Here is a 72089-nt window from a genome sequence, read left to right as displayed (position 1 = left end):
ACATAACATCCCATGTTACAATTATATCAATCACACAACATCCCATGTTATAAATATATCAATCACACGACATCCCATGTTATAAAACATAAATAATCAATCAAAACATCACATATGATGAGAATACTGCGATTGCATTGCCATAAATCGAGACCACATGGTAAAGTGTACAAGTACATAACTATAACATACAACATCAACGACTAAGGGCTACATCACCCCAGTCCAAAAATATATCAAATCAGTGTCAATACATCCCATATACATAATCAACAAAAGTCAGTATCAGTGTGCAGTCTCCAAAAAGCTGTGCAGTCAGAGCAATCGCCGTCTTCTCACCAAAGTCCACCCGTGCTGTACTAAAGAGCTCTACACTGATGGCGGTGGAGGAGGGGGAAAATGGGAATAGAACAAACGACGCAAATGGAGCCAGTCCTCCTCCATGGCTCGCTGGGAACGCAACCAGGAAGCCATCTGCTGCTCCAGTGCCAAAAGACGTGCGGCAGAGTCCGGTGACAACGGTCGAGGGGGTTGCGAAATAGCAGGGTGAGTCTGACCCTGACACTGGCACGGCGGTAGCTGAGCACTCTCGAGCTCCTGTATGCGTCGTGTGAGTGCCTCCTGCTGGACAACAAACGACATAAGAATGTCCTCAATAGAATATCCCATATGAAAAGGATGGTAGGGGTCGGATGGCGGCATAATAGGTGGTGACGTCCAAAGGAATGGCTCACTGCTGGGGTAAAAGGTGGCACAGAAAATGGTGGAATTTGGGGGAATAGCAGAAGAAAACTGTGGTATAACTGGGACAGATGTCGGCACATGGCCGAAGGGATGAGTCGAGGAACCCTCTCCAGGTCGTGTTGGAGGTGTGAACTGAGCGAACGAAAAAGGGAAATCCATGTGACGTGCATCGGTGGTATGTGGGGGAAAAGGTGGGAGCTCATCATCAGCATCAATCCACCCATTCTGGGTGTGTGCATAACGGGATCAATATGGGTCGCAAATAGCGCATGATCGGGCTCCAAAGGAACAGGATCAGGAAGAGGAGCGACAACAACAGGCTCAGCGGGTACATCAGCGATGAGAGGGGCATCAGCCTGAGCAGCAGCAACAACATGATCACCCTCCAATAGTGGAGCATCAACAGGGTGATCATCAACGGGTAGATCAGCAATCACAAGGTCAACAATGGGTACGCCAGCATGAATAGGGTCATGCTCAAACATAGGGTCAGGAGCGGCTACCGGCTCGGGGGCCATGGCAGGCTCTGGGTCATCGAACTCCATCTCAAAATCTGCGTGGTCAGCAAACGCAGGGTCAACAGGGTCAACTGGGGCAACCGGGTCCTCCATAGGCTGATCCAGGTGTATAAACTCAATGTCCTGGTCCGGATCAAACCCAGGTGGAATCCTCATCAAGGTTGTGATCAAAGGCGAAGCTCGGCGCAGGTGTAGCAGATGATGCCCTATCAGGATCTGAATCGTGAGAAAAGTGCTGCGCACCCTGAGTGTGCGACGGTGCAGAGGCCACAGACCCGTTACGTTTGCATTAATTGCATCTCTTATCACTTGCCATGTACACTATACAGATGTCCATTTTGATTTGAAGCTTTGAGTTTTAGTGATATTAATATTTTATTATATGTATTAAAACCTACCTACACTTTTTGTTAAATGTAAGTTTTGATTAATTTATATTAAAATGTAACCTACACTTTTTTACACTTTTTTGTTAAATGTAAATTTCAATTTTATTATATTATATAATTAATTCAGCTGCTTCACTTATTTGGCGCTTATAACTTCTAAAATATGACGTTTTATAAAACAATGAATATGTCATTAGAACGAGAATATTTGTTGTGACAACTCGAACTTTAGACTTGCTTTGATGTAACGTTACGTGCTTATGTGACATTTCGAACTAATGAATGTTATGATATTATGTGCTTTTTATGTGTGTGTGTGTTATGTTTATCGAGCCAAACCCGATCCGCACAACACTACAAACCGGCCACACAAAGCCCTTTGGGCCACACCTTGTACGCGGACCATTAGACAACCGAGTGGGCTCGGCCCACTCCCCACTCGCAACACAAAACCGAGTTTAGGGGTTTTGTTTTACCACTTTTGCAAAATCACAAACACACACAAACCCTAGAAGCTTTGCTCTCTCTCTCGTTTACTTGGAACCCGACGGCGAACAACACTTCTCGGCTCACCCTCTCTTTGATTCCAACCGGTTAGTGTACATGGTTATTTGATTGTATATGATGATATTGTGATCTATGCGTTTACATGATGATTTTATATGATTCTTGAACATTACATGATGTAATTCGGATGATGATAGTATGGTTGATTGTGATAGAACCGGTTTACATGTGTGCTTTGTTATAAATTAAATGTTAATATGTGTTTCGGATTGTTAACATGTTCATACGGATCGGATGAAACTCGATGAAATCTGTTGTTATGCTATATGATTCGGATGTTAACTTGTGGATGTGCTAAGTTTTGGGCTAGGTAATTAGTCACGGTTACATGTTCATAGAAATAGATTATTGTTCATATGAATGCAGTTCACGTTGATTCGATGTTCTTGAATGGTTATGAATATGCATGAAAATTAAATCAACTGTTGATAAATTTCTGTAATTGATCTGATTTCGAAACTGCCTTAGATGTTTGCTAGAATCACGGAATAGTCAATGCAGGAATTATGGAAACCAGTTACACACGCGGTTGCGACTCGGCATCACTCGTTGCGAGTCGGAACCCCACTCGAGACCACGAACAACATCAGCCGAGACCACGGTTGCGAGTCCCGTTGCGACTCGTAACCAGACCATGATGAACCGAGATCACCATTACGACTCGCAACCAGCGGTTGCGACTCGTAATCTCCGGCTGTGACTCGTAACCGGGCCATGACAAACCGAAACCATTGGTTGCGACTCGAGATCTCCCGTTGCGAGTCGAGACCATCATTTACACGCACACTGTTGGGCCTTCACTGTTACGGGCCCAATCTATTGAGCCCAATGATTTGATTTATGGGCTGTTTATTAATGGACTTGAATGTGTTTGCTATTTGGGCCGATTGAGAATCTGGACTGTTTTGTTATTGGGCTGCTTATGTCTTTGGGCCGGGTATTGTTGGACTTAGACAATTGGATCACGCATGCTATGTCTTATCTGCTTACGTGCGTACATGTTTGCCATGACTATACGTGATTACTATATACGTGCTATATACGAACCTGACTCGTATAATAACCATGGTAGGACGTGAGTGACCATTTACTTGCTACTTGTACTCTCTGTGTATCTGCCGAGCAAACCAAGGTGAGTTCACACAGCCAAGGCATGGGATTCCCGGGTTGGGAATTGGGTTGGATATGTTGAATTTGGAATGATTACTCGTACTTACGCATATACCAGACTATAGACCATCGTCCTCAGGTTAGTCAGGACACGTTACGTAAAGCCTACGTAACCCAGTATATTTGCCATATGTCTCCCGGGTCGGGAGGACACGTTACGTAAAGCCTACGTAACCCAATACCATTCACTGGCTTCCAGGTCGGAAGGCCACGCTGCGTAAAGCCTACGTAGCCCCCACGCGTACCACTGTCCTCGGGGAAGGGCACGTCACGTAAAGCCTACGTGACCCTGTACGTTTTCCTGTTCTCGGTAAAGAAGAACACATGGTCGGAAGTTAGTCTAGTAAGTACCGTTAATGAGAAGCCCTCATTGACCAGGATGAACATGGGAAGCCCCCACCTTTAGTACACACTAGTATGGGAAGCCCCCACTAGCTATACTTATGCATGTTATGAACTTACTTTCTGTGAACTCGCTCAACTAGTTTGTTGATTATTTGCTGCATGCCTTGCAGGACCTTAGGTACTTTATGGAGCTTGCACAAGGAAGGAGCAGGTCGTTGTGGGCAGATGGATCATGAACATTATTGAACTTATAACTTTATTTGGGTTTACTTTACATTGCTTCCGCTACTTAAAACAGTATTTGGTTTTGAAACATCGATCATGTCATGGTGACTTACGTTAACTACTTTATATTAAATGCTATGTTTGATATGATTGATGGCTTGATCCTGGTCAGTCACGCTCCCAAGCGGCGGTACTCCGCGGGTGGATTTTGGGGGTGTGACAGATTGGTATCAGAGCCATTGGTTATAGAGAACTTGGTTTTAATATGGGAAAACGTTTTTATTAAAACCGGACTATAACCAGAACAGTGCTCTCAACGATCCACAACGACGCTTCGCTCCACGTGCAAGACTCGACATCTTAGGTAATAAGGTTTATGTTTATTGCCTGTTTGCTAGAACTGCTTAGAACCTTGCTCGCATTACGCTTAGATACACATGCTTTGATTACATGAGAACACCTATATGCCTACGCTTTTCTGTCATCGCCCTACTCGCGAACCATTCTTACGTATGCTACTTGTTACTATGAAGATCATGTCTGGACGAATCAACATGACACAAGCCCAGCTAGAGGCTCTTGTTCAAGCTCAAGTTGCTGCGGCAGTTGCAGCAGCTCAAGCAGGTAGTATATCCTGCAGTATAGGCACACACTAGGATCTTTAGATCCTACATTAACTCTCGTATTTAACTTCGTCCTATTCGTACACAATAGGTCAACACGCGCAGCAGCCAGTCTGCACTTTCAAGAACTTTATGGACTGTCGTCCAAACTCTTTCAGCGGCACAGAGGGGGCAGTGGGACTCCTCCATTGGTTTGAAAAGTTAGAATCGGTATTCGAAATGTGCGAGTGCCCTGAGGCTCGCAAGGTCAAGTTTGCCACCGGCACTTTGGAAGGAATAGCACTGACTTGGTGGAACGCCCAAGTCCAGATCTTAGGGTTGGCAGCTGCTAACGCCACCCCATGGAACGATTTCAAGGAACTCATCAAGCGTGAGTACTGTACACGTGAGGATATTCACAAGCTGGAAGACGAGCTTTATAACCTGAAAATGGTTGGATCGGAAATCGAGGCGTATACTAAACGGTCTAATGAACTGGCCGTTCTGTGTCCTACTATGGTGGACCCTCCATACAAGCGCATTGAGTTGTATCTCAAGGGATTGGCGCCAGAAATTCAGAGCCACGTGACGTCGGCTAACCTCGAAAACATCCAGGAAATCCAGCGCCTTGCTCATCGCATCACCGATCAGGCAGTGGATCAGAATAGACTGCCCAAGCGTGTTAATGCTACTGCTAATGTCACCACCTCAGTTACTTCTGCTACATCTGGTGACAGTAAAAGAAAATGGGATGGAGATTCGAGTAAAGGTTCAGCGACTGTTCAGTCACAAGCTCAGCAGCAGAAGATTGACCACTATCAGAGTCCCAGTCAGCAATCCTCTGGTAGTCACAGACAGAGGAGATATCAGGGTAGTCAACCCAGGTGCCACAACTGCAACAGGCATCACCACGGCCCATGTAACAAGGGTCGTTGTCAAAGGTGTCTTAAGATGGGTCACGAGGCCAAAGACTGTAGGAGTCCACGGCCTGCGAATCAGAATCAGCAGCCTCAGCAACCAGCTCCACAGAACCAGCAGCAGCAACAGCAGCCACAGCGTGGAAACCGGGGATGTTTCCAGTGTGGGGCTGAAGGTCACTTCAAACGCGATTGCCCTCAGTTGAACCAGAATCGCAACAACAATAACCAGGGCAACGGCAACAACAACGGCGGAAACAACAACAACAACAACGGCAATGAAGCTCGTGGTCGTGCATTCGTGCTAGGTCGAGGTGACGCAGTGAACGATCCCAACGTTGTTATGGGTAAGTTTCTCCTCGACAATATTTACGTTACTGTTTTATTTGATTCGGGTGCGGATACAAGCTATATGTCTGTGAAAATGTGTCAACTGCTAAAACGTGCACCAACACTTTTACCCACCAAACATGTAGTAGAGTTAGCTAACGGTAAAAGTCTAGAAGCCACGCACGTAGTTCAGGGTTGTAATCTTATCCTAGCTGGTCAAGCCTTCTCCATTGATCTCATTCCCATAGTTTTGGGTAGCTTCGACGTCGTGATTGGGATGGATTGGCTTTCCCAACACCAGGCAGAAATCTTATGCAGCGAAAAGGTTATTCGCATTCCTCGTTCTGGTCAGGAACCTCTAGAAGTTCAAGGCGACAAGAGTGGTGCAGTGGTGGGCATCATCTCTTTCTTGAAGGCTCAGAAATGCTTACGTAAGGGTCACACAGCCATTTTGGCTCTTGTTACAGACGCCTCAGCAAAGGAAAAGAAATTGGAAGACATTCCAGTTGTACGTGATTACCCTCAGGTGTTTCCTGAAGACTTACCAGGCTTACCGCCTCATCGTCAGGTTGAATTTCAGATCGAGCTCGCTCCAGGAGCAGCACCCATAGCTCGCGCACCATATCGTCTAGCTCCATCGGAATTGGAGGAATTGTCAAAGCAACTGCAGGAACTCTTGGAAAAGGGTTTCATTCGTCCAAGCTCTTCGCCTTGGGGAGCTCCAGTACTTTTCGTGAAAAAGAAAGACGGTACGTTCAGGATGTGCATCGACTACCGTGAACTCAACAAGGTGACGGTGAAGAACCGTTATCCTCTTCCACGCATAGACGACTTATTCGACCAGTTGCAAGGGTCGTGTTACTATTCGAAGATAGACTTGAGGTCAGGATACCATCAGTTGAGAGTCCGGGATGAGGACGTCTCCAAGACAGCCTTCAGAACTCGTTACGGTCACTACGAGTTTCTCGTCATGCCGTTTGGGTTAACGAACGCGCCCGCTGTATTTATGGATCTTATGAACAGGGTGTGCAAACCCTATCTCGACAAGTTCGTCATTGTTTTCATCGACGACATTCTGATTTACTCCAAGAGTCAGGAGGAACACGAGCAGCATCTTCGCCTTATTTTGGAACTCCTTCGGAAGGAACAGTTGTACGCCAAGCTTTCTAAATGCGACTTCTGGCTTCGTGAAGTCCACTTCTTAGGCCATGTAGTGAACAAGGATGGGATCCATGTCGATCCATCCAAGGTAGATTCGATCAGGAACTGGCCTGCACCGCGTACACCGACAGAAATACGCCAATTCTTGGGTTTGGCAGGTTACTACAGACGGTTTATCAAGGATTTCTCGAAGATTGCTCAGCCGCTTACGTTACTGACACAGAAGGGTGTTACCTATCGCTGGGGGGAGCCCCAGGAGACTGCTTTCCAACACTTAAAGGATAGACTTTGCAGTGCACCTATCCTCTCATTGCCAGAGGGCACAGACGACTTCGTGGTTTATTGTGATGCATCCATTCGGGGACTGGGATGTGTGTTAATGCAGCGCGACAAGGTTATCGCTTACGCCTCACGTCAACTCAAGGTTCACGAACGCAACTACACGACGCACGATTTAGAGCTGGGAGCTGTTGTTTTCGCGCTTAAGATATGGCGACACTACCTGTACGGTACCAGGTGCACGATTTACACCGATCACAGGAGTCTCGAGCATATCCTTAAGCAAAAGGATTTGAATATGCGTCAACGACGATGGGTCGAGTTACTTAACGACTACGAATGCGCTATCAAGTACCATCCAGGCAAAGCCAATGTGGTGGCTGACGCCCTCAGTCGGAAGGACACTTTACCACGGCGCGTGCGAGCGCTACAGCTTACGATTCAGTCTAGCCTTCCTACACAGATACGAAATGCTCAGATAGAAGCATTGAAGCCCGAAAACGTCAAGGCTGAAGCCTTACGCGGCTCACGACAGCAAATGGAACAGAAGGAAGATGGCGCTTACTATGTATCGGGCCGGATTTGGGTCCCTCTTTATGGCGGTCTACGCGAACTTGTGATGGATGAAGCTCACAAGTCTCGCTACTCGGTACATCCAGGGTCGGATAAAATGTACCACGATATTAGCACTACTTATTGGTGGCCTAGTATGAAGGCACATATCGCTACGTACGTTGGAAAGTGCTTGACTTGTGCGAGAGTCAAGGTCGAATATCAAAAACCAGCTGGCCTACTGCAGCAGCCTAAAATACCGCAATGGAAATGGGAGGAAATTTCCATGGATTTTGTTACGGGTTTACCTAGATCCCAGCGTGGGAATGATACTATATGGGTGATCGTGGATCGACTCACCAAGTCTGCACACTTCCTACCGATTAAGGAAACGGACAAGTTCTCCACACTTGCAGACGTCTATCTTAAAGAAGTTGTTTCGAGGCACGGGGTGCCCACATCTATCATTTCGGATCGCGACGCACGATTCACGTCAGAACTATGGCAAGCGATGCATAAATCCTTTGGCTCACGACTAGACATGAGCACAGCATACCACCCTCAGACGGATGGGCAGTCTGAGCGAACGATTCAAACGCTTGAAGACATGCTTCGGGCATGCGTCATCGACTTCGGCAACGGCTGGGAAAAGCACCTCCCTTTGGTGGAGTTTTCTTACAATAACAGTTATCACACCAGCATTCAAGCCGCTCCATTCGAGGCATTGTACGGGCGTAAATGCCGGTCACCTCTCTGTTGGGCAGAGGTGGGGGATAGTCAGATTACGGGTCCAGAGATTGTAGTGGACGCCACGGAAAAGATAGCACAGATACGACAACGCATGGCGGCGGCACGCGACCGTCAGAAAGCCTACGCGGACAAGCGTAGAAAGCCATTGGAATTCGAGGTCGGGGACCGGGTTTTATTGAAAGTTTCACCCTGGAAGGGTGTGGTTCGTTTTGGCAAACGGGGCAAACTGAATCCGCGATACGTCGGACCATTCGAAATCATAGAAAAGATTGGCAAAGTAGCCTACAAGTTGAAACTACCAGCTGAACTCGGGGCAGTTCACAATGTTTTTCACGTGTCGAACTTAAAGAAGTGCTTATCAGATGAAAACCTCATCATTCCTTTTAAGGAACTCACTATCGACGAGCGGTTGCAGTTCGTCGAGGAACCAGTTGAAATCACGGACCGGGATGTGAAGGTCCTCAAACACAAGAGAATCCCTCTTGTTCGAGTTCGTTGGAACTCCAAACGTGGTCCAGAGTACACCTGGGAACGCGAAGACAGGATGACAGAAAAGTACCCCCAGTTATTCGGGAACCAGGCAACCACTACTGAGGCTGAAGCTACTACTTCGGAATTTCGGGACGAAATTCCAGATCAACGGGGGGAGGATGTGACACCCCAGGAAAATCAGTGAACAGTACAGTTTACCTAGCTTCCTCAGTAAGTGCATACCAAATTTCGGGACGAAATTTCCAATTAGTTGGGGATAATGTGACAACTCGAACTTTAGACTTGCTTTGATGTAACGTTACGTGCTTATGTGACATTTCGAACTAATGAATGTTATGATATTATGTGCTTTTTATGTGTGTGTGTGTGTTATGTTTATCGAGCCAAACCCGATCCGCACAACACTACAAACCGGCCACACAAAGCCCTTTGGGCCACACCTTGTACGCGGACCATTAGACAACCGAGTGGGCTCGGCCCACTCCCCACTCGCAACACAAAACCGAGTTTAGGGGTTTTGTTTTACCACTTTTGCAAAATCACAAACACACACAAACCCTAGAAGCTTTGCTCTCTCTCTCGTTTACTTGGAACCCGACGGCGAACAACACTTCTCGGCTCACCCTCTCTTTGATTCCAACCGGTTAGTGTACATGGTTATTTGATTGTATATGATGATATTGTGATCTATGCGTTTACATGATGATTTTATATGATTCTTGAACATTACATGATGTAATTCGGATGATGATAGTATGGTTGATTGTGATAGAACCGGTTTACATGTGTGCTTTGTTATAAATTAAATGTTAATATGTGTTTCGGATTGTTAACATGTTCATACGGATCGGATGAAACTCGATGAAATCTGTTGTTATGCTATATGATTCGGATGTTAACTTGTGGATGTGCTAAGTTTTGGGCTAGGTAATTAGTCACGGTTACATGTTCATAGAAATAGATTATTGTTCATATGAATGCAGTTCACGTTGATTCGATGTTCTTGAATGGTTATGAATATGCATGAAAATTAAATCAACTGTTGATAAATTTCTGTGATTGATCTGATTTCGAAACTGCCTTAGATGTTTGCTAGAATCACGGAATAGTCAATGCAGGAATTATGGAAACCAGTTACACACGCGGTTGCGACTCGGCATCACTCGTTGCGAGTCGGAACCCCACTCGAGACCACGAACAACATCAGCCGAGACCACGGTTGCGAGTCCCGTTGCGACTCGTAACCAGACCATGATGAACCGAGATCACCATTACGACTCGCAACCAGCGGTTGCGACTCGTAATCTCCGGCTGTGACTCGTAACCGGGCCATGACAAACCGAAACCATTGGTTGCGACTCGAGATCTCCCGTTGCGAGTCGAGACCATCATTTACACGCACACTGTTGGGCCTTCACTGTTACGGGCCCAATCTATTGAGCCCAATGATTTGATTTATGGGCTGTTTATTAATGGACTTGAATGTGTTTGCTATTTGGGCCGATTGAGAATCTGGACTGTTTTGTTATTGGGCTGCTTATGTCTTTGGGCCGGGTATTGTTGGACTTAGACAATTGGATCACGCATGCTATGTCTTATCTGCTTACGTGCGTACATGTTTGCCATGACTATACGTGATTACTATATACGTGCTATATACGAACCTGACTCGTATAATAACCATGGTAGGACGTGAGTGACCATTTACTTGCTACTTGTACTCTCTGTGTATCTGCCGAGCAAACCAAGGTGAGTTCACACAGCCAAGGCATGGGATTCCCGGGTTGGGAATTGGGTTGGATATGTTGAATTTGGAATGATTACTCGTACTTACGCATATACCAGACTATAGACCATCGTCCTCAGGTTAGTCAGGACACGTTACGTAAAGCCTACGTAACTCAGTATATTTGCCATATGTCTCCCGGGTCGGGAGGACACGTTACGTAAAGCCTACGTAACCCAATACCATTCACTGGCTTCCAGGTCGGAAGGCCACGCTGCGTAAAGCCTACGTAGCCCCCACGCGTACCACTGTCCTCGGGGAAGGGCACGTCACGTAAAGCCTACGTGACCCTGTACGTTTTCCTGTTCTCGGTAAAGAAGAACACATGGTCGGAAGTTAGTCTAGTAAGTACCGTTAATGAGAAGCCCTCATTGACCAGGATGAACATGGGAAGCCCCCACCTTTAGTACACACTAGTATGGGAAGCCCCCACTAGCTATACTTATGCATGTTATGAACTTACTTTCTGTGAACTCGCTCAACTAGTTTGTTGATTATTTGCTGCATGCCTTGCAGGACCTTAGGTACTTTATGGAGCTTGCACAAGGAAGGAGCAGGTCGTTGTGGGCAGATGGATCATGAACATTATTGAACTTATAACTTTATTTGGGTTTACTTTACATTGCTTCCGCTACTTAAAACAGTATTTGGTTTTGAAACATCGATCATGTCATGGTGACTTACGTTAACTACTTTATATTAAATGCTATGTTTGATATGATTGATGGCTTGATCCTGGTCAGTCACGCTCCCAAGCGGCGGTACTCCGCGGGTGGATTTTGGGGGTGTGACATTTGTGTCTACATTTTGAACCAAATTTCATTAAAACAGAGTAGGTCTAAATATAATGTATTTTTATAATTTAATTATTAAACGGTTCCTAGGCCCGTCTAGTTACTTCATATTTTTAATAGTCAACTTACCCGTAATCTATTCGTTTAATAATATGAGTTTCTATATAGTTTTTTTTTATAAATTTTGGAAATGTTACAACATAATTCTCAATAATTCGTGTTGCGTTAGCGTTAAGCGTTGTGATAATAAATCGTTTAAACGTGCAGTGGTGCGGTGTGATGAAAATGTATTTAGTTTAACATAACTCTTTATTTATATCGAATCTCAGAGTACAAAACGGTTACAAGTCGAAGCAAGTAGTAAACGGATAACAATCTGAAAAGTCGGGTTGTTACAATGGGGTTCTCCATGTAACCACCCTCCGACGTGAGAATAAGTAACTGTTTTGAGGATAATGGTGTGTATATTAAGTGAGAGAGAGAGAGCAAGAGAGCGATCCTTAAACCTGGAGGTGAAGTTCCATATTTATAGACGAGCTGGTTTATGAAGGAGATGGGTTGATGGGCCTTGGGCCTGAGGACGACAACAAGGAATATCCATTCTGCTCAGTGGCAAAGCTTGACCATGAAAACGGGGGGGGGGGGGGGGGTCGAAAACGTATATACCCAAAAAATTCTATAGAACCGGGGGTCGAAAACGTATATACCCAAAAATTTCTATACGAAAACTACATATATAACACTACTGAGCGAAAAGTTCGGGGGGTCGGGCGCCCCTCTTGGCCCCTCTTAAGCTACGCCCTTGATTCTGCTCCCTCTGCCACGATCGTTAGTGATTCCAGGTGAGAGGGTAGCTGTCACACCCTGGCTTTGCGGAAGCGTGGTTAATTTGGTGTGACTTCTTAATACCATAGCTTAATCATAACAAGGCTATATGAAAATAAAACCATGCAAGATCATCCATTGAATTAAGTTTTAAAACAAAAGTAACATAACATTGTCTTAAGGCGTTGACTCATGCAACGGACACTACAATCTGATAACATAAAACATTGTTTGAAAGACACAAACACCAATATGAAATAAACGCAGTTTAAGGACTGTGACTCGTCCAGGTAAAAGTCACATCCCCTAAACATGGATGACCTCAACTCTTATGCAGCGGGAAAACGTAACATACCGCGCCAGATCTTTAGTTCCCTGAAATACATGTAAGTTGGAAAAATCAACAAAAATTTGTTGAGCGAGTTCATGTGTAAGTGAGTAATAAAACCTTTGTATGTATAAAATCCTGGTACGTAGCAAATAAGGAAAAAGAGATCACCAATGGTTTGCAAGGCCATTGATATGTGTGAAGTGCAAGTAGGAAGACTCAAACCTAGCGGATTTGGCGTTGGGTACAAAGTCACCCCGAGGTCCGTTATGCTGGGCCTGGGGCTGGGCTCGCTACACCCAGATAGATCTACCGCTACTATCCCTCGGTCCTACAATGAGGATTAATGGCCTCAAGTTGCGCCTACCCACTCACATGATCTAAGTAGTAACCCTCCTTACGCTAACCATACCATGTATAAAGTACTCGTAAATATAGTAACATGTATTTCACCCCCGCAGTTTAGAAAACTGAAAACAGTTAAGAGAAAAGGGGGACATGAACTCACAGTGGTGTGTCTCTATCAAGTAAATCTCCTGATCAATCTGCTGTGTGACGACCTACACGTACTAACTTCTATTAGACGGACGGTCGTGCCTTAGCTTAAGGTTTAATGTCTTTGGGAAATAGTTAGACAACTATTTCGTAATTATACTTAGTAATCATTTGGTAAATATTTTCCTTCCCAAGGATGGGGGCTTTAATACATGTGTGTTTGTAATTTTTCGAAATATACTATTAAGTCCCACTTAATGAGATATATTTTATTTTATTAATCAAAAATACTTTACTTCCAAAATATAAATATTTTTTCCCAAAAATATTATATTTTAATCCTTATAATTTTTCCCAAAATAATACTCTTGTCAAAATATGCGTTCATTAGTATTTTTCCAAAAAATGTGTAAGTTACGTTTAAAGATCGGGTGGTATTAATAATACCGTTGTAACTTAATATTTATTGTGAAGGCGTTCGTATTGTTTTGGAATCATTAACATTCGGTAATATTATTTTTACCCTAAAAATAATATTTGTATAGTTCACAAAATAATCATAAAAATTTACACAAGTGTTGTTATGAAAAATATGTATATATATCAAATATATATTTATCAAGTTTTATTTTGTGAAAATCCCACCTCCGATACTTAGAAATTTTGTAAATAAAATCGTGGCGAAATTTACATTTTTGAAAAATAAGTTAAAAATATGTTTATAACATTTGTGGTGAAAATATTTCCAAGTGTTAGGTTTTTGGAAAAATTTCGCCAGAGTTTCCCCTGTAACTAGAGGTGGCCACGCTTTCAAGCATATCATTTTCTTTTAAAATTCAAACCAACAATGTTCCCAACATTAACAAACAATATTTCAACTTTAAACTAGTCAAAATAGATCTAAATCGCAAAAATACATGAACTTGTGGTTTATCTAAAATATGTAGTAATTTCCCCATATTTTTAGTAGACCTTTTTATAAATGAACTCGGTTTCTTGTAAATCTCGTTTTTAAAGAAAATAATTTCCACATCTTCTTGTCAAAATTTACAAAAATAGTTCTTTGTCAAAACTTCTTGTTTCACAAGTGTCTACACACTCGTGTGTTCACAAAAATCACCTTTATTTAGTAAAGATCCGGTTTAGAAAACATGATTTCACTTGACACTTGGTTCTTCGAAAATACCACTTGTAGATCCGTAGATCTACTTGTTTACAACTCCATTTCATAAGAAATATTGTTTTTACACAAGTTCATGTTTAATAGTAGTAGTGTTCTTCATCTAACCACTTTCACATGTTAACATACTCTAGGTCATGTTACATGAACATGACTTAGCGGGGTTAGATGACGATCCGAGCTACTACTAACATAGATCAACACTAAATAATCACAACCAAATAAGTCTTACAAGTTTTACACAACTGTATAGCTTTTATCCAACATGTTTAACATTTTAGTAAACTTTTAGTATGTCATCTTGTATGTTCATGATTTTTAACCGACAAAGTTCATTTTAACCACTTTAGAATAGATCAAGAAAGCGTTTAGAGTCACTTACTACTAGCTCGAGGCTGGGGAAGAAACTAGTCGGAAATCGGGTGGATAAAAGCAATGTAGCGAGGTTCTTCGCAATCCGAGTGCACCGAGCTTCCTTATACGCAATCCTTAACCCTTGTGTATGTATGGAATGGCTTGAATGAGATCGGAAATGATGGATGGGTGGTGGGTGGTTCTCGGCCGAAAGTGAGCAAGAGAGGAGAGAGTAGTGTGGTTTTGATGTGTGTTGATGAAGGTTATGGTGGGTTAAGCTAGATACTTATAGACAAATCTTTCACAATTTACCCAAAGGTTCTAATGTTGGCAAGATATTAGACAAACAAGATTATTATAATCATGAAAGGACAAGGGTATGTCCCCTTGGGGACGATTTCGACTAGGGGGGGGTTCATAGTTCAATTTCAACTATATAGTTAGGATCTAGTTAGTTAATTAGGAGGTTAATCCGGTTACTAGCATGTAGTAAGTTGTGACGGGTGTTAGGGTATTCGGGGACCCTAACTGGCTCAGAAAAAGAAAAACAGTGTTAATGACAATATTTTTATGTTCCGGGTATAGTCCGGTTGTTCGGTTGGATAGTGATCCGTTAAAGTGCTTAACAAAGCTTTAAAGTGTCGTTAATACTATTTTTAGTGACACAACTTATTCCCGACACTTTGGAAAGTGTCTAGTAATATTTTTCCCATGTTTTGGCACTTTATTAGTTGGCTAAATGCTGAATTTTTATTTAAAGTGCTGAATTTTGTACTTAGAGTACGTTTTAGGCACATCCGGTCACTGTATTTATCACCTAGTGACGCAGTTCTACAACCCTCATTTCCCTACACTCTCTACCGGTGTAGTAAACTATCTCTGGCTCATACAGGCCTTAGAGGCAGTACCTGCCTGGTGCTAGCTATGTCATCACGTTTAATAGGTTATCCGTTTATTGTGCTACTGTGCTTTTGTGCATCAAGGTTGTCACTAAAGTTCTGTATGTAAATAATGGAGTGACAGCAAATAAGGATGATGCAAGTATGTACATGTATTAGTATTCAAGTATCAGTTTATCCATAATTTCAGGCAAGCACAGTAATTAAGCAGTAATTAAATATTAATTAAGTCGTACGGATACCTGATTTGGTGAGGGTTGTCACAGTAGCTGGCGCATGCTGAATGGATCCACATGTCCTGACAATTGTCCTTGTTGTCTGGTCTGTCATCACCAGCTAAGTGGAGATCATGGAGCAGTGGTCGGCGCACACTGACTGGTGCCACGTATACGTCCTTGTATACCTTTTGTCTCTAGTACGATTGTCCATCGTGTAGCACGATCGGATGCAACCTGTTGAACGCTTATTAGCCCACTACTCTGCCACTTGTACCTTTTGTAGTTGTCCGATGTTTACCTGCGCTTCTTGCCTCCGTGCGACTCGGGTATATCCCGTGCAGCCAGTGCAAGGTCAAGGAAGTTAGGTCTTTTATCTAAGGAGCTAAGTGTCAGAATTGATTTTGTTTTGGTCCTTACCCTGCCTGCGACTTGGAACACATTTGTGTGGTCGGCGCAAGGTCGAGAAAGTTATCAATTTGGTTTATCTTGGGCATGGTCTCGCGCATGACCTGAAGGTGACTCGTATGATCGATGCATGATTTAGGACCATACCCCTTCAGTGATAGTTCGTATTTCATATTTATCTTTTACTTATATAAATATTCAAAACAAAATAACTAAAATTGGTTTTCATTTAAGAAAAAAAAAAAACACAACTTACTTGGTTTTTATTTAAGAAAAAACACAACTAACTTTAAGTTTTCACTAGATTGTTCATCTTAATAAGTATGTAAAAACGTGTACGGGGTAGAATCCAGAAATTTCCTACCTATACAAATAGAATGGAGGGGAATAGTGCCAGGCACCTGCCTAGCACTCCCTCATTGGACCAACTTTTTTTAAATTTAATTTTATTCTTAGTTAAAATTACGCTTTCGTCCTTCGTTTAAAAATACGTTTTTGCCCCCAGCTCAAAATAAAATTATAACTTTACCCCTATCTCAAAATTACGTTTTTGCTCTCGTTTCAAAAACTCATTTTTAATTTTTTTCTCAGTTTAAAATTACGGTTTCGCCCTTCGTTTAAAATTACGGTTTTGCCCCCAGTTAAAAATAAATTGTTGGTTTTCCCTCTACCTTAAAATTATGATTCTGCCCTCAGCTTAAAATTACGTTTTTGCCCACAGTTCAAAATAAAATTACGACCTCCCCCCAGGCTCAAAATTATGATTTCCCTCTCGCTTAAAATTATGATTTCGCCTCCAACTAAAAATATAATTACGATTTTGCCCTCTATACAGACATACATGTTATGAAAGAGAAATATTCGGTGTATTGCCCCGCAACGCGGGCGGGGCAACAACTAGTTATATTAACATTTCAACATCACAATGAGCATCACAAATCTTCGTGCCACACTTTTCTACATCTTTCCGCTATAATAAATATAATAATAAATAAATACTACTTCTCTTCCTACACTGCAACTGCTCACACAATGGTGGGAAGAAAATGGTGGTGTTTCGGTAATCAAAGCTCCGATGATCTTGACCCGGTACTTTTGGTGACCGGCGTAGGCGGGTCTATTTTGAACTCGAAGCCCAAGAGCTGGTTCGGGTTCACGACCCGTGTTTGGGTCCGTATTCTTCTTGCTGATTTGGAGTTTAGAAAGAAAGTTTGGTCCCTTTACAATCCTGATACTGGTTCGTTTGTTTTCTCTCTAAAACATTTATGGTTTGTTTTTTTTTTGGTTGAATGTTTCGTAGTGCTTGAAATGTTCAACCGGTGGATGGTGGATAAAAATAACTTTTTTTCTTTTTTAACGGCAGTAATGAAATTTTCATAGAAGACTAGCGAAAAAACCCAATACAAACCATGCTATCTAACCGTGCGTAGGATTATCTTTTAAAAAACTTCGTTATAAACGGATAAAAATAATGAGTTTTGTTTTTTACAGTATATACAGAGGTAAAAGTAGAAAAAAGGAGTTTGCACTTAGCCAGAAAGTACCCTGGACGCCTCTACGCCCTTAGGTTATACTGTGTGGGCTCGGCAAAAGGTTTTGCCGCGCGGCAAACACCGCCACCGACGCGGTGTGTTTGCTGAATCGGGGAAGGTACGCCGACGCGGGGAGATGATCGGAGGAGAGAGAGGGTAGTGTGGGGTGGGGTCCACGCCATCTCTCAACTAATCACACATTTTTTTTTAAGTTTACCACTTCACCAAGTGTCTAACCACTGCCAATACTTTTCAGCAAAGTTTAAACACTTTTCACTGATTGACGTGGCGCACTCTGATTGGTTGATTTTTTAGTTTACCACTCTCAATTGTTTAACCACTCCTTACACCCTTAATAGATCCGCCCCTTACCCCTAACCTTAACCCAACTAATATATTTCGTGTCGAATTGTTCAGTATAAAAATTTTTAGTAGTAATGATGAATTGATGATCCAGTGTGAACAACCTGGCCGTTAAAAAAAAAAAAACGTGTGAACAACCTGCTTCTGCTTGTTAGGTTAATCTGCTGATGTGTTTAAAACGTGCAAGTCATGTCATGTCTTTACTGGCAGTAGTTTTGTTTTTGTTTTTTTTTTTGTTTTTTTTGTTTTTTTTTTTTTGAGAAATTGCCACTCCAAATAGTTTCCTTATCGGGTGACTATTCTATTTTTTTTTTTTTTTTTTTTTTTTTGTTCAACCTACTAACTCTCCAAAAATCTCTGTTAGGCCGTGGGGTATGGTGAGGCGGGGGTTGGGACTTGGGTTGGGCATTGGTTGACATGTGGAACCGGGTGGCAGAGATGGGAAACCCACTACAACACACGGTATGGTGGGGCGGGAGTTTGGGGGCGTGGGTTTGGTGGGCTTGTGGGCTGACCGGCTGGGCTGACCCGCTGGGCAACCCAATAACACAAATTTATTTTTTTTAATAAATTTAAATAAAGAAAATTACAAAAAAAGAAGATTACAAAAAAAAAAAATTCCTAACTTTTATATTTGTTTTTTATCTCTTCTCTTAACGCCAAGACTATTTCTAACCCGTCACCCTGTAGGTGATCAATCGGCTGGGATAGAATTTTCAAATCATCCCGTCTTTGTTTCAGGGCATCTCTAGCGGCATCTCTAGCTTCTTTGCTCCTACGTATTTCGGCCCTTTGTTGTTGGAATACGTTGAATGTATCCAACTTGCATGAAATGTCATCCAACTGATCGCTGTATATTCCCCTACGCGAGCCAGAACTCCCAGTTGAAGGCGACGCCGTTTGTTTTTGAGCACGCCTTCTTGATGCATTTCTTCCATGCTCAGGCCGGTTTGGGCTTGGCGAATCATCCAAAAGGTCCTCAAACTCTTGATCTCGTGTATCAGATTGAGCTTGGGATGATGCCCTTGACCTTTTGGAAGACGAGTTAGTTTCGCTACCAATGGGGACAGTGGACCACTTTGGATGAAATTTACAAATCTCCCAACAATGCATGAAACGGAAGTCGGCCTTCATATTTGACTTGTATCCGACCAGTACATTTGTCAAAATGTCGGCTTCGGTTTCACCACTTTTAGGGTTTTGCTTTGCTTTATTTAAACACCCACTAAATTTTGTAAGTTGGGTGCTTATTTCGGTCCACTTTGAGGATAAGCTATCGTTTTCACGATAAGTCCCCTTACCCATTTCTTCATGGAATTTCCTACTAACGCATTCCCACAAGGCGGTTCGATGTTGCGAATTTCCTATTTTAATAAAAAAAGATTAATATATTACAAACTCATATAAAAAATAATCATTCCATTAATATAAACTAAGGTTAAGAATACCTAAAGTTGAATGTTGAGATTGTTCACACCAAGCCCTCGCCAATGCAACTTCTTCAGCATAGACCCATTTTTGTTGTTTTCGTTTGGCGGTTTCAACTAGTTTATCCTCCTCGGTTTTTTTTTTATGACTTCTTTTTTTGATGGGTTTCGATGCGGAAGAACCCTCTTTGGGTGGTTGAGTTTCGGGAACGGACTCGTTTAGTGAAAGGTCGATGGAGGTTGGTGAAAGGTCGATGGGCGATTGTGAAAACGGGGTAGGTCTTGAATCTTCGGTTTGTGGGAAGTTAGTATATAAACGATTCCCGATATACGATGCATAACTTGCTAATTTGGGCGTAGGAGAGTGTATGAAAAACGGACGAGCTAGTGGACGAGTGGGTGGTGGGCTAGGATTATTTTCTTGGAATCCATACGGGTTGTTCGGGTCAAAAGGACGGTTGTAAGGATGCATTTTTCTTATTGTAGATGGAGAATTTGAAGATGTATAGAAGATGTGGTTGATGAATGTGGTAAAAAATGGAAGAAAAATATGAGTTTTATAGTGAAAAAATAGAAGTTTTTTTTTTTATTATAGCCGTTGGCCAACGGCTAGCCCAACGGCTCTTTTCTTTGGGCCATTCACAAACCGCCATGTCACCTCTTTGCCCCGCCCCACGCCTGGCTTGAAACCCAAGCCCCAAGGGGCCACGCCAAAACTCCCGCCCTCCTTGGGTGATGACTTGGGCGTTTTACCCCAACCCATGCCAAAAGTCCCGCCCCATACCCCACGGCCTTAACTCAGGGGCATTTTCGCCACTTCAATTATATCTTTTTATTTTTGCTATTTTCATCAAACCTTATTTTTACCTTTTTGTTTTTAATATTTTTATTTCTTTTTATTTTATATTAAAACTATACAAATAATTATATATTATATTATAATATTAATAGTTTATATATTAAATCTAATATTAATTAACTAGGTTAGAACACCGTGTATTACACGGGTTGAATAAATACAATTTTATATATCAAATAATAAAAAAATATATCTTTAAAAATCTCTTTTATTACACGGGTTGAATAAATGCAATTTTATATACCAAATAATAAAACAATATATATATTTAAAAATCTTGTTTATTACATTGGTTGAATAAATGTAATTTTATATATTAAATAATAAAAAAGTTATATCTTTAAGAACCCCGTGTATTGTACGGGTTGAGTAAATATAATTTTATATATTAAATAATAAAAAAGTTACATTTTTAAGAACCTCGTCGAGCTGAGGAGCAAGACTAAGTTCGACCGTTAGGGAGACTAAAACGGGATGTTGTGTTATACAGGTTGAACACATGTAATTTTATATACCAAACAACAAAAAATTATATCTTTATAAATCCTATGTATTATATGTATTAAATAAATCTAATTTTATATACTACATAATAAAAAAAAAGTTATATTTTTTAAAACCCTGAGCATTACACGAGTTGCATAAATGTAATTTTGTATGGTAAAAAATAAAAATGTTATATCTTTTAAAAACCTCGTTTATTACACGGATTGAATGAATCTAATAAAAAATTATATCTTAAAAAAAACTAACGGATATAATCGATATACGATGGATGGGGTGATTGAGGTGATTGTTCTTATGAATGTCATGTAAACATAGTGATTACCGTATTTGAGTTGAGAATTGAACACGAAAATATAAGTATAGAACCAATAAACACCTTTTAACCATTTCTGAAATAGGTTCTACCCTTAACTATTTTAGTTTAATAAAATAAATAAATCATTTAAATTAACTGAGTTAGGGTTAAAGGACATAACTTGCAAGGGTTTGCAAACATCGAGTACGTTTTCTGTAATTATTGAAGACAAAGGACACAGTTTGCAATAAGTGACATACATAAAAGACGATTTTTGTAATTTACTCTATTTTAAAACATTATATATATTATCTCCTATATGAATTATTTAAATTTATATTAAATTTAATTGTATAATTATCTTTTAATTGATATTAATTATCTATAAAAATAGATGGTTTCAATGAATGACACGTGTCTAAAACTTGGTTTCTTTTATTATAGTAGATGGGCTAGGTTAAAACCCCGTGTATTACACGGGTTGAATAAATGTACTTTTATATATTAAATAATAAAAAGTTATATTTTTATGAGACCCGTATATTGTATGGGTTAAATAAATGTAATTTTATATATCAAATAATAAAAAGTTATATCTTTAAAAACCATGTGTATTACACAGATTAATTAAATATAATTTTGTATACTAAATACTAAAAACGCCGTACCGTGTATAATCAGGTTGAATAAATCTACCAAATAATAAAAAAAAATACATCCTTAAAAACCCCGTATGTTACACGTGTTGAATAGATCTAAAAAAAAGTTATATCTTTAAAAACCATGTGTATTACACATTTTAAATAAATGTAATTTTGTATATTAAATACTAAAAATGTCGTATCTTTAAAAGACCCGTGTATAGTCGGGTTGAAAATCTACCAAATAATAAAAAAATTATATCCTTAAAAACCCCGTGTATTACACGTGTTAGAATAAATCTAATTATACATAGCAAATGATAAAAATTTATATATCTTAAAAACCTTCGTGCATTACACAGGTTATATAAATGTAACTTTGTATAGTAAATAATAAAAAAAATATATTTTTCAAAACTCCGCATTTTACACGAGTTGAATAAATATAATTTTGTATACCAAATACTAAAAAAAGTTATATTTTTAATAAATTAGGATAACATTTAATAATAATTCATTATTTATATATTTAATATAAGATAAGTAGGAAAAAGAGGTATTTGTTTTAAAAATATACTAAATTAACAATTTAGATTTGAGGATAATATTTTATTAAAGTATGATAAGATTTAATATTAATTTATTATTTATTTATTTAGTTAATATAAGATGAGTATAAATTTGAGGATACCTTCAATGAATGACATGTGTCCAAAAGTTGGTTTCTTTTATTATAGTAGTTAGATATACAGAGTAAACTTTCATTTTCCTCCCTGTGGTTTGGTCATTTTAGCGGTTTTGTCCCAATCCTTTAAAAATAGTCATTTTACTCTGATAGTTTACTATGTTTTTCCATTTTACTCCCCACCTCTAACTCAGTTAATTATTTCAGTTAAAAGGGGGTATTTCAGTAATTTTATATATAAATACTTAATATTTATTATTAATTTGTTAAATCTGTTTTATCTTTTTATTTATTGATATTAAATATAAAAAGATTATTTAATTATTAATATCTATATATTAAGGGAAATTGGCCTGTAATAATCTCACCTAGACCTTATTGGCCATTAATAATCCCACCTCAGAATATTCCCTCCACCAGTCCCACCTTTCACCTATTTTTCCTACAATGGTCCCTCGTTAAAAAAACTTAACGAAGTTAAGCTTTTTTCCAAATTACAAACAGATTTTTAGGGCTTTTGATTAGGACGACGATACGAGTCCATTGATGTAAAACTTGCCTCGTAACCATGCTCAAAACGATGAAAACGGCGCTTCAATTCGGGTGTTTAAATTTCCAATTAACCAAAATCAAATCACTTGGAGCACCATTTCGAAGTAAGTTTTACATTAATGGACTCGTATCATCGTTCTGATCAAAAGCCCTAAAAATATGTTTGTAATTTGGAAAAAAACTTAACTCCGTTAAGTTTTTTTTAACGGGGGACCATTGTAGGAAAAATATGTGAAAGGTGGGACTGGCGGGGGGAATATTCTGAGGTGGGATTATTAATGGCCAATAAGGTCTAGGTGGGATTATTACAAGCCAATTCCCCATATATTAATATACATATAATATAACATACATATATACATCCTAGCACTAATTCCCTTTCTCCCCTTTCTCTCTCTACTAACCAACCACCACTAGTCAGCCAAAAGCAACTGGCCACCACCACCATCCCGTCACCACGACCAACCTGCCACCACCATCGCCTCGCTTGGATCTGACACGCCGGAGAACCAGATATGGCTGACATCACAATGAATCTACAAAAATCATCACCACAAGTCTGAAACCCATCTACACCACCCCCACTAGCCGCCGCAATAATTGCAAGGCAGATCTGAACATATTAAATTATTAATCATCACCACAAGTCCGAAACCCCCAAATCACAGTTCTAGTTCTAATCTGATGGATGGTGGTGCTAGGTTTCCAACGAAGGTTTCAGAACCTGATTCCGATGGATGGGTATTCGGTGAAGAGGGTGAGCTAGTGGTGGTGGTTGTTGTGGGTGAACGTGGTTACGATTTTTCTTTATCCAGTTGAACAGCGTATCCACCATTATCGCCCTTTTTTGAATAAGAAACCTCCACATCCATGACTAGGGTTTGATAAAAATTCGGGGGTTATGGTTTCAGACGAAGATGTAATGGTGTGGGTCGTTGGCGGTGGTCGATGTGGGGTGGAGTGGTAGTGGTGGTGGTGCTTGTTGGCGGTGTTGAGGTCGTGGGGATGGTGGTTGTTGGTGGTGGTGTCTGGTGATTAAGAAGAGATAGAAGAGAGATGAGAGAGTATATGTATGTTTGTGATGTGTTTGTATGCATATAATATAAATTAAAATATCTTTATTTGTAAATTACCAAAATATCCTTACTTCCATGTGGCAAGTTACCAAAATACCCTTCTATTTAACAGACATTTCTAATGGAAATAAAGGCGGGGAGCAAAATGGGAAAAACATAGTAAACTATTGGAGGAAAATGACTATTTTTAAAGGATTGAGGCAAGACCGTCAAAACGACCAAACCATATGGAGCAAAGCGGAAGTTTACTCTAATATATATATATATATATATATATATATATATATATATATATATATATATATATATATATATATATATATAATAAAAACAAAATCACTAACAACATAAAACCCAGAGTAATCTGGGAAAATAGTCACTGAGGTTTGGTCACTTTTGCCACTTTAGTCCAAAAATCAAACCTTTTGAATCGGGGTCCCTATGGTTTCATTTTTGTTGCCATTTTCATCCAAAATCAAAATATGGTCAGATTTTTTAGTTAACATCTAGTTTTTTTTTTGTCTTTTTCTTCTTTTTAATGAAGGGCAAAATGGTCTTTTAACGTTTTATTATAACAAATTAAAAAAAAGTTAACCATTTTGCCCTTCATTAAAAGGGAGGGAAAAAAAACTAGATGTTAACTGAAAAATCTGACCAGATTTTGCTTTGGATGAAAATGGCAACAAAATGAAAACCATAGGGACCCAATATTCAAAAGGTTTGAGTTTTGGACTAAAGTGACAAAAGTGACCAAACCTTAGGTGGTGTTGAAGGTGGTAAAGGTGGTGGTGGCAGTAGGTGTCAGTGGTGTTGTGTGTGTATATATTTATATAAATATGTATATGTACCCTAATATAAATATGATTAAGTAGATCAGGTTTTTAGTTTTTAATAATAATAATAATATAATAAATAAATAAAATTCAGATTTCTATCTTTTATAATAACTAGGATGGATTCCGCCGCGTTGCGGCTACCGACAAGCATGCTTCATTATTGCATCTCCTTTTCTACGAAAAATGAGCATTTACAAATGCTTAATTGAGCTACATAAGAGCTTACATTACATCCCTAATCAAAATATAAATCTATTAGTTTCTACATATTTATTTCAAGTAGTCGATGCTTCTTGTTTTCGTTAAAGATATAGAAAAAGTATAATGGTTTTACTGGTTAACCCAACTAAGAGAAAGGAAAGGTTAACGGGCCACCGTTTTAACACAAAAAAATAATAATAAATAAAAAAATACTTGATTGTATACATATGTGGGATGGGATCTTTAGTCAATTAAGTGGACTAACAAATTCATTACCGAAAGTTAAAACTCTTTTTTCCAAAATCTTGAAACATAAGAGTAACTTATAACAAAATCTTCAAAGTGGGTTCACCCAGACACCCAGTCATTTAGTTTATTGCATTTAGCAAGTGATGGGGATTTTATCATCATTCTATACACTTTATGCTTTCACATAGGTTCTATCGTATTTTCAGAAACATATATTGCGGTAGTAGGCATAGCGCTTCATTATTAAAAACAAAACTTTGAAAAGTTCAATTTCTCTACAGCATTACTAACTTTGTTTTCATAGTCACAATCCCTCAATGTCATTTTTTAACAACAGTCAACAGGTCCATTGTAGATTCTTAAATTGCCGCTTTACAATTGAGGTCACTACTCCTACACATGAAAACCGGTCCCAAACTGAGTTGTACCCATCACTTATATCTAGTCATAACAACACAGATGTGTGTACATCACTACCACAACATATCAGTTGAATGAACCACCGGAAAAATCACTACAAATTTTCCAATCACTCAAACTCAAATCCCCTGTTTCAAACTTTTATAAAAACTGTTATCCTAACTTTTATAAAAAAAATGTTGTCCATGATACACAAAGCTTTGTTGCCTAGTAGGCACCAGCATGTTCCAGACTTATATGACTTATATGGACATATTATTGCAGTAGAAGAGGCATATTGTTTATATACTTGATTCACATACAAATTGTCATATGATGTGTGATAGTCATGCTGTGTATTAATTTAACAGTCAACCTAAATATATCACATTTTAGTAGCCAATGTAATAGGTTTTTTAACATGTGTGAAACTTCAACATCCACCAAGTTGGATGAGAGCTGCAAAATAAAAAGGTCATAGTACACTACATACGTTATATCAGGTGTCTCATGTTTGCTGGTAGGCATTCATCAATTCAACAAACTCATTTTATAAATTCCTTTAAACAACAAAACTTTTTATATCACAAACTCCCTGTTCAACAATTAATTTCATCATCAGAAAATCAGAAATAGACAATTTCCCAAATCAAATATCAGTTTTATCAATGAAAACCCCTAGAATTTAGACATCGAAGTAACATAAAAGAGCATTACCTACAAGTAAGAACACAAACAGGAAGACAATGGAACCCTAGTCACCGTATATGCCCAGGTGCTCTTTACCACTGTCGTCGTTCATCATCCGAGGTTTGTAACACCACGGCCGCTCAAGCGACTGTGGCTCTGGTGGTGCGACCACCTAACACTGGCGGTGGTAGTGCTCGAGTCCTCCGGCAACGACGGTTGAGGGTGTGATGCTCCTAGTCGGACGATCTGAGAGCTATGGTGGAGACCGGCAACGACAACGCGAGTAGTGAGGGTAGCACCACACCTCCGACGACGGCGCTAGGGTTCCGCCGTGATCTCAGATGGCGTCGGCGGTAACAAAGGGTGTTCTGATGTAGGGTTTTGAAGGTTAGACGAAAGATGCAACGAACTTGGTTGAAGCAGGTCTTTGGTACTTACACCGTAGATGGTCGATCGGACTGCCGTAAACCTCGTCGGAACTGCCGACTGGTGCATCCTTTCTCCTATTGACTCTCACTTGGTAGAAAGGAAGGTAGGAACTTGTGTGGTAAAATCAGAAAAAGCTGATGCCGTCATCGTTAAGTCACTGTTGTTCGGTTATGTTTCAAATTGATACATATATATAAATTATATATAATATAAATGATTTAAAAAAGGAGTGAATTGCAAAGTTTGTCCTTTATCTTTATACACATTTGCAGGCGGTGTCCTTTTTGTTTAAAATTGACGAGTTTTGTACTTTGTTTTTTAAATTCCTGCACGTTATGTCCTTTAGGCCTAACCTAGTTAATTTTTTTTCAGTTAAATCTAATCATGTGCCTTGCACATGAGGGCAATTTTGTCACTTTACCTTTTAGAGACTTATTATATAAAAAGTTAAATAACTAACCATTTTATTAAAAAAAAAAACACTTTAACCACCACTATAACCTCTGTACCATCTTCCTCATGCTTCCTCTGTACCACCATAATCACCATCACAACCTCCTTCCACATGTTTCCACCATAACCACCACCACAACCTCCTTCCACCATTACCACAACAGCCTCCTTCCACCACCGACACTACCACCACAACCACAGCCTCCTTCCACCATCACCACCTGTTTCCACCATACCCACCAACCCACCACCGTTGCAACGACATCATCACCACCCATCCACCCCGCCACCACCACCAAAATTTCATCCAAACACAAACCCCCAAATTTTCAGATTCGGTACAAACCCCAAATTTTTCAGATTCAACTTAATTCAACAAAAATATCCTAAAACTAGGTTAAATCTAAACCTACCGATTTGATGATTTGTTGAACCTGATGTTGCACGAGTGTTTGGTGTAGTTTTTCGACGTACGATTTCGTTTCGTTCTTCTTATTCGTCGTCTCAAACGTCGTCGTCGTTTCATCTCCGATAGATCCACAGCTTCCGAAGCTACTAGAAGATTCCGATCACCATGAATTTGAGTTCAGAGAAAACGAATTTTCATCAATTTTCTCATCTTCATCAGAAACCGGTCCTAATTTCTGAAATTCTCCAATATTTTCTTCGATCTGATTCATCTCAGCAGTTTCCGTACAACCTTCAAACCGATCCAATTCTTCAAACAACCTCTCTAACCTTAAGCTTCTCTGCTAATCCGTAACCGTCACCTCACCATCAGTTAACAAAGGCGGAGAATTAAACACAGTTTGATAAATCTCAAGATCTTCAAACTCACGAAACTCTTCATGCTGCTGGATGTGAATATTATTGACGATTGATGTAAGGAATCGGAGGTTGGAGTAAAGAGAGAGAGATGTAGAGAGAGGGGGGATTGAGAGAGAGAGAGAGAGAGAGAGAGAGAGGGATGTTCAGTAAGTGTGAGAGGGTAGAGTATTATATATTATTAAAACATTTTTATTTTTGTTTTATTTGTTAAAACATTTTTATTTAAATGGGTAAAAAGACTAAAATACCCTTTTGTGATCTAATTTAACTGAAAAAATTAACTAGGTTAGGCCTAAAGGACATAACGTGTAGGATTTTAAAACATAAAGTACAAAACTCGTCAATTTTAAACATAGAGGACACCGCCTGCAAATGTGTATAAAGATAAAGGACAATTTTTGCAATTCACTCTTAAAAAAGATATAACAATGGTTTTGGATAAAAATGGCAATTTAGAAACCTTTTTTTGTTAATGCCAAAAATATCCCTGGTTATAACCAGGTTTTTAGAATGAGTTAGGCAATGTGATCAAAATGACAAAAAATGGGAAAAGTTAGGGACCCTGGGTAGAAAAAAAACTATTTGGACTAAAATGTCAAATTGGGATAAACCTTAGGGACTAAAATGGCAATTTACTCATTTTTTAATTAAAGAGTTTTCTTTAATTAAAGGTTATTTTATGTATATGGATGAAAATGGCGAATACCAAACCATTTAATAAAACTAACTGAGTTTTTTTAACCGAGTTAATAAAATGGACGAAAATGGCAAAAAATAGGAAAAGTCAGGGACCCAGAGGATAAAAAAAACTATTTGGACTAAATTGGCATTTTTAGTCAAACCTCAGGTACTAAAATGACAATTTACGGTACTAAAATGACAATTTACTCTTGTTGTTTTTCCTTTTGGAAATTTGTGTAACTGAAGTGTCGTTTTCGTTTAATAAAGTGTGAGGCCCGCATCTATGTTGGACGTAATTCCTGTCCTTGAGCCTATGACACGGGATGGGCCGATTAAGTCAAGTTATGGATTAGTGTGGTTGTTTGATTAAGTTAATCTTAATTGAAGGTAATTATAAGAGTTACAGATAATTATCAAATTCCTTGTTTTTAGTTAGATATAGAAAAGGATGTTTATATTTAACTAGAATTAGGATTGTGTTTCAATTAGGATTTCTACCACTATATAACCAATCCATCACGGATCTTTGTGATTATGAGTGATATTCATTTTTGAGCATATTATCTGAATAAAGGAGAGCTAATTCCTAAAACTCGTGAGCGTTTTTAATCGACTGGGACTTGAATCTATGTACTACTAATAGGGCTGTCCTGTTTTTACCCGAAACCCAACCCGAATTCGAAGTCACCAAAACCCGAATTGGAGAATACCTGAAAGACCTGAACCCGACCAACCCTAACCTTAAACGGATTGATTATCGGGTCACTTTTCCAAGCCAAAAACCCGAACAACCCGAAACTTGAACATTTATTGTCTTTTTTATAGATGCGTTTTGGGTTGGAGCGTTTGGTATTTGAAACATTAGGTCTTGGGACTTTTGAACATTATCATACCATATTCTTAAATGATTGAATTTTGATGATATTCTTTTGATACCATGATGAATTTTGATGATATTTTGTGGACCCCCCCCCCTTTTACCATTTTACATCCAAACCCAAAATCCGAACAACCCGAACTTTAAATGGGTCGGTTATCGGGTCATTTTTTCCTAGCCGAAAACCCAACCAAGCCGACCCAAAAAAAAACCCAAGAATACCAAATAAGCTTTATTTACGACTAGAAGCTGCACTCTTGTCGGTTTCACATATAAACATATTTATATTTGTTATAGTTTGTTCGTCGGTTAGGTCCGCCCTAGTTTTGACCCAAAACTACATGAGGCGTGCCCTTTCTCGCCCCTGATGTTTTTGTTTTTTTCCTGAGCACCTCAGGCACACCCTTTTTAAACCATGAGTGTGATGTGATCATATCAATCTAGTTATGCTAAGTGACATAGTGATTAAATGTTTATTATTCGGAATATGGGAATTTTGTTAATTAGGTTTATGTGTTTGGAATTTTCAGGCTACGCAGAAGCATTGGATGATAGTTCTGATATTGTTATTCCACAAGATGATTATGGACTTTATGCGATTGACATTTTGGATCCGTCACATGTAAGTTTTTCTGGTCATCATATGGTGTGTTGTCTTTCATCATATGTACAAGTTAAACTTTGAGAAGCTACTTTATAAATATGGTATATATTGCATTCAAGAAAGAGTGATCTAGTTTATTTGTATTTTGTGGCACCTCAGTGGATAAAATGTTTGCACGTGACGGATGTATACCATTTTCATGACATGATTGATATGCTTGTTAATTGTGGATACAAGAAAGGAACCACATTGTTTGGCTATGGATATGACTTTCGCCAAAGCAATAGGTAGTTGCTTTAGCTTTCAGTAATTAAGGGGTGTTTGGATGTTCGTTTTATTATTTACAATCCAAACACCCCTTAAGAGACATCAGCTTAGTTGACTATTAAATCAAAATAACAATTAAGTCTCCACATGTTGGCAGAATTGACCAGTCAATGGATGGCCTCAAGGAAAAGCTGGAGACTGCATATAAAGCTTCGGGGGGTAGAAAAGTCAACCTTATCTCACACTCGATGGGGGGATTGTTAGTATCGTGTTTCATATCACTTCATTCTGATGTATTACCTTCTTTTAATTTCTTCTTATTGTGTGCATATGATAAATACTATGTTGAGAATACAATTCATAGTGTCTAGTTGCTATAGGTGTTTGCTAAGTATGTGAATAAGTGGATAACCATTGCAACCCCTTTCCAAGGTAACTACGTTTCTTTACATATTGGGTGGGTTGGACATCTCTAGGGGATAGTAATTTGAGGTAGCTAATGTTTATGTATATGTGTATCAGGTGCACCAGGATGCATCAATGATTCTCTTTTAACTGGATTACAATTTGTGGAAGGTCTTGAAAGCTGCTTATTTGTTTCAAGGTGGTCAATGCATCAACTGGTAATGTTTATGTACGGTGGCAAGAGCCCAGGCTGGGTAACGAGTCAAAATGTATTCGGGTTCATTTTAGTATGGGTCCAACGACAATGTCGGTTTTCTGTTGCCCCGAAAACAAAATTTATGTCAAATTTTTATGAGTACAAGTAAATAAACTATATGTAAGTAATAATGATTACAAAAATAATGTTGTTATAGTAATAATCGGGATCTTTGAGTAAAAAAGAAGTTATATCCATGACCATCAAGTTGTTTTGTGTTTTCAGTTGGTAGAATGCCCATCGATCTATGAGATGCTGCCTAATCCCGAGTTCAAATGGAAAAAGCAACCTGAAATTGTGGTCTGGAGAAACGATTCCGAAAATGGACAAGATTTGGTCAAAAGGGAAACATATGGCACATCTGGATGTGTGGACCTATTTGTAGAAGCGTTGAAAGACAATGAGGTAAATCCTTTTACCTACTCCAATCCAATACCAAAATTTGAAACTTTAGAGCGTCTCGTGCATATTTAAACCAAGAAAGAGACTATTATCTGCCAATCTGAAAAACCATTCTTAAGGGTGTATAATATTGTAGGGTTTCTTAGCATGATACCAATCTACTCTTTTGGTTTCTTCAACTGTGACAGATAGAATATAACAAGAAGACCATACCTTTGCCATTCAATCATGATATCTACAAATGGGCTGCTACTACACGCAAGATGTTAAACAGCGTGCAGCTACCCGCAGGGATAGATTTCTACAACATTTATGGAACATCTTTGGATACACCTTTTGATGTTTGGTATGTTAGAATTCATATGATAAAGAAATTGAGATTTTCAAATACGTAACCAACTTTGGTTCATTTTTTGTTTCAGGTAAGAAACTGTCATAAGTTTCAGTTTTAGATATACAGGTAGGTCAAAATGATGATGGAGACGCATCGCACCCAATTTCGTTGGCGGGGCATTGAGAAACCCTTTACGGGGTGACAGGGTTGAATCTTGAACTAAAATTTATAAGAAATTGTGGGGTTTAATAAAATTTGGACTAAAGTTGGTTACAATAAACTACAAAAAGTAAAGTAATTAGTTTTTTGGCACTTCATGGTTATGATGTTTATGTTTTGTGTCGTGTGTGTGTGTGTGCTGAAATGCTTACTATGCTGCCTGCAGTTATGGTTCAGGAACTGATCCAATTAATGATCCATCTGAGATATGCCATACACTGGTAAGTCATTCAAATCCATCAATTATCCTGTTAACATCTCTTGTATGCTTGTTCGATGAAGAGTTTAATGTTTTTGTTTGTGCAGCCTGAATACTCATATGTGGATGGAGATGGAACAGTCCCTGCCGAGTCTGCAATGGTACCTTAAATATCATATATAAAGTGTGTGTTTATGTGCCCCTCCCTTTAAATAATTGGGTCAAACACATCGATCGATCGCCTAATTAACTTCAAGTTTGACTACTTATTCATCAAAAACTTCAAGACCCATGTTTTTACTATTAACAAACCTGATTTAGAACTGAACACTGCATTATCTAATTTGACCACAAAAGTCAACTGGTTTGTCTCGAACAGGAGTAAAGGTGGTAATTTTGTCCCATTTAATTATGACTGTGTGTGTGTGTTTTTTACCTCAAAAACATGTCAAATCAACAAGTGTAATTAATATATGAACGCCGTCCCAATCCCGTCTTTTATGAATACAACCTTGTAAATTGTTTGATCCGAGGGTTTAGATAAATAAACAACAACAACAACAATAATAATTGAATCTTGATTATTTGTAAAAAAGATCTTTAAAAAATGGCAAACCAAGTGTTTTTGGTCAACCCAACCCGGACCCGGCTAGTATTGACCCATTCTAAAAATGAGAACCGATTTTGACCTGCTTACCCCATCTTTACACATCTACATTAGAGTATGTCGTGTGTAAAAGATTGTCTAATATCCTGGAACTGAAATATGATGTACAGGCAGATGGATTTAAAGCGATAGAGCGAGTAGGGATTCCAGGTGCTCACCGGGCACTACTAAGAGATGAACTTGTATTTGAATACATAAAAAAGTGGTTGGGAATCCAAGAACGGGGCGGGTCACAGGTAAAGAGCTCTAAAGTTGTTGATGTTGGTTCATCTTGAACCTTACATAGTGTTTTTGTATCCTAGTAATTCGTGATCCTATGAAGGAAAGAACATGCAAAAGTATTAGTAGGTTATTGTCATCATTGTGAAATAAGTGTTGCCATCATGGGTTGTCATGCTAAAATCCGTTGGCAAATTGTTAAATTAGTCATTAGATATGTTGTATTACTTATATGCCCCTTGCGCTTTTGTCTAAATCATAGTGTTCTTGATAATGTTGTACTGTATTACATTACATGATGATATTAATTAATATTTTTATAAATATTTTTTATGATTATCAAAGTAACATTTCAAAACTGATTATACTTGTTATATACGGGGTTGGTTCCGGTACAAACCATATTTATCCTACAAACCGTAAGAACAGATCCTAGCACTTAAAAGAAGTTAAATTAGCACATACCAAAACAATACATACATAAAAGTAGCACTTTTGAATTATATTAGCACATGAAAATTAACCAAGATAATTGATTTTAGCACATATTTGAATGATATCAGCACTTTTCTTAATCAGCACATTGAAAACAAAAGGAAGATCCAAATAAAGAATTAATTGCTTGTTAGCATATTTATAGGGAATTCAATATAATTGATATTATTTAGGATATTATTTTATCATTTCTCTATAATTGGTTGGATGCCACGTGACACTTTTTAAATGGTTCTTACAGTTTGTATGCGAAATGTGGTTTGTATTTGATCCTACTCCTGTTATATACTTATATAGTATGATGTTTGGAACAGTTGAGTTGAGAAATAAGATAGCATGACTTTATGGTTATGGTGTCTTTAGATAAAAGATTTAACACTTACATAGCTCAAAACAACTTGTCAACGACTATTATCCGTATTAACCCATCAAAAATTTCTTCCAATAGTCATATCTACATACCACTTTCCTAACTTTTTTTTGTTAACTATTAATTAATGGGAGTGGAATGGCATTTCTGTCACACACAGTGGACTTTCGTTCATATTACACACAATGGACTTGAATCATTCAACCACCTTACATAGACCGGGAATCACCTCCCTACACTCATGGGCGGACCTACCCACAATTGTGGATGGGCGGCCGCACGCTTTGAAAAAAAGTTTTAAGCGCTAATTTTCGTCGTAAATCCCAACCACACCCCTTGGATTTTTTCAACCGCAACCCTTTAAAATTTTCAACCGCCCCACTTAGAAAAAAAATTATGAATTTATAAAAAAAATAAATTCAACACTTATTATTATGAATATACAAGTATATAACAAAATTTATATAATTGTTCTTTAACCACTTATTCACTTTACTTAACCCAACTACCCAACCCCAAACCCAAACCCAACCCAAAGATTTTGAACTAAATAAAATAACCAAACCAACCCACATATGACCCATTCGAATTCCAAATCCCACTCCAAAAAAGACGCTCAACGACTACAGTCTACAGCACCTCACAGCTCGACGAGTTTTTTGGCCGGAAAATTCAAAACTCCAGCCGTTCCGAACATTATTACGCTGGAATTCCGACTTAGAACGGATATCTTTTCTTTATTGATTGTTTTTTTGCTGTTTTATGTGGTGATTAGGAGAAAATATATATATGTATAAGGGTTTGATATATTTTTGTTTTTTGATGTTTTTTTAGTTGTTCTAGACTTGTGGTTAATGATTTTGTTGTTTTATTTTAAGCTTTATTTGTTTAAATAATTACTAATCAACATTTAAAACTAGGGTTTGAATGTTTGAAAATTAAAATTGAAAATTATGGACTATGGTATTAGTTGAACATTATTGTTTATTTTGTTTAAGTGTTTAGTGTTGTTTTATGAACTTATGGAGCGATTTATATGTGATAAGAACCATGAGTATGGAAGTTATGGCGCTATTTCTCAAGAGAAAAATGGTTGAACCACTTTTTTCGTCGGATTCTTCTAATTAAAGATCACGTTATGTTTTAGATAAGTTTTTTTGTTGTTTTATTTATTTAATGATTAGGAGAAATAGAAGTAGGAAGAGTTTGAACTTTGATGGTTTTTTTTTTGTTACTTTACTTACTTATGATAGTTTTTATGTTGTTTACTATTTTACTTGAAACTTTGTTTATTAATGTGATAGAAAGTTAGGAAATATGGTTTAATTGTTTGAAAATTGAAATTGACCCAACCCGACCCGATATGATCTGACCCGCTCTAAAACTTTGTTTGTTTATGTTTACTTGTTTTACATGATCCGACCCGCTATGAACCAATTTTTTTATATAACTAGGGGTCTTAAATTTATAAAATTTGTTCGTAACCCTAGAAAAAAAAAATTTATGAGTCAGCCTCTGCCTACACTACGTGAGCCACAACCACTACAACTACATGTCAAACAACAAACTATCCATATGATACAACCATTTTTATTTACGTTCTTCCATCACGACCTAGGTTCCTATATTCACCACGTAAGTCAACTTACCATAGTGGCATAGTTGAAAACCTTTTAAAGTTAAAAATTTCAATTGATTTGAATTTTATTTTTATGTTAGCTTGAAATTCCATAAAAACTACTAGTATAAGATTTTGTGTCGATGAATGGTGTTTTAAGTTTTTTAAATTCCAATTTTTATTATAATACTAGGTTAGAATTCTGTATGTTACATGGTTTGAATAAATGTAATTTTATATAGACAAAATTGCAGAAAACAACCTTTATGTTTGCCCCAAACTGCACTTTATATCTTTCACTATGAAACCGGCAAAAACCAATCTTTATGTTTATGTTTTGCTACGAGTTCAACCTTTAACACAAACTCCATTAAATTTTTTTGGTTAACTCCCCTCACATGCAATGCATGTGAGGGTATTATAATCTTTTCTCATTGCCTTTCGTTTAATATATTTTTTAATTAAATTCCAACTCTCTCTCTCCATTAAGCCACAACCACACTCTAAATCCAGAAATAAGGTTTCGACCCAACAAAATCTCTCTCCACATCATCATCATCAGAATAACAGAACACTTTATGGGTTTCGACCCGAAGTGTTTTTTTGTTGGGTAAAGGGTTATCCCGGTGAATTTTATAATCAACCAAATAATCACAAGTGAGGAATAGAGTATCCCTCAGTTCTCTAGCATGACAAACCCATACCAGAGTCCACAAGCAAACAGAAGCAAACCAAAGAAACAACCAACAAACTAAACAACCAAACACACTACATAACTCCTATCTACTCAAACATTAGCCGCAATCATCATCTTCCATCAGCAGACCACGGGGAAGACTCCATTCCAGCAAGATAGCATTAACCTGCGTCGTTCTTTTAAAGCGCATCGAGTGAAGCTTCATCCTGACTGTAGCTAAGATTACCTCCACGAGCTGATCCGCGGTTCTTCTCTTAGACGAAAAAAGTCTTTGATTCCTTTCCTGTCAAACAAAGTAAGCAGCAGCAGCGACAACTAGCTTCCCAGTAACGTGTCTAGCATTTCTGGAATTGGAAACCTGCAACAAATGATCAAAAATACTATCCCATTTATTCTGAACCGTCTCCATACCAGCTCTTCCTTTAACACCATCCTAAACCTGCTCGGCAAAGGGGCACTCGAAAAACAAGTGGTCGTGCGAATCAGGACCCGACGTACAGAGCGAGCAACACATGAGATTGAAGTTGGTATTACCCGAAGATTGCCATAAACTCATGATATGCTGAGTTTTTAACTTCTTATTCACAAGTAACCACATAAAAAACGAGCGACGAGGGATAGATTGAGAAAACCAGACTAAACCCGCCCAAGGGACCTCGTTTTGCACCGTTCGAACATCATCCCGCACAATAGTTGTACTATAATCCTCATCCTTCCCCAATCTAGTCCGCCAAACCAAACTATCTTGCCTCATTGGATTAAGCACGATATTAACCATATTCTGAAGAACCGGATATCGATCAACCCAAGAACTCGGCCACATCCACATCCCATTCCCACACACCTCCGCTACCTTCGTAGTCATTACGAACCCAGCATTAGCAATAACCCTTGGAGAAATAAAGGAACTTAATGGACAAATACTATCCCACCTATCAAACCAAGCTGATGTTTTAGTGCCATCCCCAATTATAGTCCAAATATGGTTTTGAATCATCGGACAAATACCCAATAACTTCCTCCAGCTCCATGTAACATTATTCCGAACCGGCAACGCCCAAAAACTATTATCGCGAATACGATAAGTATGCATCCATTTTACCCATAGCGATTCACGATGAGTAAGTAAACTCCACACATGAGCAACCATAAGAGCTATGTTCCTATCATGAATCCGACGAATACCCAGAACCCCCTCTTTTTGCGGCAAGCACACTCGATCCCATTTAACCTTAACTTTGCCTTTGATTTCATTACCCTGGGCCCAAAGAAATCACTGCATCTTCCGCTCAAGATCATTTATAATACGTTTCAGCAAAATAAACACAGATGCCTAATAAATATGCATAGAAGAGAGCACTGAACGAATCAATTGCAGTCTTCCAGCGAACGATAAGCATTTGTTCTTCCAACTTGTAATTCTATTTTCCATATTTTCCACTAGCCTCCGACAATCACTATAAAGGAGACGAGTGGAAATAAGAGGAACACCCAAATATCTAACCAGAAACATACCTTCATCAAAAGGCATGATACTCCGAATACAGTCTTTTACAGCATTTGGCACATTCCTAAAGAAGACAGTACTCTTGTTCATACTCGGGACAAGACCGGACACGCTCTTAAATAAGTTCAAAGCCTCCAAGATAACCTTAGCTGAATTATGATCGCCACGGGAAAACAAGAACAAATCATCCGCAAAACAAAGATTAATAAGATGTTGCTTCTCACACTTGTTAAGAAACCTGAATTCAGCGGATAAAGACACCTGTTGTTGAAGAATCAACGTAAGCACCTCCATAACCAAAGTAAATAAATATGGCGACATAGGGTCCCCTTGACGCAACCCCTGCTTTCCTTTGAAATAACCATGAAGATTTCCATTAATAGCTAGAGAAAACATGGTAGAAGTAACGCATGCCATAATCCATTGAACTAACTTACGATCAAACCCAAACCCACGTAAAGTCAGCTCCAAAAAATTCCAATCCACCGTATCATAGGCCTTTTGAATATCAACTTTAAAAGCACACCTAGGAGGGCCATAATCTCGATGGTAATTATGCATCAACTCCTGAGTAAGCAGAATATTATCTGATATCCTTCGTCCAGGAACAAACGCAGATTGGTTGATACTGACAACATCGCACAACCCTTCTTTTATACGATTAGTAATAATCTTGCTGATACACTTATACAAAGTGTTACAACAAGAGATCGGTCTGTAATCCGTAACAGAAGAAGGAGTGTTCACTTTAGGGATTAAGGCAATAACCGTATGATTGAGCTGATTTAGAAGTTTCCCATTATCAAAAAAATCCCGAACCGCACTACAAACATCATTGCCTACAACATCCCAAGACTTCTTAAAGAAAACTGATGTGTAACCATCTGGACCCGGGGACTTATTACCAGCTATAGAAAACATAGCCGCTTTAGTCTCATTATTTGTAACCCGTCTAACCATATTCAAAGCCTTATCCGCAGATAACACCCTATTAAACATATCCGGGGCCAGTTGCAACGTTATACTACCAACTGATCCAAAAAAATTTCATATGATCCACCAACACATTAGGGACTGAACCTCCCTCATGCAAAACACCTGCCGCATTTCTAATGGAACAAATTCGACTCCGATGGTTCTTAGCAAAAGAACCACCAACACATTAGGGACCGAACCTCCTTTTTGGACTGGACTACCGTAGCAAAAGAAACCTGCTCTTGGACCACGTTTATACTAGCATTCGACAGATCAGAAGGAGAAGCCAACCCATATGCAACAGGTTGGGACGGCTTCTTCATACTAAAATCAGCAAACGTAGGAAAGTTAATCGGTTGCCCTCCCACGGGTTTAGAGATCTTGGACAATCCATCCAAGATTGATGTACCAGACGTAGAGTATATTCCCCTCCTAGGATGCAACGGATTTGTAACACCCCGAAATCAGGTTTGGTAATTAAACCACGTTAATATTTATGAACGGGTAAAATACCATTAGTGGTGAAATTAACCCGGTAAAAATTAGGATTTAAATAAATAAACCTAACATTAAATTAAAAAGGGAATAAAAGCTTAAGAGGAAATAAAGTTTATAAGAGGCCCGAGTTAACGGGACTTAAAATAAAACGGGATTTAACTCCCTGAACCCATTAAGTTAACTAGGAATAATTAACCTAGTTAGTAATGAGTAATTAAGTGAAAACAAGATATAAAATAGGAATTTATGAACCTTTTTATAAAAAGGTTAGAACTATAGGGACTAAAAGGGTTAAGTGTGGAAAGAGTTTTGATTAAAACAAAATTTAAAAACCAAAACACACACAAAGTGTGTTCTGGTCGACGTTTCCACAGAGCCAAGAAAGGGGTTCTTCTTTTGAACCCTAAATCATCAAAATCAACCAAATTCATGGGGCAAATCAAGTCTAAATGGAAAACCAAGCTAAAATTAGTGATCACCAAGCCTAGGGGATCACAAGGTATGTCAAATTTCATTATTTGATTCCACCTCAGATTCTTGATGAACTTATGAAATCGAAATTCGAGCTTGCATGATTGATGTTTAGGTGAAACTAGGATGAATCCATGTCTAGGAACAAACCCTAGTTGAAAAATTGATGAATTAAGATATAAAATAGGAATTTGATAACCACCCATATATGTGCTAAGTGGGTTTTGATTAAATTCGTGTATGAGTTGCTGTTAGGGGTTTTGATTGCTAAGAATAAGTGTTATAATGTCATAAACATGTTCAAATTGAAAGCTGAATTCAAACAGCGTCTGATCAGAATTTACAGCCGACTTGTATTGTCTGTAACCTGAACAAAACATGACAAAAACATGTGTTTGTTGAGTCTAAAATGTATTTCCAAGAAATATCTTTAAAACCCCACTGGAATCGCATTTTTTCGATGCAAATTGAGTGTTTTATGAATTTTTCCGTATCAAAGGTTCAAGCTGCGTTTTCTGTCAGAATTTGCAGCCCATTATGAATTTCATAACTCAATTTAGGAATTGATTTATGATCTCAAATTCTTACTGTAGATAGTCTTAAGTGACTAAAAGAATCGCCAATTGGAATTTCGTCAATCGGATAAACGAGCAATTTTAAATGAATTTTTCTGTAAGCTGCAGTCAGAAGTGACGAATCTGATTGCAGCTTAGTAAATGAATTTTTACGAATTTTTGGTAAAGAGTTAGATCTTAAAATTTTAAAACAAAGTCTAACCCTTCGAGAGGTACGCCACATAAAAAATCATAATTTTTGAAGACTTGTAAACAGGTTAAACAAGTCACCAAAAAACAGCCCATTTTTCAGTGATATGAAATGCCTGAATGAAATCGCGGTCTACTTGGCTGTGTGTAAAATTTGATTTCATTAAGAGTTCGGATGAAATATGCCTAAGTGAGTTCAATGAACCAAATGTGCATTTGAATATGTTGATAAGTCAATTGACTTTTAAAAAGTCAAACCGACCAATGATTAGATCAAATGATAATTTTGATATGGTCGAATGATAAATTCGACATAAAACCCGTAGGATGGAATAGTCGTAAACGATTATGACTAATCTAACCGTCTTACGAATTATGATGATGATAGTTTGACTCTAGACAAGCTAGATGAAGACTTGGGAAAGAAGCGGGTCAAACGGATCGAGTACGCGGAAAAAGCACATAACCGGATGCAAGGTAAGTGAAACTTACACCTTTTACTAGAATAAATGTTTATTCTATAAGTTGCAAATACAATAAGGATAATATTCAAGATATGGTTCCCGACGCGAAATAATACGGGTCGGAACTAATATAAATGATAAAAACCATGTTTAATTGTAAAAGAAATAAAACGGTAAATTAGCCATGGAAAGCTAATTGTAAAAATGGATTTTTGAATGGTTACTATAAGTAAGCCTAAATGAATAAAAAGAGTAAAACGGGTCAAATGGTAATGAGGATACCGTTTGACAAATATCGACTAATAAGCACTTGTCGAGTCTTATGCTTACAGGATGAAGTGGCTTATGAATTCGCGTTGCTATGAACTAGCAAATTTTTGAGACAAGGTATTAAAACAGGTCAATGTATTGATCCGAGCCAGGTACACATAATTATGTTGTAGTTAAAAGTGTTATTTTGGTCAATAATTGGCGAGAGTCTTTTGTCGTAAAATAAGAGGCTAGAATTGACCAAAAAGCCCTTAACGGGCGAACCGGGTAAACGACCGTTAGAGGTTGTTTAGAAACTTGTTCATTGATTATGAAACCCTTAGATACATATAAAAGTGTAGGCAAAAACATTTGTGGGTCGAAATGCCTAAAAATGGTTCATTTGCGTAAAATGACTAGTCGAAGGGTAAAAATTGGGATTTGGGGTTCCTTACGTTAAATCCACTACAAAAATAGTTATGGTGGAAAATAATTAGTTAACTAGTATAGAAATGCAAGACGCGAAGGGAGAACGGCGAGTTGGATGCTTAATGCACAAAAGTCATCTAAACGGGTCAAAATAAATTACGCACGTAACTTAGGTGTTTGCCATGTACTTCACAAAAGTTATGAATCCGAGATAGAGGATTGAGTTAAATACTTTGGAATATGGTTTCTGATTAACTAGAAACAAGTTGGGAGGTCTCAAATTCAAACGGGTCAAAATGTTGATTTTGGCAATAAGCCGAATGCTTAAAAATTTAGAATTTTATTAGTTTGAATGTCGGATTTTTACTCCATGAGATGGAGAATTAAATTACGGTCGCGTAGGAAAAAGAATCACTTAAAACGGACCCGTAGATAAAAAGTTATGGCGTTTTAAAGTTGATTTTCGATAAATAAACATAGTTGGGCGAAATGCAGGTTTCAGAAGCAAACTTGCTGGAAATTGGACTTCCCCGCGGCACGCGACAGGAGACCACAATCCGGGCGCGACACGCGACAAAAACATGGGAATGTCGTCGCGACACGTGACGACTTGATATTTTGGAAATTTGTTGCTAAACTTATTATTGGCATATTTTGACACACAAACTGGCTCAAACATGTTTTTTTAGATGCCAAATGACTAACTCAATTCATGTCTTATGAAATGTAGGTATATGGTACCGTAACGGAAGACGATCAAGCTCGATGGAATGAACTGAACACACATCAAATGAAGCTTCCGCAGTTGTTTTAGTTTGTTTTATCAAAAGTGGATTTATGAAAACACATTCAATTATGTTTTGGAATGTTGTAAACATATTTAATTACTTATAACGGAAGAGTTTTTGTTAAGTGGCATTTTTCATATAAAATGCTTACCTGAATGTTGTAGAAATGTTAAAACTTACTACGGGTGTTACCCGTTGGTATCAGAGCTCAAGGTTGTTGGCAAATGTGTTCGGTTCGAGGCTTGATCGCAAATCCGATAAGTACATGTATATTAATGATTAACATGATTAAAGTGTTATGGACAACATATAGGGTTAGCGTGTAATTCACGTTACCTTAATTAAATGATAAACATAGTTGACGAAATTACGTGCGTTAGTACGTACAGTAAAAAGCGTTATATTACAATACAGGCGTTTATTAATGTCGAAATTACTAACTTTTGTAAATGTTTAGTCGAAGGGCACTCGCATTTGAAGATAGCGGGAATGTAACAAATCTCGGATATGACGGAGGAACGGTCCGAAGTATGACGAGCAGAGCGTACTCGCTAAGGACCCAAATCGCGTAACAGTTGCGAGTAAGGTGAACAGCAAGGAAAGCCCGTTAGGGCAAGCATTACAGGTGCACGTTTTAAATTTTTTTTACACGAATAGTAATATGCAACAAATACATAGAGACTGACCGTTGCATATGTAGATTAAAAACTTGGAAAAACCTGAATAGAATACCTATCCAGGATATTATTTCCAAGAAATCTAAATACAGGCGTTACTTACATGGGGTGTAATGTGAAAATTATAAAAAGGTCATGAGTGTCGGGTGTTGATCGCTTACTCTGGCCAAGTAAGTAGTGAACACATGATGTCATGAACTTTTTATGATGGACATGCTTACATCCGATGTAGTAAGGACGGGGTGAGTGAGACAAATTAAAAGTACCCAAATGAATCAGATAAACAAAATATTTGATAATAATGTAAACGCACAGCCGAGTGACGGAAGCGTATTATATTAGGATAATGAGCCCGAGTGAAGGGACAAAGAAACATTTAAAACGATTAAGGTACGCACTGGGAGGGGGTGTACTTACACTCGAACCCGGAAAACGCAAACATGTAAAACGACTAAGGTACGCACTGGGAGGGGGTGTACTTACACTCGAACCCGGAAAATGCAAACATGTAAAAGAAATGATTAAGGTATACACTGGGAGGGGGTGTACTTACACTCGAACCCGGAAAATGCAAATATGCCTCTTAAACGGGCCGTTTTTGTAAAACGTCAAACTTGAGAACAAAGTCGGATTATAAAAATGAAGCGAGGTCTTAATGCATACTGGGAGGGTTGCAATAATAACGACTTTGGTAAAACACCTGGTTGATGGGTAAGAATTAAACACATGCGTAGACCGAGAAACGGGAACGCGGATGGAAAGTTAAAAGACTCGGGTTTTGAGTCATAACTAAAAGACGACGAGATGATGTAATTAGAAATTTTGAATAAATTATGTTCAACTATTTTAAAGTTGAACGGGTCGAATATAGTATCATGCCGGACAGCATGAGTAAACGCAAGTGGGATAATGGTAGCGTTAAAAGCAAAAGAATAATGAGCCCGGTAATGGGACACAATCAAATTCGAATGTATGTGAACTGGATAAGGGTGAGCATAAGATAAACCGACGCATAAATGACGTGAGAAGTCATAAAGTCAAAAAATTTATCCAAAAGGAAACGAATGTAGCCTTAGACTACGGTCAAGGTCAAAGAAAATACAAGGCGAAAATAAATGATTTTAAAAGAAAACAGGATGCCTTGACACCAAACATGTAATTTAAGAATGACATGAGTAAAGAATGATCTACGGGATCAACATAACCTCTGGGGTTATAAACAATGGAAAGGTCTACGAGACTAAAACGACCCACGGGTCATGACTAGAAAGAAATAGATTATAAAGACCTCGCCTTAAAGAGCTGAAATCCTAATAAAATAGCCCATAAGGCTAAGTGATAAAACCTATGGGTGAATTAGACAAAGCGAGGGAATAAATTGAGAATCCTTGCATAAAACAAAGACAGTAAGGGAATAAATTTTGGACTGTCAATATCCCGGTATGGATACTTGACAAAAGTTAAAGAGAAGACGCTAAACTAAAACTTCGGTTTTAGTAAGAAATAACATTTTTACAAATATTAATTCTGATAGGAATTTAAATAGTAAGCATGAAAGATACAAGTCTTGACACTGATAGGCGCAAGACGATATATTCGAAAAGTGATATTTTCGAAAATGAAAGATTGATATAAATTAAACATGATGTGACACGATCACGGTCAAGAAATGCAATGTGAAGTAGAATCACATTATAACCAAGCGAGCGGTAAAAAGCAACTGGACTAATAAGTCTAGTTAGTGAGACCAGTTAAGGTCATTTAAATAAATTTGGTTTGCTTGTAAGCGGTGGATTCGGTATAACTGACCCAAATAAATAAATTTGAAAACGAAGGAATTGTTGTTAAAAGTGAAAGATTTCGCTAAAATATCCAAACAGATTAATTAAAGGACTCACGAAAAAATTCGGTAGTCTAACAGCGATGGGTCTCGCTAAGTTAACCAAACTGGTTGAAAATAACGAAATTTCGTTATTTTGAGTTCCATTATTCTGCATAAGATACGCAGATGTTATTAATCAAAAAGGTATTACCATACTTTTTGGGTAACACCAACAAAAGGTTAAAGTATGAGTAATGCTAAAAAAAGGGTTACTCAGTTTAAGTGTATTAGTTATAAAACTCAATAGACTGTATAAGAAAGGTTTCGAGGACAAAACCACTTTAAGGGGGGTAGACTTGTAACACCCCGAAATCAGGTTTGGTAATTAAACCACGTTAATATTTATAAACGGGTAAAATACCGTTAGTGGTGAAATTAACCCGGTAAATATTAGGATTTAAATAAATAAACCTAACATTAAATTAAAAAGGGAATAAAAGCTTTAGAGGAAATAAAGTTTATAAAAGGCCCGAGTTAACGCAACTTAATATAAAACGGGATTTAACTCCCTGAACCCATTAAGTTAACTAGGAATAATTAACCTAGTTAGTAATGAGTAATTAAGTGAAAACAAGATATAAAATAGGAATTTATGAACCTTTTTATAAAAAGGTTAGAACTATAGGGACTAAAAGGGTTAAGTGTGGAAAGAGTTTTGATTAAAACAAAATTTAAAAACCAAAACACACACAAAGTGTGTTCTGGTCGACGTTTCCACAGAGCCAAGAAAGGGGTTCTGCTTTTGAACCCTAAATCATCAAAATCAACCAAATTCATGGGGCAAATCAAGTCTAAGTGGAAAACCAAGCTAAAATTAGTGATCACCAAGCCTAGGGGATCACAAGGTATGTCAAATTTCATTATTTGATTCCACCTCAGATTCTTGATGAACTTATGAAATCGAAATTCGAGCTTGCATGATTGATGTTTAGGTGAAACTAGGATGAATCCATGTCTAGGAACAAACCCTAGTTGAAAAATTGATGAATTAAGATATAAAATAGGAATTTGATAACCACCCATATATGTGCTAAGTGGGTTTTGATTAAATTCGTGTATGAGTTGCTGTTAGGGGTTTTGATTGCTAAGAATAAGTGTTATAATGTCATAAACATGTTCAAATTGAAAGCTGAATTCAAACAGCGTCTGATCAGAATTTACAGCCGACTTGTATTGTCTGTAACCTGAACAAAACGTGACAAAAACATGTGTTTGTTGAGTCTAAAATGTATTTCCAAGAAATATCTTTAAAACCCCACTAGAATCGCATTTTTTCGACGAAAATTGAGCGTTTTATGAATTTTTCCGTATCAAAGGTTCAAGCTGCGTTTTCTGGCAGAATTTGCAGCCCATTACGAATTTCATAACTCAATTTAGGAATTGAGTTATGATCTCAAATTCTTACTGTAGATAGTCTTAAGTGACTAAGGTAGTGTTTGGTATGTAGGAATGAGAGGTGGAATGGAATGGATGATTACGATGGAATGAAGAAAATGGTGTTTGGTTGGTCAATGGAATGGAATCACCCATTCCAAAAAGCATTCCATTCCCTCAAAATCATTCCTTCCACCCCCCATGTTTTTTTTCCATTCCTTCCCCTCTTGTACCATTCATTAACAACACCACAACCCACCACCTTCGCCACAACCCACCACCACCCACCACCGGCGCCATCGCCGCCACCCGCCACCATCTCACCCCGACAACCACCGTCACCGCCGCCACCTACTCGCCACCGTTATCACCCACAGTCGCGACCAACCGCCAGCGCCACTCGCCGCCACCGCCCACCACCATCTTCGACGCCACCACCACCACCGTCACCACCAACCGCCACCGCCGCCACCCACCGCCACCTCTGCTGCCACCCAACGCCACATCTGTTGCCACCCACCACCAACGGCCACCTTGCCGCCACCACCACTCGTCGTCACCGCTGCACCGCCACTCGCCGCGACCACCACCACCCATCGCCGCCGCCGACACCCACCACCGCCACCTATAACCACCCACAATTACTACCACCGACCACCACAACCACCACCACTCACCGCTTATTTTATTACTCTATTTTTCTTGCCTACCGAACAATACATAATAATAATTCATTCCATTCACACATGGGAACCAAACAAGACATGGAATGGTAATGATCCATTGCATTCCCTCGTCCATTCCATTACCTCGTCCATTCCATTCCTTCGTCCATTCCATTACCCCATACCAAACAGACCCTAAAAGAATCGCCAATTGGAATTTCGTCAATCGGATAAACGAGGAATTTTAAATGAATTTTTCCGTAAGCTGCAGTCAGAAGTGACGAATCTGATTGCAGCTTAGTAAATGAATTTTTACGAATTTTTGTTAAAGAGTTAGATCTTGAAATTTTAACACAAGGTCTAACCCTCCGAGAGGTACGTCACATAAAAAAATCATAATTTTTGAAGACTTGTAAACAGGTTAAACAAGTCACCAAAAACCGCTCATTTTTCAGTGATATGAAATGCCTGAATGAAATCGCGGTCTACTTGGCTGTGTGTAAAATTTGATTTCATTAAGAGTTCGGATGAAATATGCCTAAGTGAGTTCAATGAACCAAATGTGCATTTGAATATGTTGATAAGTCAATTGACTTTTAAAAAGTCAAACCGACCAATGATTAGATCAAATGATAATTTTGATATGGTCGAATGATAAATTCGACATAAAACCCGTAGGATGGAATAGTCGTAAACGATTATGACTAATCTAACCGTCTTACGAATTGTGATGATGATAGTTTGACTCTAGACAAGCTAGATGAAGACTTGGGAAAGAAGCGGGTCAAACGGATCGAGTACGCGGAAAAAGCACATAACCGGATGCAAGGTAAGTGAAACTTACACCTTTTAGTATAATAAATGTTTATTCTATAAGTTGCAAATACAATAAGGATAATATTCAAGATATGGTTCCCGACGCGAAATAATACGGGTCGGAACTAATATAAATGATAAAAACCATGTTTAATGGTAAAAGAAATAAAACGGTAAATTAGCCATGGAAAGCTAATTGTAAAAATGGATTTTTGAACGGTTACTATAAGTAAGCCTAAATGAATAAAAAGAGTAAAACGGGTCAAATGGTAATGAGGATACCGTTTGACAAATATCGACTAATAAGCACTTGTCGAGTCTTATGCTTACAGGATGAAGTGGCTTATGAATTCGCGTTGCTATGAACTAGCGAATTTTCAAGACAAGGTATTAAAACGGGTCAATGTATTGATCCGAGCCAGGTACACATAATTATGTTGTAGTTAAAAGTGCTATTTTGGTCAATAATTTGCGAGAGTCTTTTGTCGTAAAATAAGAGGCTAGAATTGACCAAAAAGCCCTTAACGGGCGAACCAGGTAAACGATCGTTAGAGGTTGTTTAGAAACTTGTTCATTGATTATGAAACCCTTAGATACATATAAAAGTGTAGGCAAAAACATTTGTGGGTCGAAATGCCTAAAAATGGTTCATTTGCGTAAAATGACTAGTCGAAGGGTAAAAATTGGGATTTGGGGTTCCTTACGTTTAATCCACCACAAAAATAGTTGTGGTGGAAAATAATTAGTAAACTAGTATGGAAATGCAAGATGCGAAGGGAAAATGGCGAGTTGGATGCTTAATGCACAAAAGTCATCTAAACGGGTCAAAATAAATTACGCGCGTAACTTAGGTGTTTGCCATGTACTTCACAAAAGTTATGAATCCGAGATAGAGGATTGAGTTAAACACTTTGGAATATGGTTTCTGATTAACTAGAAACAAGTTGGGAGGTCTCAAATTCAAACGGGTCAAAATGTTGATTTTGAGCAATAAGCCGAATGCTTAAAAATTTAGAATTTTATTAGTTTGAATGTCGGATTTTTACTCCATGAGATGGAGAATTAAATTACGGCCGCGTAGGAAAAAGAATCACCTAAAACGGACTCGTAGATAAAAAGTTATGGCGTTTTAAATTTGATTTTTGATAAATAAACATAGCTGGGCGAAATGCAGGTTTCAGAAGCAAACTTGCTGGAAATTGGACTTCCCCGCGGCACGCGACAGGAGACCAGAATCCGGGCGCGACATGCGACAGAACATGGGAATGCCGTCGCGACACGTGACGGCTTGATATTTTGGAAATTTGTTGCTAAACTTATTATTGGCATATTTTAACACACAAACTGGCTCAAACATGTTTTTTTTAGATGCCAAATGACTAACTCAATTCATGTCTTATGAAATGTAGGTATATGGTACCGTAACGGAAGACGATCAAGCTCGATGGAACGAACCGAACACACATCAAATGAAGCTTCCGCAGTTGTTTTAGTTTGTTTTATTAAAAGTGGATTTATGAAAACACATTCAATTATGTTTTGGAATGTTGTAAACATATTTAATTACTTATAACGGAAAAGTTTTTGTTAAGTGGCATTTTTCATATAAAATGCTTACTTTAATGTTGTAGAAATGTTAAAAATTACTACGGGTGTTACAGGATTGCCTTCAAGATTCGTAACCCTCATGCCAATTCCACGCGAAGATGTTGTGCCACCATCATTCTTCATCATATCTTGATTAATGAAATCCATGTTGCCTTCGCTACCACAATCAAGTTGCTCATTACCCGTAGCTTTTGAATGATCAGACTGCTTAGTTTCTTCCACCCTCTTCATTACTCAAAACAACAATCAACCATGCACAAGAACACCCACGAAACCCTAGAAGAACCACAGACGAAAGAAAACAGAAAAACCCTAATCTAGCTTAACCCTAACCCAAAATCTAGCAAAACCATATACCCGAAGTGTTGTTCTACAGCATCTAGGGTTTCATTCCTCTCACCCAAGATTTTCTTTTTAGGGACATAAGCTTTATTAGCTGCTGATATGGTGGGACTCATGAAATTCCTACTAGGTAATTGTTTTTTTTTCTAGGGCTTTTTAACTTGGAAGCCAATTCTGGGTTCAATTCATTCTCATTTTCTAATTTGTTTCCTCCTGCATTTATATTTCAAATTGCTAGTTATCAAGGAAAATAAACTCAAAATTGTACAAAAAATAGCAAATTATAGCCGCAATTACATTATATGAATTGTAAAACAAGTAAATCGTGAGAATAGGGGAATATACAACGCACCTGAATAGGGTTTTTTTGAAATTATTATCCATAGTTTTCAGAAGTGATGAAACAAGATGAAGTTTTTGAAAAGAGAGAAACAGAGGATTGAAATGTGACCGTTACATTTGTTGTGAGATTATCAAATTGTTCCGATCGAGGCATGTTGCCGGTGAGACTATCAAATTGTGACGATGAAGACGATGAGTTCTATGACGGATGATGTGTTGTTTGGATTTATAGCGGGCTTATGTCGGACCTTTGATGTCACACCCGGACCACGTAAAATAACAAAACGTGGCGGAAACGTCGAGGAGTGTTGTAACATAATCATTGTTTCACAACCATGGAATAAATAATTTCGTTTTATTGAATTATTGAACTAAATGTTTTGCTACAAATTAGATAAATACAACTATTATCTTTCAAGTTTTAAAGTCGCTAAGGCCTTGTCCATTCCTATGTGAGAGTACACAAATATCATCATCAAGCATCATCAACTATTGTACCTGAAACACATGTGAAAAGAGGTACGTCAGCATAAAAATGCCGGCGAGTACATAGGTTTTGTTTGAGTGTTGGATTCATGGCTAGTTTGCATGTTACAATACTTATTTAAAAACCTTGTTTTGAAAAGTATAGTATTGCGACATAATTAACCAACTCAAATCAAATTGGTTACAGTTTATAAAATCCCGTAGCCATGATTCTTAACTCCAAAACATTTGTTTAATTAAATCCAGATTGTAAATCGTTTTTGGAATAAAAACTCGAATAGTATATATATATCGTTGGAAAAACCTTGTAATATAACTTTGTTTTGTTAACCATTGCCCAAGTGATCTAGATAACGCAACGATATATAATGTCTTAAAAGCACTTATATATAGGAAGTACCAGCGGCGTATCCACCATGTCTTTAACACATTACACCCGCCCCGTTACCTAATCACTTCCCTAACCCAACGGTTCAAACAGATTTCAAACGGTTCATGTCAATCAACGGTTACAAACGGTTCACATAGTCAAGTAGTCACATATGGTTCACATAATCAACAGTTACAAACGGTTCACATAATTCAATGGTTACAAACGGTTCACATAGTCAAGTGATCACAAACGGTTCACATGATCAAACGGTTACAACGGTTCAAAATGTAAAACAATGTGTCCATATGCTGGATGAGCATATGCGACAAATTGTAGTATATGGAAATCAATGTGCTAGCATGTTAAGTTAACATACATAGCAAAACATAACGAAATCATGTACTATAGTGTACTATTGATCATAGTAAGTATATGATATAAAAACATGGGAAACATGAAAGTATCAAGTAGGCACATGTGTTCCACCCCAAAACAGTTTGAAAACAGCAAAAGAGGGGACTATGTACTCACTTGAGGGTGCTTAGAAGTCTTGAACAACAACCAAGCAAAGCTAGAGGGATCACGGAATCAAACGGCACCCTATATAGGTAACTATGTAAATAACCGGACCTAAATCGGGAGATCGGATAGTGTAACGTCCATAAATTTTCTAAACAATCTTACTATGATTTGCGGAATGTAGGCTCATTTGTATTTAGCTTCAATTTCTAGAAACAATTATAGTGTCATGACTTTCATTTGATAGTTACCATCATTTAAAAACTTACATATTCCATTCCAATTTTTATAAAATTTCGGCATGACCCGTTCGTATTACGGATAACCGTTACGGTAACAAAACCTGTTTACAATCCATTTTACAACTCTAAACTTGAACATAGACAAAACAAGACACTACGTCTGACTCATGAAGCTTACACGATTTAAAACTACCGAATGCCGTAAAAGGCAAGTAAAACATGATGACCCGTCTAAGTCGACGATATAACCTGACGGATGGATGAACTGACATTGCTTACCCGATCTCAGATTTGTCACCAAACCTTGTTCCATTCATCAGTCCGCGAACCTCTAGTTCCCATTATACCTGAAACCCAACATGCACGTTATGAGTTCTATATAATATATATATATATATATATATATATATATATATATATATATATATATATATATTAGATAACTCAAATAGGTGGATTCTGATCTATATTTTTCACAAACTTCCAACGAACTCGACTCCTTTAATTTCATAGTCCACTATCGCTTCCAACTTGTGAATCAACCTTCAATATAATTCACAATCAAGCCACCTATGATAAAAATCTCATTCAACTATTAGACCATTAATATTCATTTCTAACAGATCCAAAGATTTCATTAATGCTTTACTTAGCCAGAATCCAAATCTTCTTCATTCGTGTGGATCAAGTGACCCAAATCAACTTGCGTACCCCAAGTTAAATAATTTGAGACAATAGTTTAACCAGTTACCACTGTAATCTAATCCACTTACTAAATAAACATCATGGTTATGATATGTACAACAAGAATCTGTAAATTTATTGGTACGTGTGAGTGAAATAAATGGTAGGTTAATTATGGTATGGTATGAAATAATCGACTTGTAATGGTCAGCCTAAGGAAGTACTTATGTCATTAAGAGGAAGATCTAAAGGCCTTGAATGAAAATTTGGACTAATTGGTTAATGCTCGTATGGTGCCCTCGCACGACATACCAGATTAGTATAATAAAGTAATGCGAATGATTAAATCTGAGGTTAGACATAAAGTTGTAAGTAGTTCAAGTGACGGTAGAAATGTAGCTTAATGTCTAAACCACGTGACGAGTATGGATAAGGGAGTATGAAAATGATAGTTATGTTAGTGTATTAATATCCGAATGTCTACAGTAATGTGTATTAGTATATGCTCACCTCCTATGAAGATATGAAAGAAATTTAGGAGCAATGTTAGTAATGGAATCTAGCGGTTGCCCTAGATAAGCGGGATGGAATAATAATAAGTATCCAGTGATAGCGTTAAATTCAAAATGAATGCAGGTAAAAAGATTGAGTAAGTAAATGGTCCAAATTATTATATGTTAACGGAAGTGTCTAGAAAGGTTAATAAAGATAGAACACCGAGTTCAAAACCACAATAAGTATTGGTAGGGAAAATGTTAGAATGTAATATTTTCTTTATTATATGAGTGAGTTTGAAATAGTATGACCCACTACGAATGGTAGATGCATGAAAGTTCAATGCCTGACTCATAGAGCGAGAACAAGATATCCACTTATGGTTGAAAATGAAACCTACCCCTTATATAAGTCGCAAGTGTTTTTGGAATGTAATGAGCATCATAAATGAAGAGATGAATGGATTAAAGGTGGAATTGTCCAAGTAGGAATGAGCAAGGTTTCAGGGACGAAACCTCTTTTAAGGGAGGTAGACTTGTAACACCCCAAATGGTAAGTAGAATTATGAATATTGTTAAAGGGGTAAATAGGATTTTAACCTAAAAGAATGCATTTTGGCCATAATAATATAAACATCCAAACATGAGGGCTTAAATTGTAATGAATGGAAAGATGAAATGTAACACCCCAATTTCTAAGTCTTGACGTGCTGCATTAGGTTCCGGATTAAATCATGACAAAAATAAAATAACTTATTTATTAGAGAAGTGTTTGTCAAAAGTGTGAATGCACATTTAAAGAGACTCGTACAAAACATCTCAAGAAACGCTCGTTTTATGCAAATCTGGAAGTTTCGGGTTGAAAATGTCAAAACTATTGAACTAAGAGGGACCAAGGGTGATAAGTGGCAAATTTTAATACCCTAAAACATGTTAGGGCCGCCTCCCTCTCCCTCACATTGATAATTTTCGGTTTTGGGAGCTAAGGAAGAGAGAGAATGGAAAAAATCCCGTTTTTGAAGTTTATAGCAGCAAAGATCAGAGGATTCCCGAAGATCTAACCGTTGGATCGAGCTCAAATTTGGATCGAGTCTTCTACACATATATACGAAGATTTTGACCATTGGGATCGTCATTTAGAGGCTTGGAGGTCGGATATTTACTGCCCTGAACAGAACAGCTTGCTGGAAGGGTTTCCGGCGGCTGTTTGGTCTTTCCAGCAACAATAGCGACTGTTTCCAGCTGAAACAACAAGTGTTATGTTTAGATCTTGAAAATAGGGTTCCATGGACACCTGAATCACCCAGATCGGAGTCTGGATGACCAAATTATGGGCTCGACAAGTTTGTGTCGCATTTCGTTACATGATTTTCTTACAAACTGGTTTAGGACAGCGTGTCCGCAAAGGTATGACCCCATACAAATGTTGACTCGGTAATATTTAATGTTATGAGACGTACAAATAATATCGGGGATGAAGTTCTAAACTATTTCTCGGTAACTCATTATTTGGTGGATTGAGGTGAAACCTTAGAGAGGGTGATGAAGATGGCGACATGGGTGAAAATCCATGTCCAAATCTTGGTTTAGCATGTTGCATGAGCATAACGAATATGTATTCTTGCTATTTGAATTATCTTGGAATGCATGAAACATGATTTTATGCAAGAACTAGGAAGACTATGTATAAAATACTTGTACATTGTGTTTAAATGATATTTGTACACAACTTGGAATCATGTGCATATGTACTTATTTAATTCAAAGCATCCCATTTATTAAGATTGTGTTTTGGAAGCCACGTACTAATTTGACTTTTAATAAGTCAACAACCCTTTATTAGATTAACCATTATCAACACATCTAAAATTCTACCCTTAGTTAAAAAAAAAACATAATAATCACTAGGCAAGTCATGTACCCATGACTTGAATTCATCTTACCAATTAAATAGTTTCAAATCTATAATATAGATACTTACCATACTCATGGGTTATGATTCCCTTGTCCATGGTATTCTCCTATGAATACCTCCAATTTAACATTTCATACTTTAATATTCTCATATAAGTTCTACATTAAACCACAAGATGTTCTACGTATACAAGTACAAGAACCTGCAAACAATAAATCTATATTCCTGCATACAACTATTAAGTGCCAGAAGCACTTACCTTGACCCGTAAGTAGTTGATACGTATTCCATATGTCCGTCCCGTTGCCTACCAAGTTCGCGCCCAAAATGGCATGTACCTGTCCTTTCATGTCCACGTTTACATGTCATTATTAGCAAACGTTATAACTCATATTATCAATTACTTTATTCATACATCGAGAAATTCTACACATGGTTCTATATACCACATACGTGTGTTATAGTACACATTCCACCATACATTAAATTAAATACATTCATACATGCATAATTACCAATGATTACATAAGAATACATACAATTTACAATTCATAATGGCATAGACCATTACTAGTAGGTTTAACTACCTTTACTTAGAACAATTTCGTCATTTCATTCTAGTTAAGTAATCATTCAAGTATCATCCGAAGATATCATACAACATCAAATTTCATGTCTATTACCATAAGATAACATACAATTTCATCTAGTAGGATAAAATTGGCTTTTCATTAACACTTAGTGTGCACAAAATCATTTAAACACAATGTACAAGTATTTTATACATAGTCTTCCTAGTTCTTGCATAAAATCATGTTTCATGCATTCCAAGATAATTCAAATAGCAAGAATACATATTCGTTACGCTCATGCAACATGCTAAACCAAGATTTGGACATGGGTTTTCACCCATGTCGCCATCTTCATCACCCTCTCTAAGGTTTCACCTCAATCCACCAAATAATGAGTTACCGAGAAATAGTTTAGAACTTCATCCCCGATATTATTTGTACGTCTCATAACATTAAATATTACCGAGTCAACATTTGTACGGGGTCATACCTTTGCGGACACGCTGTCCTAAACCGGTTTGTAAGAAAATCATGTAACGAAATGCGACACAAACTTGTCGAGCCCATAACTTGGTCATCCGGACTCCGATCTGGGTGATTCAGGTTTCCATGGAACCCTATTTTCAAGATCTAAACATAACACTTGTTGTTTCAGCTGGAAACAGTCGCTATTGTTGCTGGAAAGACCAAACAGCCGCCGGAAACCCTTCCAGCAAGCTGTTCTGTTCAGGGCAGTAAATATCCGACCTCCAAGCCTCTAAATGACGATCCCAACGGTCAAAATCTTCGTATATATGTGTAGAAGACTCGATCCAAATTTGAGCTCCATCCAACGGTTAGATCTTCGGGAATCCTCTGATCTTTGCTGCTATAAACTTCAAAAACGGGATTTTTTCCATTCTCTCTCTTCCTTAGCTCCCAAAACCGAAAATTATTGTGAGGGAGAGGGAGGCGGCCCTAACATGTTTTAGGGTATTAAAATTTGCCACTTATCACCCTCGGTCCCTCTTAGTTCAATAGTTTTGACATTTTCAACCCGAAACTTCCAGATTTGCATAAAACGAGCGTTTCTTGAGATGTTTTGTACGAGTCTCTTTAAATGTGCATTCACACTTTTGACAAACACTTCTCTAATAAATAAGTCATTTTATTTTTGTCATGATTTAATCCGGAACCTAATGCAGCACGTCAAGACTTAGAAATTGGGGTGTTACATTTCATCTTTCCATTCATTACAATTTAAGCCCTCATGTTTGGATGTTTATATTATTATGGCCAAAATGCATTCTTTTAGGTTAAAATCCTATTTACCACTTTAACAATATTCATAATTCTACTTACCATTTGGGGTGTTACAGATAGAATGAGGTCTTGTAAACCAAATGAGTGTTGGAACACATGTGATATGGTTTAACAAAGCCTACACACTAAAATGAAACCTAACCTAAGTGCTTTCGACCCGTTACGATCCATTAAGGTAGCTTACGCTACTTTAACGTGTCGTTGGCGCAAACGCGCGTTCGAGACGTCTAACTAGTCCTATGACAAGTATTATATGCCTAAACATGTTTATTTATGTTGCATAATCAGTTATGTGACAAATGTTTGGGTTACATATGCTTAAGATCCAATTATGCATGAAAAGGGCATTTTGCTAATTAACCTAAGTCATATAAACTACCTATCATACAACTACTTAAACTAGGTGACCTTAAGGTATAACCTCGGAAGGTTATTCCCTATGCAACTATGGTCACTAAACATGCTTGGTCGGATCCTAATGATCGACCAAACGGGTCGAGTTCGAAAGTCTAAGCGGTGGTTTAGACCGCTTGACTTACGACTCTAAACAAGCACTAAACTAAAAGTGACGAGATAAGCATGTTAAAACATGCTTAACTAAGTTAGAAAACAGGTTTTTGGTATTAAAACAAAGTGTTTTGATAGCAAGAGTAGTTTGGTTGCAAAATATGCTTAAATGCGCATTGTGATCGAAACTACGACTTGTCACTATGCCTAGTCAACGTGGTAATTAGTAGGTATAGTCACAAAGGAGCATAACCATCGTGATTACGCTCACGTTGCGAAGTTCAAACGAACTTCTCGTTGACCATCTCGTGGTCAAAGCTGAAAGTCAAACAAAGTTTGACTTTCACAGTCGAAAAGCGATAAAAGAACGAAAGAGGACTTACAAAGGGTCCACATAGATTTGGTTCCAAGTATTCTCAGGTAGGTAGTGAATAATCACAACCACTTAGAGAAATCTCAGACCAAATGTGCAGAAAATGGAATGAGGGCCATGCTATATATAGTTTTCGCAAAACCGTTAAGATCATTTCTTGGAGAAGAGGGAATGATCTAGGCCTTACAAGTGTTAGAGAATGATTGGGGGACTTGTTCTCCACACAAACCAGCCCATAACATGAAAAACCATGGATCAAAACCATTGGAACAAATGGGAATGACCAGATTCAATGTTTCTGCAATTCTGATGTGCTAGGCACTGCTTATGGACCGTAAGAAAAGGTCCATACGGACCGTAAGGGACCTGCAGACCAGCAACTTTCAAAAATCACAGATTTAGCCCCTGAAGCCCCAAACTTGGTTTTCGATGTATTTTTGACACGTTTAAGCCCCGTTAACCCCATTTCAAAGCTCTAAAATGACGTTAAAGTATAGGGAACTTAAAATGTGCTCAAAAATATCTCGGATGTCCGTTCGTTTGGTTGTACGGTTGCGTTGTTCGGTTAATTACGACGGAAGTCGTAATGAACGCAAAAACGATCCAAATTGAGCGACGAATGGAATTTTATCATGCCAATCACTAAAATATAATATTTTAATGATTACATAAATTTTTGAATGTCCGGATGTATTCAGAACGTAAGATATGCGCGAAAATGCAAACTTATGCACTTTTTGACGCTTTTAGTCCCTGAATGAGCATAAAGTTTATTTTAGCACACCGAACCCCTCAAAGCCTATTTCTAAGCTATGTAAAGGATATTTAGGGTGTGTTTAACTTATGATAAAGTTCCGAATTGTTCGTTACAGTACAAATCGGCATACTTTCGCAGTTTGTCGAATTTAGTCCCTGTAAGCGAATAAACTTGATTTCGGCATACCAAACCATCCAAAACTTATTTCTAAGTTATGTAAAGGTTATTTAAGGTATGTTAAGCCTATGTCACTATTCCGGAGTGTTTGTTGCATTAAACTGGTTATATTTACGCATCAGATCGCGTATAACCTTCCAGAAAACGATTTAAAGCCCGAATCGAACAAGAATTGATATGTGCAAATGATACACATATTTTCACAAATCCCAAGTATGAAACACAAAATTTCATTGGTTTGGTATTTGTTTGACGGTCACAGTGACACAGGTGTCACAGTCTCCCCTACTTTAGGAAATTTCGTCCTGAAATTTATTCGTAGGAGTCTGTCTGTGACGCTGTGTTAAATAACCACCAGAGATATATAAGGCATAATCCTGTCATTTCCTTAACGGACATTCTTCAGAAACGAAAAATGAAAAAATGGAGTCATTTTCAATAAATGCTTCATTAGAAACGGAAATGAAAAGGATTAAACAAACGGATATTCATTTCCTCAATGGATAATCTTCAGAAACGAAAATGAACAGACGGAGTCATTTTCAACGGTTGCTTCCTCAGAAATGGAAATGAAAAGGATAATCAAACGGGTATTCATTTCCTCAACGGATAATCTTCAGAAACAAAAATGAACAGACGGAGTCATTTTCAACGGTTGCTTCCTCAGAAACGGAAATGAAGAGGATAATCAAACGGATATTCATTTCCTCAACGGATAATCTTCAGAAACGAAAATGAACAGACGGAGTCATTTTCAACGGTTGCTTCCTCAGAAACGGAAATGAAAAGGATAATCAAACGGATATTCATTTCCTCAACGGATAATCTTCAGAAACGAAAATGAACAGATGGAGTCATTTTCAACGGTTGCTTCCTCAGAGACGGAAATGAATAGGATAATCAAACGGATATTCATTTCCTCAACGGATAATCTTCAGAAACGAAAATGAACAGACGGAGTCATTTTCAACAGTTGCTTCCTCAGAAACGGAAATGAAAAGGATAATCAAACGGATATTCATTTCCTCAACGGATAATCTTCAGAAACAAAAATGAACAGATAGAGTCATTGTCAATGGTTGCTTCCTCAGAAACGGAAATGAATAGGGTTAACTCTAGACACATGACAAAACTTCCTGTGGTTTCTATGCACTAAATTCCATAATTATGTAGGCCTCCATAATTACGTAATTCCTTGCACAGTCCGCACAGTTCATTTCATAATGTGTAGGGGAAGAAAATCAAACATGTGATGAGTGTGGCTAGACTACCATAGGGTCCTTTTAATTAAATCGACAAATGATCTCTTTATTTAGACCACCAAGGAGTCTTTTCAGCTATATCATCACATGATATTCCTAACCAGATTTTTGGATAAATCTGTTTAACTAGACCACTCAAGGGGTCTAATTATGGAATAGTACTTCATAACCCAAGGGACTTAACTACAACGTAGAAGTCCATTAAGGATTGAAGATAGTACCTTTGGATATCCTACTATGAATCCCTTATACGGAGATATGGAAGATTCTACGAGGATTTGGATAACAAAAATTTGGATCACACAAAACAAAAAGGGAACACATAAGCACATAATCACATAATTGATTAACTTGACCTTTAATTTGTTATCTTTAGACACAGATATTTAAAGCACACCAGGAATCCAATCCGTGGATTTCATTTGGCACTTTAATCATAAGAATCTAACTATGGACATAGAAAGATCTTAATAGGAATTCGGATTTATCCCTATTGAATCGTAAAACGTATTAAGGCATACGAATAATTCAATTTAGGTCTCCGATTTGATTGATAATCATCCATAAGGATCTAATTATGAGGATAGAAAGATCCTATTTTGGAATTTGGAATTTTGTGTAACGAGAGGTGTTTCGACACCTTGCACCAGGTGTGCTTAAGTCGATACACAAGGTAGAAAGTTCATGAGGTTGAGGCGCTAGATATGCCCAGGTGACATATGAAGCAGAATTTGAAGGTTTGAACAGCAGCAGGATTTGTAACAGCTTTGCTTTGGATTGCAAAACGGCACATGTCAACCAAATGTCCCCATCATCCACTATGGGTACATTTGAAACAGGGTATTTGATTTGGATGATGATGGTGGCATTGATTGCACCAAGGAGCAGTTCCCTTATACGGCTTCATCCCTGAGGCGAGTCATGGTGATAGCTAAATCAACGGTCCTCTGGAGTACGACGCCTATTCGCTGGGTAACTGCAGCACCTGGTTCGGACATTTGAGTGTTGTTGCGATGAAGAGGCATCTTGAAGACAATGGAAGGCATAGGAGGAAACAAGCGAAAGATAGTCAAAAGAGAATGACAACGCATGAAGATTGTGACCATTTGTTTGTTACCAAAGGCAAACAAATGAGACAGAGACTAATCAAAGTAAGTGGGTCAATATAATGTATCGCGAAGACATGCTTGCCTATAAGTGGACACTCACCCCAAGAGTTCCCAGGTAAGAGTGACTGGTCTGATACTGCGGATTTGTACGAACACTCTAGCCTTAGACAGAAGACCCAGGTACAGGCACCCACTCTTCCAGTTTGCACATGTTCACACTATCTAGACCCAAACTTTGACGAGATTTGAAAACTTAAAGGGTTCGAAACCTTATAACAAAGGGTTCAAAACATAGTAATCAATCATCCTAGAACAGATGATTAGTTTTCAACGCAGATTCAAAATTTATGTTCTTGTTGTGGTTGTCACCTAAGAAAGCGATTTAAAGCCCGAAATCGAACAAGAATTGATATGTGCAAATGATACACATATTTCCACAAATCCCAAGTACGAAACACAAAATTTCATTGGTTTGGTATTTGTTTGACGGTCACAGTGACATAGGTGTCACATTTGGCATGGTCACCAGAGAAAGGAAATGGTGTTGTTTTTTTTTGGGTAAAGGGTTACCCCGGTGATTCTATTAAAACAAACCGCAATAAAGTACAAGTAGTGAGGATGTGTTCCACACTAGTTCATATACATGACATGCCCTATATATGTAAACCAAACAAAAACAAAGCACCTATGACACCCCATATCCTAGCCTACTATACATTAGTAGACAAAAACAAAGCACATATGTAAACCAAACAAATGGTGTTGTTTGTTGATGTCAAGGTTCATGTAAGTTTGATTGTTGTTTGTTAAAGTTTTTGATCATATCTTTAATTTGTTTGTGGAAATTTTATGGAATTAGATAAGGTTGGGAGTGATAATTTTTTGCTAAAGTTTCACTGATTCAAGATCTGCAGATTGGGTGTGGTGATGTAGAAGTTTATCACAAAAAGATATATTAAATGGGAAAAGCCCATAATACCGCATGTGAGGCCATTTAACTAAGTTTTTGGACGACGTTAGTGTTAAAGGTTATACTCGTAGCAATACATGAACATAAAGGTTGGTTTTTGCCGATTTCATAGTGAAAGGTATAAAGTGCAGTTTGGGGCAAACATAAAGGTTGTTTTCTGCAATTTAGTCTTTTATATATTAAGTAAGAGTAAATTGCCAAAATCGTCTCTGAGGTTTGGACATATTAGTCTATTTCATCTAAAACGACTTTTAATGTGTATAGTAATCCTTTACCTTTGGGTTATTTTTTGTCATTTTCATCCTTGAGGTTTGCAATTTAGTGCGACTTCATCCCTCGAAAATTGACCCTCAGGGGTGAAAATGGCAAAATTTCAAACTTTTTGATGAAAATGGCACCTCGGTGACAAAAGTCGCAGAAGTGGCAAACTTCATTTACAAAAATGGCATTTTACTCGTTAAGTAATAAAATGTTTTATATCTTTAATAAAACTCGTGTATCGGGTTGAATAAAACTATGTATTATACACGTTAAATAAAATATAATTTAATCCGTTAATACATATAGTCATTTGTTATTTAATAAGAGAGAAGCAGGAAAATTATGATTTGATATTGTTATAGAATAGGAGAGAGAAACAAAAATATTAAGTGTACAATGTAAAAAGTAAAAGAAAAGTGTGAAAGTAGTAGATGAGATAAATGTTTCGTGGGATTCTAACTTGGATCTAATTGGTATGGTTACAGCGCACCAATCACTGCACAAACTTTTTTTAACTCTTCAGAACTAACAAAGTTATATATAAAACAACCGCTAGAAATTTAAAAAAGTTACGTCAATAAAAACCCGACACATAGATTGATAGATCATAGTTAACGTTACCATGCATACAAGTAAACAAAGGTGGTTGGAGAATAATCTTTTTCTTTTGCTTGTTTAAATTGTTGTAACCTCAAAATAAAACCAAGCAGAATAATTGGTTCAAGTTGTTATTGTTCTTCTCTAATATGATATCATTTGTCTTAAAATTAACTTAGAGTATTGATGTGCTAAAAGTAGTTTAATTAAAACTAACAAAAATTAACCTAATCTAGACACTAAGTAATACCATAGACTCTCTAAAACTCAACTAAACTACTAACCGGCAAGTGAACCGATCGACTCTGGTAAGCTAAGTATGTAACACCCCGTGTTACGAAAGTCAAAGTCAAGTCAAAATCAAAGGAAAAACAGATTGCTAATTGCGATCTGTCACTCCTTGATTAACTTACTGATTTGACTACCTTGACTTGTAATCAGATTTTGTATTTTATTCGCTTTAGTTGTATTATGTGGAATATCAATTAATAATCGAGTTTTAATTGCATGTTTTATCGCTTTATCGCTAATCGCATCGCAATTGCCGCCTTAATTGATAGATTCTGAATATTGTTTTACGTGTGTGTGCTATTTATGTGTTACTTGTGCATGTTAATTTATTGTTTGGTGGTGATTAATTTCGAAACGCAATCGCAACTCTATCGCAACTTAATTGCAAACGCTAACGCAAGTTAAATTATGATGATTGTATGTTAGATATAGTATTTGTGTGATTATTATTAATCTATCGCATCGCTTAATCGAAACTTGCTCAAACGCATCGCAACGTCCAAAACGCGAAACGAAATGTCGAAACGCAACTCGCTGGATGCCACCGATCGAGTGACCACTCGATCAAATGGCGATCTGATCGGATTGCCATCTGATCGAAGTGTCATCCGATCGGAGTGACATCCGATCCGACACTTGCTCCTCACTTTCCCTTTTTGGCAACCTATAAATACCCCCTGTCATCACAAGTGATGTGACAACTCTCTCTCATTCGACCAGCACGCTCAAGGCCTTCTTTCTCTCGATTTGTCGCGATTCTTGTAAGTTTTCAACCTAATTCTTGTACTTCTATGATCTACACACACTTCTTCATCATTTTCATCTTTGAATCTTAACTTTTAACCGTGAAATCAACGGATTTGAGGTGTTCTAGGATGATGTCATCATGGAGTTCTTATGAACTTCAAGTTTTGGCCTCATTCCACCAAGAGTAACTCAGATCTGAAGGATGTCCACATGATTTCGCAACGATTTCGCATAGATCTTTACATTTTCAAAGTTGAAAGGATTGAAAGAAACTTTTCCAACTTTCTTTCAACTATTTTACACTCAATGCAGTCAAAACCGATAGAATCGGAGCTCATTCAGGTCTTCTAGCCCTTTCTTAGTGAAGCATCAATCTGAGATCTGGTTTCTATCAAAGAGACAACCGATTTCAGGTAAAACATAAACAACCGTCACGAACCAGTAAACTGATCGGATTTTGGTGATTCCTGTTTGATCGGGTGACTTGGGACTTAACGAGGTTCCGTTGTTTAGTGTCACACCCTGGCTTTGCGGAAGCGTGGTTAATTTGGTGTGACTTCTTAATACCATAGCTTAATCATAACAAGCTATATGAATTAAAAATATGCAAGATCATCCATTAAAAATAAAAATATCGAAACATTGTCTGAACGGGTTAACACCCAACAACCATAAACTTGTCTAAACATTACAAACCCAAACATAACATAAACACGATTCAAGGACTGTGACTTGTCCAGGAAAGAGTCACATTCCCCGAACCCTGGATGACCTTGAGCCTAATGCAGCGGAAAACAAGCCATACCGCGCCAGATCGTTAGTTTCCTGAAATACATGTAAGTTGAAAAATCAACAATAATGTTGAGCGAGTTCATGCGATAGTGAGTAAATAAACCTTTATCTTTATCAAAAACCTGGTATGTAGCAAATAAGGAAAAAGAGATCACCAATGGTTTGCAAGGCCATTGATATGTGTGAAGTGCAAGTAGGAAGACTCAAACCTAGCGGATTTATGCGTCGGGCACTAAGTCACCCCGAGGTACGTTCAGCTGGACCTGGGGCTAGGCTCGCTACACCCAGATAGATCTACCGCTCCTGTCCCTCGGTCCTACTATGAGGATTAATGGCCTCAAGTTTCCGCCTACCCACTCACATGATCTAAGTAACAAACCTCCTTACGCTAACCATACCATGTATAAACATATTCATAATCATTGTAACATGTATTTCACCCCCGCAGTTTAGAAAACTGAAAATAGTTAAGAGAAAAGGGGGACATGAACTCACAGTCAGTGCATCGCTAAATAGAGTACTCCAAATGTCCGAAAGCTGTGCAACGACCTACATGTGCTAATTCTATTAGACGGATGGCCGTGCTTTAGCTTCATAGTTTAATTTTTCGGGAAACAGTTAGACAACCGTTCCTTGTATATATTTGGTAGTTAATCTCCTTCCCAAGGATGGGGGATTTAATACATGTGCGTTTATGATATTAAGTCTCACTTAATATATTTTATTTCTCATTCCAAAATATAATTATTTTTCTCAAAAATAATATATTTTCTCTTCGTATAATACTTTCCAAAATAATACGTTGACAATATCCGCATTTATGAATATTTCCGTATAAAGCGTAAGTTACGTTTTGGCGATTTAGTGGTAATAGTACTTACCGTTGTAACTTATATGTTTGTCGTGTAGGTGTTGGTATTATTTTGGGTTCGACAAAGTTTGTAAATATTATTTTTACTCTAAAAATAATATTTATATATTTTCACAAAATAATCATAAACAGTGTGGTGAAAAATATATTTATCGAATAAATATTTATCACGTTTAGTTTTTGTGAAAATCCCACCTCCGATTATTTAATAAATAAAGTCATGGCGAAATATATTTTGAAAACATTTCAAAATAGTTTAACACTTGTAAATAATTCTAAGTGTTAGATTTTTAGAAAAATTTCGCCAGAGTTTCCCCTGTAACTGGAGGTGGCCACGCTTTCAAGCGTATCATTTTCTTTTACAAAATCACTTCAACAATTTCTTTAATCAACCAATCAAGTTCCGATATTTCAAACCAGTTTCAATACATTAAACTTGTAGACTAGTATGTAAAATCACATTATTACATGAACTTGTAATTTTTCCGAAAGTCATAGTGTAGATCACCTTATATTTAGTGGATCTATGTATAAAATAGTTTAGTCTTGTAAAAACCCCGTTTTTGGAACAAATCATTCCTTACAACTTCCCGACAACTTTTGTAAAAATTGTTATTTTGTCGGATCTTTCGTTTCACAAGTGTTTATACACTTGTAGTTTGTAAAAATCATATTTGTTAACATGTCATCCAACTTTTATAAAACATGATTTTCTCGACACTTGGTTCTACGAATATACCACTTGTACATACGTAGATCGGCTCGTTTTAAATACTATTTTACAAGTCAAAATACTTTTACACAAGTTCATGTTTCTCGTGTGGTGGAGTTTCACCTTTTAACCCTCGTACCGACAAAAACAAGCTTATGTCAAGATTTGTGATCTTAACAAAGTCGGGTTAACCGATGATAAGAGCCACCACATCGTAGATCGGGCCTCAAAAATCAACATATTTGAATACTACGACTTTTACACGCGTTATAAGCTTTTAACCAACAATATTCGAGTTTTAGTAGCCTTTAAAGATTCAAAACGCATGATTCCAACTTTTAACCGTTAAAAATCATATTAACCACTTTAGATACGATCAAGAGCGAGTTTTAAACGTTATACCTCTAGCTCGGGGCTAGGGAAGATCTTTGGCGAAAATGGCGTGGATAAAAGCAAATGAACGAGGTCCTTCAACTTCCGCTTGCTTCAAGCTTCCTTATACGTGACCCGAACACCTTGTATAAGCTTGGAATAGCAAGATCAAGACTCGAGAATGATGGATGGATTGTGGGTGCTCTCGGCCGAGAATAGGGAGGAGAGGAGAGAGTAGAAAGTGTTGGTGATTTGTGGTGACAAGTCTCATGTGTGTGTGGGTTTTTATAGAGAAAATCAAGCTCTTTCGTCCATCGGTTTTATGTCGTCTAGATATCCACACAATCAAATAAAATATCAAAAAGCTTGTACTTCCTTGCCCCTTGGTTTGGCCGAAATCTTTAGGGGGGTGGGGTATCCGGTTGGATCTCGATTGTTCAGTTAGAGTTTAGTTAAGTTAAGTAGGTTACTTTTAGAGATTAACCCCGTTAGTTGCATGACGCGTTATAAAGCGGGTGTTAGGGAAATCAGGGACCCTAACTGGCTCAGAAAAAGACTAATAATATTTCTGGCAATATTTTTATGTTCCGGGTATAGTCCGGTTGTTCGGTTGGATAGTAATCCGTTAAAGTGCTTAAGTAATCCTTTAAGCGTCGTAATTAATATTTTTAGCGACACAATTTATTCTGCAAAGTGTCAGGAATAATTCCCCATGTTTTGGCACTTTATTAATTAGCTAGAAGCTATTATGTTGATAAAAGTGCTGTGTTTTGTGCTTAGAGTACGTTTTAGGCACATCCAATCTCTGTATCTTATTCCTAGAGACGCAGTTATACAACCCTTGTATCCCTACACACACTATGGGTGTAGTAAAATATTTCTGGCTCATTCAGGCCTTTAGAGGCAGTGTCTGCCTGATGCTGGCTATATCAGCATGTTCAATAGGTTATCCGTTCAAATGCTACTGTGCTTTTGTGCATCATGTTTGTCACTAGAGTTTAGTAAGTAAATAATGTAGTGACAGAAAATCAAAGTATGATGCAGATATGTACAAGTATCAACAATCAAGTAGCAGTTTATAAGAAATCTCAGTCAAGCACAGTAATTAGGCAACAATTAATAGTTAATTAAGTCGTACGGATACCTGGTTTTGTGAGGGTTGTCACATTCTCCCCCCGTTAAATAAATTTCGTCCCGAAATTTTAAATTCTGCTTGTAGAAGCAGGGTTCTCAGGAAATAAGTGGGGGTATTTCTCCTTCATTCGGTCTTCACGCTCCCAGGTGAACTCAGGACCATGTCTAGCATTCCATCGAACTTTGACGAGCTTGACACTGCTCCGGCGGGTCTTGTTCACTTTCCAATCCGTGACCTCGACAGGTTCTTCAACGAAATGGAGTGTGTCATCAATATGAATTTCGTCGGTAGGAATGGCAACGTTAACTTGAGTTGGACTTCTCTTCAGATTGGATACATGAAATGTATCATGAACATTATTCAGTTCGGCAGGTAGATCCAACTTGTATGCTACGGTCCCAATTCTTTCCAAAACCTTGAAAGGACCAATGTAGCGCGGATTCAACTTCCCACGCTTCCCAAAGCGTGCCACACCCTTCCAGGGTGATACCTTCAACAAAACCATATCCCCAACCTCAAACTCCTGAGGTTTCCTTTTCAGATCTGCGTAGGTCTTCTGACGGTCACGAGCCGCACTAATGCGATCTCGGATTTGCGCGATCTTATCTGTAGTTTCCTGAACTACATCGGGACCTACCAATTGTCTATCACCTGCGTCAGACCAACAGAGCGGCGACCTGCACTTGCGCCCATATAACGCTTCGAATGGCGCGGCACCAATACTGGTGTGGTAGCTGTTGTTGTATGAAAATTCAACCAGGGGTAAATGCTTATCCCAGCTACCGCCTAAATCCATAACACATGCTCTCAGCATGTCCTCCAATGTCTGAATCGTCCGCTCGCTTTGACCGTCGGTCTGCGGGTGAAAAGCTGTGCTCATATTCAGCTTTGAGCCAAATGCTTCCTGGAAGGATTGCCATATCCTCGATACGAACCTCCCGTCTCTATCAGAAATAATCGAGAGAGGTACTCCATGGCGTGTAACAATCTCTCTCATGTAGATTTCAGCCAATTTGCTTGTATTATCCTTCTCGCGGATAGGTAAGAAGTGTGCTGACTTCGTTAAGCGATCCACTATCACCCAGATAGTGTCATGGCCTTTTGGCGTTCTTGGCAACTTCGTAATAAAATCCATGGAGATTTCTTCCCACTTCCACTGGGGAATTTTTGGTTGCTGCAGAAGCCCCGAAGGCTTCTGGTATTCCGCCTTAACTTTGGCGCAAGTTAAACATTTGCTCACGTAAATAGCAACATCGCCTTTCATCCTAGGCCACCAGTAATAATCTTTAAGATCCTGGTACATCTTATCCGCTCCAGGGTGGATAGAGTACCGCGACTTGTGAGCTTCATCAAAGATAACCTCTCTTAAACCACCAAACAGAGGAACCCAAATCCTTTTCTCAAAACACAACGTTCCTTCCCTGTTTGGCACCAAAATCTTCTCCATCCCACGGAGATATTCTTCCTCAAGGTTTCCCTCCTTGAGAGCTTCCTTCTGTGCTGCACGAACGCGCGAGGAAAGGTCGGTTTGAATTATCATCTCCATAGCCCTAACCCTTATGGGCTTGATTCTCTCTTTACGACTTAGGACATCAACGACCACATTCGCCTTCCCTGGATGATACTTGATCTCGCAGTCGTAATCGTTCAACAACTCGACCCATCGCCTTTGCCTCATATTCAACTCCTTCTGATTGAATATATGCTGGAGGCTCTTGTGATCTGTGAAGATTGTGCACTTTGTACCGTAAAGGTAGTGTCTCCAGATCTTCAAGGCAAAAACCACTGCACCAAGCTCCAAATCATGTGTGGTATAGTTCTTTTCATGCACCTTCAGTTGGCGTGATGCGTAGGCGATAACCTTTTGGCGTTGCATCAACACACAACCCAATCCTTGACGCGATGCGTCGCAGTATACCACGAAATCATCAGTGCCTTCTGGTAGAGCTAAGATTGGCGCGTTGCAAAGCTTATCCTTCAATATCTGAAACGCTTCATCCTGTTTGATTCCCCAATCAAACTTCTTATCCTTTTGCGTGAGGAGTGTCAACGATTGAGCGATCTTTGAAAAGTTCTCGATGAACCTTCGATAATAGCCAGCCAAACCCAAGAATTGCCGAATCTCAGTTGGCGTCTTTGGTGTTTCCCAATCTTTGATCGCCTCGATCTTGGTGGGATCCACGTGGATTCCATCTCCGTTCACCACGTGCCCAAGAAATTGCACTTCTCTTAGCCAAAACTCACACTTAGAGAACTTGGCATACAACTGTTCCTTCTTCAGCAACTCTAGAATAGCTCTAAGATGTTGCTCGTGCTCAGCCCTTGTCTTTGAATAAATCAAGATGTCGTCGATGAATACGATCACGAACTTATCCAAGTACGGCTTACAAACTCGATTCATCAGATCCATGAACACAGCAGGTGCGTTTGTCAGACCAAACGGCATAACGAGAAACTCGTAGTGTCCATATCGAGTTCTGAAGGCTGTCTTCGGGATACTTTCCTCCTGTATCCGTAGCTGATGGTATCCAGATCGAAGATCGATCTTTGAATAGAAACTCGAACCTTGAAGCTGGTCGAACAGATCATCGATTCTTGGCAGGGGATACCTATTCTTGATCGTCAGTTTGTTCAACTCTCTGTAGTCAATGCACATACGGAAACTACCGTCCTTCTTCTTGACAAACAAAACTGGAGCTCCCCAAGGCGAGAAGCTTGGTCGGATAAATCCCTTGTCTAACAACTCTTGAAGTTGTGTCGACAGTTCCTGCATCTCAGACGGAGCAAGTCTGTAAGGTGCCTTAGCCACAGGCGCGGCGCCTGGAACTAAGTCGATGCGAAACTCCACTTGCCTTTGAGGTGGCAAGCCAGGCAAGTCTTCTGGAAAGACTTCTGGGTATTCCCTCACGACAGGGATGTCTTCGATCTTCGGCTCAGCAGCCTTTTTATCCACAATGTGTGCCAGAAAAGCAACACATCCTTTCTGCAAACACTTCCTCGCTTTCAGGCAGCTAATCATCCTTAACGGCGTCTCACGCTTCTCCCCATGAACAACAATGGTCTCACCATCATCGGTCGGGATACGAATAATCTTCTCGTGACAAACTATCTCTGCTTTGTTACTCGATAACCAATCCATTCCTACTACCACATCGAAGCTTCCCAACTGGACTGGTAGTAGATCGAGAGCAAACTCACGCTCTCCTAGTTCGATTACGCAACCTCGAATCACCTCGTTAGCTTCTACTAACTTCCCATTCGCTAATTCGATCGAGTACGGAATATCTAACTTACTAGCAGCTAAACCAAGCATGTTTCTAAATTCTAGCGATACGAAGCTATAATCGGCACCAGTATCAAACATAACGGATGCATAGCGTTGGTTTACAGGGAACGTACCAGTGACAACATTGGGATCCTGGCGCGCTTCCCTGGCTTCCATGTTAAAAACTCTTCCACGTGCCTGGTTTAATTCTGGGCAATTCCTCTTGTAATGCCCTTGATCTCCACAATTGAAACATCCGGGCCTCTGCCCGTTCCCACCATTGCTTCCAGCTTGATGGTTTCCCTGGTTCCGATTCATGGCGCCCGCTTGGTTAGCATTATTGGCACGGTTCCCATCACCTCCCTGGTTTCCTTGTGGGCGGTTCCCATTACCACCACGGTTATTCCTATTCCCAGATCCTCCCTGGCCTCCCCGGCCAGCACTAGCCCAACAAAAATCCTTCGTATGACCAGTCTTCCCACATGATTCACAAACTCTTAGGCTGCAACGACCAGAGTGATGTCGTTGGCATGAGTTGCACTTGGGTTGTGCACCCATGTATCCCTTCCCTTTCTTTTTACTACCAGCTGTATCTTGAGCTGGCGCATTCGATTCCCCTTTCTTAACCACCATCCCGGTGCCCTGCTTGAAATTCGAAAATTTTCGCTTGTTTCCACCTGACGACTCTACATGAGTCTCTTTCTTCTTCGGCTCGACTTCATCGAACTTGTTCAACCGAATTGCCTCTTCGGTGAGAGCCACACTCAAATCAATGGCTTCAGTGATTGTCGCTGGT

The 72089-nt window shown here is 38.3% G+C and overlaps 1 protein-coding gene and 1 long non-coding RNA gene across 4 annotated transcripts; one reads left to right on the top strand and one right to left on the bottom strand.

Annotated features, from left to right (window-relative positions):
• The first annotated feature begins 17257 nt into the window (after positions 1-17257).
• On the top strand, positions 17258-33766 carry LOC110912329 (phospholipase A(1) LCAT3). 2 transcript variants are annotated; one of them, XM_022157015.2, is made up of 11 exons: positions 17258-17562; positions 30436-30527; positions 30669-30796; positions 30934-31069; positions 31157-31208; positions 31299-31399; positions 31663-31842; positions 32028-32185; positions 32559-32613; positions 32699-32752; positions 33369-33766. In XM_022157015.2, exons 1-11 carry the CDS (start codon positions 17358-17360, stop codon positions 33531-33533), a joined length of 1326 nt encoding a protein of 441 aa, XP_022012707.1. In that variant the 5' UTR covers positions 17258-17357; the 3' UTR covers positions 33534-33766. The 2 variants fall into 2 exon arrangements, 1 of the variants encoding a protein (XP_022012707.1); XR_004893014.1 differs by lacking the exon at positions 33369-33766 and having other exon boundaries at positions 32028-32261; positions 32699-32762.
• Positions 33767-52139: 18373 nt separating this feature from the next.
• Positions 52140-56729, bottom strand: LOC110912328. 2 transcript variants are annotated; one of them, XR_002577843.1, is made up of 3 exons: positions 56284-56729; positions 55288-55559; positions 52140-52475 (listed from the first exon to the last, which is right to left on the bottom strand). It is a non-coding gene; the product is annotated as an uncharacterized LOC110912328 (long non-coding RNA). The 2 variants fall into 2 exon arrangements; XR_002577842.2 differs by having other exon boundaries at positions 55481-55559; positions 56284-56722.
• Positions 56730-72089: the final 15360 nt, after the last annotated feature.

This window comes from Helianthus annuus, chromosome 5 (assembly GCF_002127325.2).
Source record: "Helianthus annuus cultivar XRQ/B chromosome 5, HanXRQr2.0-SUNRISE, whole genome shotgun sequence".
NCBI classification, from domain to species: domain Eukaryota; kingdom Viridiplantae; phylum Streptophyta; class Magnoliopsida; order Asterales; family Asteraceae; genus Helianthus; species Helianthus annuus.
The sequence above is the reverse complement of the archived record's forward strand: the minus strand, read 5'-3'. Positions and strand labels throughout refer to the sequence as shown.

Coding starts and splice junctions, on each gene's coding strand:
- LOC110912329 (XM_022157015.2), top strand. CDS start 17,358: ATGGTGGGAAGAAAATGGTGGTGTTTCGGTAATCAAAGCTCCGATGAT. Junction 30,528..30,668: donor ACATTTTGGATCCGTCACAT/GTAAGTTTTTCT, acceptor GTGGCACCTCAG/TGGATAAAATGTTTGCACGT. Junction 30,797..30,933: donor GACTTTCGCCAAAGCAATAG/GTAGTTGCTTTA, acceptor ACATGTTGGCAG/AATTGACCAGTCAATGGATG.